Source organism: Amborella trichopoda, chromosome 11 (genome assembly GCF_054954075.1).
Source record: "Amborella trichopoda isolate Santa Cruz 75 chromosome 11, AtrichopodaSantaCruz75HAP2 v2.0, whole genome shotgun sequence".
Classification (NCBI taxonomy): domain Eukaryota; kingdom Viridiplantae; phylum Streptophyta; class Magnoliopsida; order Amborellales; family Amborellaceae; genus Amborella; species Amborella trichopoda.
The window spans coordinates 6,727,325-6,799,413 of record NC_142346.1 but is presented as its reverse complement, the minus strand read 5'-3'; the positions used below and the strand labels follow the sequence as shown (position 1 = coordinate 6,799,413).

At 34.1% G+C, this 72,089-nt stretch overlaps 4 protein-coding genes, 2 long non-coding RNA genes and 1 other non-coding gene across 9 annotated transcripts; 3 read left to right on the top strand and 4 right to left on the bottom strand.

The window, feature by feature from the left end:
• Positions 1–4,052: 4,052 nt before the first annotated feature.
• On the bottom strand, positions 4,053–5,996 carry LOC18444335 (putative pentatricopeptide repeat-containing protein At3g15130). The gene has a single exon (XM_011628872.3). The coding sequence runs from the start codon at positions 5,994–5,996 to the stop codon at positions 4,206–4,208; it is 1,791 nt and encodes a 596-aa protein (XP_011627174.1). The 3' UTR covers positions 4,053–4,205.
• A 2-nt stretch (positions 5,997–5,998) lies between these two features.
• Positions 5,999–7,735, top strand: LOC105421441 (pentatricopeptide repeat-containing protein At2g20540). Its single transcript, XM_011628871.3, has one exon. The coding sequence runs from the start codon at positions 5,999–6,001 to the stop codon at positions 7,628–7,630; it is 1,632 nt and encodes a 543-aa protein (XP_011627173.1). The 3' UTR covers positions 7,631–7,735.
• Positions 7,736–8,736: 1,001 nt separating this feature from the next.
• Positions 8,737–12,150, bottom strand: LOC105421440 (protein kinase family protein). Its single transcript, XM_088852465.1, has 9 exons — positions 12,136–12,150; positions 11,532–11,649; positions 11,154–11,212; positions 10,982–11,046; positions 9,805–9,898; positions 9,618–9,668; positions 9,358–9,438; positions 9,134–9,245; positions 8,737–9,046 (listed from the first exon to the last, which is right to left on the bottom strand). The coding sequence occupies exons 1-9, from the start codon at positions 12,148–12,150 to the stop codon at positions 8,994–8,996; spliced, it is 648 nt and encodes a 215-aa protein (XP_088708591.1). The 3' UTR covers positions 8,737–8,993.
• Positions 12,151–16,401: 4,251 nt separating this feature from the next.
• Positions 16,402–38,291, top strand: LOC110008126 (uncharacterized). Of its 3 annotated transcripts, XR_016044077.1 has the most exons (3): positions 16,402–17,776; positions 30,927–30,980; positions 37,998–38,291. It is a non-coding gene; the product is annotated as an uncharacterized LOC110008126 (long non-coding RNA). The 3 variants fall into 3 exon arrangements; XR_002282667.2 differs by lacking the exon at positions 30,927–30,980 and having other exon boundaries at positions 16,402–16,497; XR_016044076.1 differs by lacking the exon at positions 30,927–30,980.
• Positions 38,292–38,817: 526 nt separating this feature from the next.
• LOC148779711 (uncharacterized) lies at positions 38,818–40,777 on the bottom strand. Its single transcript, XR_016044078.1, has 2 exons — positions 40,606–40,777; positions 38,818–39,201 (listed from the first exon to the last, which is right to left on the bottom strand). It is a non-coding gene; the product is annotated as an uncharacterized LOC148779711 (long non-coding RNA).
• Positions 40,778–60,101: 19,324 nt separating this feature from the next.
• LOC18444334 (uncharacterized) lies at positions 60,102–62,132 on the top strand. The gene is made up of 2 exons (XM_006854507.4): positions 60,102–61,620; positions 61,752–62,132. The coding sequence occupies exon 1, from the start codon at positions 60,124–60,126 to the stop codon at positions 61,600–61,602; it is 1,479 nt and encodes a 492-aa protein (XP_006854569.2). The 5' UTR covers positions 60,102–60,123; the 3' UTR covers positions 61,603–61,620; positions 61,752–62,132.
• A 7,850-nt stretch (positions 62,133–69,982) lies between these two features.
• On the bottom strand, positions 69,983–70,055 carry TRNAF-GAA (transfer RNA phenylalanine (anticodon GAA)). Its single transcript has one exon. It is a non-coding gene; the product is annotated as a tRNA-Phe (tRNA).
• Between the last annotated feature and the right edge of the window lie 2,034 nt (positions 70,056–72,089).

The following is a 72,089-nucleotide window of genomic DNA, read 5'->3' as shown; positions in this document are numbered from 1 at the left end:
GTAGCCTTTAAATACCTTATGAGAAACTGTATAAAACATATTTAATAAATGAAATATAAACTCAGTAGGAGTGTGATCCTTTTGTGGACCATACTAGGCAAATGTTATTTTCTGATACTCAGATTAGGCTTAACGAGCTAGGCCAGCCGACGTTTGGAAAAACCCAAGATACATGTGTATAGGGATCTAACCGATAAGGGTTTAGTTGGTTAACCTTTGATGAGGTCTGTGTATGTCTGAATGAGAGACGATGGCCCGTGTGGCCCTTACATGTGGTGAATAGCCTTTAGAGATAGGGCAAAAACATCATCGTTATATCATCGGCATGTACATAAATAGCCGTTTTGATATTCTTCAATGAAGGTGAAGCGTGGACATGTGCTAGAGATTACTCTTATGCACCATAGAGTCATGGTTGCATCATGGTTTGGAGGACCAACCATGATTTTTTATCTCTAGGGAGAACTTGAAATCCATAAACTGGGATTGCGTCCCTTAGTCGATTGGCAGACTTTGATGATCCAATCATGAGCCCTTGCAGTGGACTGTGGGTCATGAGAACTGCTGGGTCAGTTTGAGAAAGCTAGGCGGATCGTAATTCGCAGTTGAAAGCGGAATGCTCTGAGGTATTGATAATTTTCTTGATTTAATGGATCCTATTCCTATCAAAATTAATTAATTTTATGTTATGTGATTTTTAGAATGTTTATTTGAATTTTTGTGAATATTTTAATATTTAATTTTTTATCATTTGGATTTATAAATTAAGAGAAATTAATTTTTCAATGTTTTAAATAAAATATAAGATTTAAAAATTCTAAATATGAAATAAAATATTTTCTAAAAATATATTGGACTTCCATAAAATATGGGGCCCACAATTTAAAAACATATGGATTCGGTGGGCCCGTAGCCCCCAAGAGGTGGCACGCCCCACCCATTCACATTATTCTTCTTGGAAATAATATTTATCCTATTGGTTGGCTTATCTTTTTAGGTATAGCCAACTTATGTGATAAGGTTAAATATTTGAGATATTTATTATAACTTATGTGATAAGGTTGATTATTTTAGATATTTACTAAATCTTTTGTATCAAGATGTGTTAAGTTAATAAATAATGATTTAATATATTAAAATATAAACTTTTTTTATTTGATGGGAAGAGATTTAGGAAAATGAAGAATAAGACTCTAGTTCATCTCTTTGAATGTTGATGGTGGATCAAGGAAATTGATGGCTCAAATCTCTCACCCCATGTCTCTCTAGATCGACAGTTGAGATTTGACCTATGGGGTAAAATCTATGACATTGAAAAAGGAGGTCTCCCATCATAAAATACATACGTATTCTCTTTTCTCTTTAAGAATTATCTCTCTCCCTACCCCAAATTTAACTCTCTCCCCCAATTTTTATCTCTCTTTCCAAGTTGTTTTTGGTGGCACACCTAAGCCTTTTATCTCTCTCTCCAAGTTGTTTGGGTGGCACAAGGGTGGCACACCTAAGCCTAGGTGGTGTTTTTCTTTGTGAGTACCAAGTTGTTTTTGGTGGCACACCTAAGCCTCGGTGGTGTTTTTCTTTGTAGGTGGTAAAGGGATGGAACCCTTGGCTAGTAGATCTCTCCCTTTATCTTGATATACATCTCTAATCTATCTAAAATCAAGCTAAGAGGCTTGATCAAGATTAATTCATTAAGTGGATTTTTGCTATAGTAGGGAAATCAAATACTGATCATATATCTCGAGCTCCATCGGAAGGATGAGGGGTCTACTAAGCCTGGTTAAGGTAATCTCCGGCAATTTTACCTTTTTAAATATTTATTTATGGTTTGATCTTCTCTTCTCATAAAACAATAAAGTTTAGTTTTGTTTGTTGAACTATAAAGTAATAAAGTCTAGTTTTGTTTGTTGAATAAAGAATTATATTTCAAGAGGTAGCAATTGAAAATTGATTTTATTCTATTTTATTTATTTCAATAGTGGTTTGATTGTATTTGGACATTGTAAGTGATTTTGCTAGTTTGATTGTATTTGGACATTGTAAGTAATCTTGCCGGTGTAGGAATAAAGAATTTTTATAAAAATATATACACCGTGCTTTATCACAAAGTCCTTTCAGTAAGTAATTGTGACTCCTTTTTTTTTCCTCTATTTTTTGGTTTGAACTTCCTAAAATGGGCACCAATCCTAAACTCAAATTCGAGAGAGAGATATGCATATATATCTAAGATTATTTCCATATCCATAAGGACTCCCCATCCAAGCATGATAACATTTCTCAATGGAGCACGCCCCCACTGTTTTTCCCCTACTTTATTGGTTCAAACTTCCTAAAATTGGTACTTATTCCCAACTCAAATTGAAAAGAGAGAAAGATAGAGAAAGATATGCATACATATCTAAAATTGTTTCCATATCCAAAAGGATTCCCCATCTAAGCATGATAACATTTTGTTTCCCCATCCGAGCATGAAAACATCTTTCAATGCATGCATCCCCCACTCTCTTTCTATCTCTTTCTCTCATTAGATAGGATTTTCATGTTATAGACGTTAGAAAACCCTAAAGGGACCTCATTTAGTATTCTGTGCTTAATTGTGGGAAGAGAAAGAAATGTTGGTACATATTTTTCTACATTTAAATTTTGCTATTGCAATAATTTTCACATTCAATGAAGCTTAACAAAGTTGATATTAAAGGTAAGTTATAGTAATTCCTTTTATTTTATTTTTTCTATTATTTTTGTTTGTATTTTTTATGTATTTATATTGAAGGTAAGTCATAGTAATTCTTTTTATTTATCTATTGCATTACCTTTGTTTGTATTTTTTTTCAGGTGTTCGTTGTATTTTTTAGGTGTTTATATTAAAGGTAAGTGTTTCTTACCTTTAATATTTTTTAATGTGTTTATGAAGATTGAGAAACACATTAATCTTTAAAGGTAAGAGAAACCTTGTTTTTCCCAAGGTACATAATTATTTTTATTTTTTAAATTTCATAAGTACTTGCTTTGAATTAATTTGTATATGGTCTTATTTTACGGACGTTCTACTTGAAGTAAATAATAATAGACAAAAATTACAAGGAAAATAATTACAAATGTTTACTCTACTTCACAACATCAGTGAGTTTTTGGATAAACTAATATTTCACAAGGTGTTTCTATACCAATGACAAATAGTATCCCTTCATCGTCAAACAAATTCTCCAATGATAATAATTTTTCCCACTCAGAGAGAAAAGTTCCTCACGTAATATTGACAATGACAATGGTACGAACTCAAAATTATTATCGTTTTATACAAATTTTCATGATATATTTTTTGGAGAAAAAAATTGTAACAAATTATAAATTTTTGTTACTTTTTTCTTTTTAATTATAACTACTTCTCCATATTATTATAGTTAAAGATTTTTTATTATCTAAGGGGTGACTCATGATTAATTTAATATTTTATTAATAGATCTCTTTCATCATTGAATATTTAGTTAATCTGTTACAAGTAATTGCATACATGCAACATAATTCAACTAGTATATTATAATGGCATGGTGACGTGATATCATTTCCCATATATATTTATATATATGATTTCATGCAAATGAATACAACAATCTTCAAAAACTATGTCCGGGCCATTTGTTTTATCCAAAATTTAGAATATACACTCTTTTCATTCTAATGAAGAATCACAAAAAAGAAAAATTTGATAACGCAATCTAGAAAGTATTTTTTAACCCAATTAACATAGGTCGTCCATTTTGATAAGATGCTTAGATTTAGCATTTAGAAAGTTTTTTCTTTTTCAATTTTGTTAGATGGCTTTATTGTTATTAGATGAAAAATGTTAAAAAAGAAAAAAAATGATTTTCAATTTGTAAAAGCTAAGATCTTGAAATGCACCAAATGAATGGTCTAAATTCGTTATTGGAGGGGACTCATTTTGACCATATCTAGGGTTCAAATTAAATTTTATTTTATTTTTTTGGAATTGATTATTGAGATGAAGAGAGTTTGTGTGTAAAATTTTGAGACAAATACCACAAACATGATTTTCTAAAAGTGTGGTAGCATTATTCTATTCTAAAAGTGTGGTTGCATTATACTATGAGACGACCGATGCATTAGATCAGTGTCCCACAAATAAATATAGTCTGTTAACCAAATTTTCCACAACTCACTTTGAAATTTCAGCCCTTCCTTTACTATAAATCCAAGGAATAGGCTGCACAATAACCCATCTCTTTCATCCCTTTCAACAAATCATCCAAGACCTCTCTCACCTCTCCAATACGCGCATGCTTATCATCACCACCATAGAAATAGTGCACTTCTCTCTCTACCTCAACCCAACTGCACCCAACCTCTTTTCTCAACCTTTTTCTTTTCATCTCCTCTCTCACTCTCTCACATTCCTGCCACCCTCCAACTGATGCATACATATTAGCCAACATAACATAATTTGCCGAATTCTCGTCATCCAAACTCAACAAAACCTCTGCAACTTCTCGACCCATTTTCAAATCACCATGAATTCTACAAGCTCCAAGCAATGTTTGCCATATCCCTTTACTGGGTTCCAAACCCATGTCCTTAATTAGCTTAAGAGCATCATTAAGCCTGCCGGCTCGTCCTAAAAGATCGACCATGCAAGCATAGTGTTCAAGCCTTGGGTGAATTCTATAGATCTTGGTCATTTGTTCAAAATATTTGAATCCTTCTTCTATGAGTCCTCCATGGCTACAAGCAGTGAGAGTAGCCAAGAATGTCACTTCGTCTGGTTTGATTCCCTCACTCTGCGACTTTTCAAAGAGTTTCGTGGCCTCTTTGCCATAACCATTATTGCCATAGCCGGTGATCATCACTGTCCATGAAATGACATTTTTTGAAGGCATTTCATCGAAAGCTTGACGAGCTTCTTCTGTGAAACCACATTTGAGGTACATATCCACAATCGAGTTTTGTACCGAGATATCAGAACCCAGGGGGACTTTGGTGGTGTAACAATGGAGTTGTTTTCCTTGTTCACATAGAGCCATGTCTGCAAAAATCCCAACCATGGTTGAGAGAACAAAACCATCAATTGGAACCCCTGTTCTTTGTAACTGTAGAAATAAATCCATGGCTTCTTCAGGTTGGCCTGCTTGAGCATATCCAACAATTAAAACTGTCCAAGAAACCACATTTTTCTCATAGATCCTATCAAAAACTTCCTTTGCCTGATCCATTTCCGAACACTTCGCATAAAGGTCAGCCAAAGCGCTTGACAAAATAGTTCTCTTTGAAAACCCATTTGCTATCAGATGGCCATGGATCTGTTTCCCTTCTTTTAGGGCGCAGAGGCTTGTGCAAGACTTCAAAACACTAGCAAAAGTGAACTCATCAGGTTTCTCTCCTTGACTGTGCATTTTCCTAAACAGAAACAAAGAGTTTTTCCAATGCCCCAAATGACTGAAACCCCCAATCATTGAATTCCATGATATTAAATTCTTCTCAGACATTTTATTGAATGCATGTGTTGCATCCTCAATTTTACTGCACTTTGAATACATATCAATAATTGAATTCCCAACCACTGTATAATCTTCATACCCCAATTTGACACTAAAAGCATGAATCTGTAGACCATTTACGAGCACACCCAAAGAGCTGCATCCTTTGAGATTAGTTGATAAGGTAACCTCATTGGGATGGACCCCCAAAAGAACCATCTGAGAAAAGAGAGAGAGGGCCTTTATAGCAAGCCCATGGTTTACATAACCACCCATAAGTGATGTCCACGAGACCACATTTCTCTCACCCATCCTATCGAACAGCTTCTGCGATATGTCAATTCTTTTGCATTTCGCATACATATCTACCAAAAAATTGGTTAAAATTAAATTTGATTCAAGACCCATCTTTAGAATAAATCCATGGGCCTGGGAGCCATGATCGAGCCACCCCATCTTTGCACAAAAGCTCAGATGCTTTGCCAGACTCTGATGCTCCGCCATTGATGGGTTCGAGTATAACGGTCATTAGAGCAATAGAGGACAAGTTTGTGCCTCTATTGCAAGGCTGTAGAAGCGTCATAGAGTTGAAACCGATCCATGCTCAGGTTCTCAGATTTGGATTGAACCAGAGCAACTTCTTGGCCACAAAAATGGTGGATATATGTGATATCAATGGGGACATAGACTATGCTGCTTCTATCTTTAGGCAAGTGCTCAAACCAAACGTTTTTCTATACAATGCAATGGTAAGAACTTATAGCCATAATGGCCTCTTTAACCAAGCAATTTCACTGTACAAGCAAATGCCAAGAGAGAAAGAAGAACCAATATCACCAGACAAGTTTACCTTCCCATTTATTCTTAAAGCTTGTGCAGGCCTCCTTATTCTGGACCTTGGGAAACAGATTCATAGCCATATATGCAAACTTGGGCCTGATCAGAACACATACATTGAAAATGCTCTCATGGACATGTACACAAAATGCGGAAGCATAGCATCAGCCCAGCAAGTGTTCGATGAGATGAGGGAGAAAGATGTAGTCTCATGGAACGCACTCATAACTGGGTATGCAAGACTTGGGAACATGAATTCAGCGACCCGATTATTTAATCAAATGCTTGAAAAAACGATAGTCTCATGGACTGCAATGATCACGGGGTATACAAATGCAGGGCGATCAGCCGATGCCTTGAAAATTTTTCGAGAAATGCAGCTTACGGAGACAAAACCTGATTATATAAGCATTCTATCCATACTCCCCGCTTGTGCACAGTTAGGAGCTTTAGAGGCCGGGCAATGGATCCATTCCTTTGCAGATAAGAATGGGCTCCTGGAAAAGACATGCATATGCAACGCCCTGATAGAGATGTATGCAAAGTGCGGAAGCATAGAGAAAGCAAACCAAGTATTTAACGAGATGTTAATAAGAGATGTGATTTCTTGGACCATAATGATCAGTGGACTGGCTAGTCATGGCAGGGCCCAAGAGGCCATTAACCTATATGTAAACATGAAAAACGAGGGCATCAAGCCTAACAGTATCACTTATCTCGGGGTCTTATCAGCTTGTGTCCATGGAGGACTGGTAGTGGAGGGCTTAAAGCTCTTTGAGTCCATGACAAAGGAACATTGTATAGACCCAGAGGTGGAGCACTATGGGTGCATAGTAGATCTTTATGGGCGCTCGGGTTTTCTAGATGAGGCACTCCAATTTGTCCAGAGAATGCCCATTAAACCAGATGCCACAATTTGGGGGTCTTTGCTTAGTGCTTGTAGAACACATGGCAATGCTAGAATAGCCATGGTTGCTATGGAACGTCTTCTTGAGCTGGAGCCCAAGGAAACTGGGAACTATGTGCTGATATCAAATATATATGCAAACGAGGGCCGATGGGATGATGTTTCCAGAGTGAGAAAATTGATGAGGCGTAAGAAGTTGCAGAAAACACCAGGATGCAGCTCGATTGAGGTGAACAATGTGGTCACAGAATTTGTTGTTGGAGATGATTCACATCCAGAATTAGATAAGATGTATGAAATGTTGGGCGTGTTGGCTCATCAACTCAAGAAAGAAGAGGAGCCATCTTTAACAGAGTTGGCTTTGTATGAGTTTTTGGAGGCCGCAAATGCATGACATAATCAAACTCCATTTGAAATTTTCTTTTCTGATACAGCAAAACCTTCAGGGCCTGTTTGGCGGAATATATTACAGTACGTAAATGGCTTGTTACCTATAAAATATCCTCTCTTTTTTTTGTCACAAAATTCTACTAAAATGCAGAATAATCATTTCTTTATTTTTGTTATAAAATTCCACTAAAATACGGAATTAAAATCATCATCATACATTCCAAAAAGATTTCTAATAATAACATCATCACCATTCCAAAAATATTTTCTAATAATAACTTTGCCATTTTGGAGTCATCATGATACCATTTATTACTTATTTTAAGTGCCTTTGGCACTTACATCGAATCACATGTCTTCTAACATGAAATTGGTTTAAACATGATAAGTCATTGAAACAATATGATTGGAATAACATGATTTTATTATAATAAGTCTTATTTTTATTTATTTTTTATAAAAGTCTTTCAAATGTCTCTCAATATAATTTCAAATAAACAATAAATTTATGATACTAAATTCAAAATCTCTACTCTATGGTACGAGTTAAAAATGAGAAGAAGTTTGATTAGTAAACTAAAAATTTTGGTAATTGCAGTATAAAATTTTTGAGGTATTGGAGACCGAAAGAGGTATGTTATTTCAATTAGTAATCTCTTATGAGGATTATGTTGTGTGAAATTTTTTATTATGATTGTGTTGTGTAATTTATATTGATTACTGATTTTTATTTTTATTATTTTTGTTTTTATATGTCAACTGAGGTCTTCAAATAGAGGGGACGAGTTTAAAAAGAGAGGGACTACATAACTAGTTATTATTATCAAGAGAGAGGGACGAGTTTAAAAAGAGAGGGATCACCTAACTAGTTATTATGGAGAGAGAGGGACAAGATTAAGAAGAGAGGGACCACCTAACTAGTTATTATGGAGAGAGGGCATACAAGTGAAGATTTTTTTAATCATAAATAGGGTAGACAAACACGCACCCGACACTTCCGTAATATATTTTTCACTTATCACCGCCCGTAATGGATTTCACGTATCACTTTTCATTTCTTTGGATTTCCTGATTTTTGGGAAAATTGTATCCAAACAGTAGAAATCCATATTTCTTTATAATACCCAGGCACTGTAAATTCCATATTTCCTTGGAATCTATGTTTCCTTGTAATCTATTGTCCCGTAACAAATTTCCAAGTACCCAAACGGCGCCTCAATGTTTTTATAAGTGAAAAAAATATACAAATTTTTTTTTTTTTTGTTTTTTTTTTATTTTTTTGTTTTTTTTTTTCTTTAGAGTTGAAGTCTTGTTTGTGTGTTCATCCAAAGTGCCTTGACATTTTGGTTGCTTTTCTTCGACCCACTTCATCTTCTCAAGAATTTGTGGTGATAGAACTCCTCAAAGGACAGGCGATTTTCTGTATAAGTGATTAATTGAATCAGATGTATTCGTGATTTTGAATTGTTCGACAGAATGACTAGGTTATGAGTTTGACATGCCTAACCTGGATTTGAACATAGTAATCTTGTACAGATATCTACAGAGTCTGGATGTAGACCAGGAAGGATAATGTGTGAAAATGGTAGGCTTTTACTCTCCCTTATTTTCTGAAGCAGCTGCGAAAAAATTAAACCCACATTTTATACAACAATTTAGAAGTGAATATATCTAAAAAATTCTATTTTTTCCTTTAATTTTCATGGATGCAGGAACGAGATTGAAAGCAACCTGAACATTGTTTCTCCCACTCAAAGGGGGATATCCATTTAGAAGCTCAAAGAGAATGACTCCAATGCTCCACATGTCGACCTGGATACCGGTTTTTAATAGTCAGATATCGGTTTTAAATTTGTTAAATGAAGAATAAATAAAATAAATCAATTTAGACAGGAATAATAACATGCCAAATTAAAAGACATGAAGGAAAAATAACGAACCAGTCAAATAGAGAGTTGGAGAAAAAGGAAAATGGATGGAAAGCATCTCACCTTTTCATCATATTTTTGAAACAGCATAACTTCAGGAGCCATTTTAATTTGCTAAATGAAGAATAAATAAAATAAATCAATTTAGACAGGAATTATAACGTGCCAAATTAAAAGACATGAAGGAAAAATAACGAACCAGTCAAATAGAGACTTGGAGAAAAAGGAAAATGGATGGAAAGCATCTCACCTTTTCATCATATTTTTGAAACAGCATAACTTCAGGAGCCATGTAAGGAGGTGACCCACAAACAGTCTCCACATGATTGCCAGGGACAAGCACCATGATAGAAATCAATGCAGCAGGAGCAATATAAGTTTGTGAGCCAGTTATGGGTCTCCACATTTCTTTTTCTTCCAATAGACTAAGAACGTAAAAATTTTCCAGAAACTGGTAGGTTTTACATTCATGCTTTTGCTTCTATAAATCAGCAAATCAATATGATACCCTGACAGAACAGGTATACAAATTTTGATGTTAAAAGCACGACGACAAAAAAAATAAATAACTACAAAGGGAAATGCAAACCAATAAATGAATATCAGAAATATAGACCATATAACACAAGTTGAAATCTGCACATTGGATCTTTCAAAATTGGACAAAAACATCAAACACCAGAGATTGCAAGTTGCCCTGTACAAGGGGTAGCAGCAATCACACCAAACAACATCTAACTCATTCTGCCCATGGTTTTGGAAATATTGGCGCAACTAGTTGAATGGATGCATTTAACTTAGATGCTTCAAAAGCAAGGGGTGTTCACTTGTAATTTCCAAGACTACGGTATCTCAAAAATCTGTAAAGATGACTCAGAAAGAAGAGAAATAATGAAAGGGTAATACAGATGCATGCCAAGATGGTAGGAAAAAACAATTTAGTTCTGAAAAATATAAAGGAAAGGTGTTACAGGGGTCGGGGAGTGCATAACTACATCTGCATCCCCCCGAGACATCAGACATCAATCTTTAAGAAGGATGTAGAGTAGTGGTCCTTCCAAAAAAGCTAAAAATCAACGGTCCAAATTTTCTCAAAAAATTATCTTTCTTGGTTTTAAAATTTATTTTTTTTACACATTACTGATTTATCTAACATTTTCTTACACATTACTAATCTCCATGTTAAGAGATTATATATACCTAAAAAATATGTCCATGAAGAAGGACCGCATATCTAGATATGAGTCCTAGGAGACTAATAAGAACTGTCCAAATATAAAAACGTAAATAGGAAAAAAAAAAAAAAAATCATGCTGGAAACAAACAGGGTAATAATTTAAGCAAGGATATATTTTTCAATCGACAAACTAAAGGTACAATTACAGATTTTGAATCTTCAACTTTACGAGATTCTCAATAATGTTTACCTTGAGAGACCAAAATCAGCAATCTTTAGCACTGCATCACTATCAAGTGCGGAGAGGAGAATATTCTGGTTGAGAAAAAAGAAAAAACAATATTTTCATAAATTGAGAAGAATGTTGATTTTAAGCGGATAAAGATGAAAAGATTTCTTCCTAAAAATAAGGAATAATTAACCTCCTGTTTTAAGTCCCTATGGATGACATGAAGAGCATGTAGTACATTCAAACCCGACCCTGCAACATGACAAACATTTTCCTGTTATGAAATACTGTCAAATGGCGAAGCAATGGACAACCATTAATTATCAATCCAAACACAAATGCAAAAGTATAGTATGATCTAATGGATTATGGAAAAATCACAGTTCATTAGGTCCTCAACATCAATTTTAGATGATTGACAGTGATCAATAGGGAGTGGACACACCAAAATATGACCTGACCCCAATACGGGGCCAGCTCTCCCTCCATCACCATCCATTTCAATGGACAGGGATAACCCATTGGAATATGGTTTACCCATATTAGCAACATGCTTTCCTAGTAAAATTACCGAGTTGCTGCATAAATTTTCTAGCAATCTCTTCTTCAACTCTTCCATTTCTCCGAATGTATGAAGCCAAGTCTCCCCGTGCACAAAATTCCAGAACTAGGAAGACATGCCCAGCATCCTGACAAAAAAGAAAAAAGAAAAAAAAGAACCAAAGAAATTATATGTAAAGTGCAAGCAACACAAACTTTCACAAAGGAGATAAAGTTGCACAAAACTAAGTTAAATATAACTTGCAGATATGAGAGGTGTACACATCAAGGCTAAAAGTAATTATACCTTGACATATAGTTTATGGGAGTTTATACATGGGACTATTTATTTTTTATACAACGAGGCCACAATCATTTTTAGCCATTGGATGTGAAATCCAATAGATGAAAGTGTATCACAACATTCGAGAAATTTTGTTTTGCACTTTAGACCTAAGTAATGACACATCCTCAATCACCCGATTTCAAATCTAATGGTCAATGATGATTGTGATCTCCATGTACCAAAAAGTAATTGGTCCCATTGTATCATCATCATCAAAGCCTTCTTCCTAACTAATTGGGGTCGTCTATCCGAATCTTGGTCTGCAATTCTGCTTTGTTAAGAGCCATACTCTCAATGAGGCCATAAGTCCCCTCATCCTTTTCACTACGCCTACCCCTTGCCCTTTTGAGCCTTCCACTTGAACTAACTCGCACCTCTTAATAGGTGTGGTACTGAGTCTGCGCCACACATGGCCAGCTACCTAAGTCTATTTTATCTCATCTTATTGCCTATTAGTGCTACACCTAAATTCTTCCAAATGTATTCATTTCGGATTTTATCCTCATTTCGGATTTTGTCCCTTCTTGTATTTCAACTCATCCATCTCAACATATAGTTAGCAAGTCGGGAAATAATAATATATCAGCAAATCAAAACATTAGTAATAAATCTGTTTTATTTTAAAGAATCGGAAGAAAAAATAGGGTAAAAAATACGATCGCCCAAAAATAAGGTACGATATAGAATCATGAATATTTCTGACTTGGCTAAAAAAAACAGAGTGAAAATATCACATATGTAAAAATGACATAATATATGATTTATGATTTGCAGCAATTGTATAGATACATTAAAGCCATTGAAAAATTAATTTTATGGCCTTACCTAGTGTCATTAGAGTAATAGTTACTAGATAATTTTTACTTTAAACTCTCAATGAATCCAACAACAATGCCTACTTGTTGTCACAATACAAAACATATAATAAATAAATTGGGGCATAACATGAAACAACAACAACAATACCAAGCAGAAGAACTATATTAGTAAATAACAAAAATTGTAAACCAAGGTATATTATTATTGTTCATAGAGAACAAGAAAAAAGACCCTGAATATAAGAGTGTAACTAACTAAAAGAAACACAAAGATCCAAATATGTAAAATAACGACTCATTCAAAATGTTATGTTGTATACACCAAGGAAATAAAAAAATATAAATATAAATATAAAATAGTCAAACTTCTCTATGCATAAAGAAAGCAACAAAATTCTTAAGCCAATTTGAATCTCACATTGAATTCTTAGCTACCCAAATCTTTAGTATCATTGAATCTCTCTCTTACTCTTTCTAAGGACCTTACGGGTTTTATGGGAAAAAAAACTCACTCTTGCTCTTCATAAGGACGTTCCGGGTTTTAAGAAAAAAAAATATTTTATTGAGTTACTCTGCTTCTAACTCTAATTATTATTGTGAGATACACGAATATTGCTTGTATCAAATGCAATAGATTATGGGGAATATATTGCTCGTATTTTTGTACATTTTTTCTAAGGGAAGTTATTGGTGAAATTTTTTATGAAATTTTTGTTAAATCAATATTCTTAATTTACTCCCACTTAATCACTTATCTTAAAACCAAAATTCAATAATATTAAGCTAATCAAGAAACAAAATTATAGGGAAGAAGTTTTTTTTAAAATATTTTTTGAAACAAGCTAAAATATGGATTTATATCGATTCCATTAAAAAAACATGATTTTTTGAAGATCTTTTGAAACACATGGAGTTCTTAATGGATTTAAAAAAATCGGAGAATTTTTTAAAATATCATGTTTTAAACAAAGACTTGCTAACTATGTCTCAACATCCTCATCTCAGCTACACTCATTCTATGGGTATGTTATTTCTTAACCACCCGACATTCCGCCCCATAAAGTAAAGTTGGTCTCACAACTGTGTTATGGAACTTACCCTTCAACTTCATTGGTTTGCAGGATCACATAAAACTCCAATTGCACATCCCCAGTTCACCCACCCAACGCTAATTCTAAGTGCGACATCTAAACTCAATCTCTCCATTTCCTGGTTCATCGACCAAAAATATCGAAGTGCGGCTCTTTTTGGTACTTCTTGGTCGTTAATTTTAACTACTTCAACGTCTCTACTTTTAGTATTACCAAATATGCATTCCATATACTATGTAATCAAAACTATGTCATCTGCGAACAACATGCACCACAGTATCTCATCTTGTATGTGCCTAGTTAAGTCGTCCAAAACTAAGATAAAGAAGTATGGGTTCAATCCTGACCCCTGATGTAGACCTATTGTCATTGAAAACTCACTCGTCTCTCCACTAGTTGTTCATACACTAATTAGCGCTCCCTCGTACATATCTCTCACCAAGTCGATTTCGTTTCTTGAGACTTCTTTGTATATATTTCTATATTTTATTCTTTTTCTCTAGAACGTGATTCAGGGGATATAGAATGCTTCACCGAAATCTTGCAATGTATAAGCCCATACAATGTTTCAAAAAGTGTTAGGCGGGTTCTAAACGGCCTGGGGGGCCCAAGCCGCCCAGCGCTCAGGCGAGAGCCCAAAACCTGGGCGACCCAGTAGAATGAAAACTTGCATCTTATGCCTCCCAATGATTCAAAAAGCGGACCGTTCAGTGCCTAGGAAGTTGTCTAGGTGGTCCAGAAGGCCTGGGCACATCGCCCAGCCCTAGACGGTCAATCTATGCGGCAGTCCCTGGGCGGCCGCCCAGGAGGTACGGAACCCGCCTAGGCGAGCGCCCAGCTCAGGGCGACCGCTCAGGGCTTGGGACCCACCTAGCCGGTACGGAACCCACCTAGGAGGGCGCCCCACCCAGAGGCGAAATTTTTTTTTTTTTTTTATTGATTTTTTTTTAAAATAATATAAAGGATTAGAAAGATGGTTTTAAGTTCATTTGAAACCTAAAACGTATTAAAGCTCATTTTAGACAGAGAAAGCCTCCAAAAAACTAGTTTTTGGTGATTTCTTTAGGATTGAAGGGTTTCTCAAAGTTGACAAAAATTGATCAAAACATCACCCATTAATATTAGATTTAATTTTTGATGTTTTATAAATCTATTAGGGGGATTTTTTAGAATATTTTGAGTCCTTAGAAGCATCTTTGAGGTGGAAGTTTGAAGATTGAGCAATCAGACTCAAATTAAGTGCCCTAAATACCTATTTTTTTACTATATATCCTTTTTTTATTCAAATGGACATCCTTTTTGGATTCGGCTGGGCCGCCTAAGTTAAGGGCGCCTGCCTAGGCATTGGGTGCCCTGGACCTCCTAGGCCGCCTAGGACCCGCCTAGGGCTTTTTGAAACATTGATACCTCTTTTTATATCATTTTCACAAAACTTGCATCTTATGCAATTTTAATCCGAAGGATTCAGGTTGTAGCAATATTTCCAACCCGGAACACCACTTCGATTATATCCTGAAGAAAACATCTCAAAATAAGCAACAAAAAAAATCATTAATCTCCAAACTTCCACCTCTAAGGTGTTTCTAAGGACTCAAAATGTTCTAAAAAACCCTCTAATAGATTTATAAAGCATCCAAAATAAAATCTAATATCCATGGGTGATGCTTACATCAATTTCTCATAACTTTGAAAAACCCTTTGATCCTATGGAAATCACCATAAACTAGCTTTTTGGGGTTTTTCTCTCTCTAAAATAGGCTCTAATAGGTTTAAGTTTTAAATGAACCTAAAACCCACATTTTTGCCCTTGTAATATTAAAAAAATAACAAAAATTGCCCTCAACGAGTAACTTTTCCACCTCTTGGAGGGGTGCAAGCTTTGGGCAAGGTGCCCGCCTAAGCAAGTTCCCAGGCGCCCAGGGATTTCCGCCTTTTTTTGCCACTTAGGCTTAGCCGATAGAATATTAAGAAATATGGCATTCCATTATTTGGGTATATTTTGAAGAAAAACTTTCTATGTTCCCCTACAACATAGAAGTTCTATCCTCCCCTACCATAAAGTCGTCCATTTTTTATCAAGAGAGCCACTCACCGTTTGATCTTAGATTCGACGTATTAAAGTATTTTATTTTAAGTTTTTTTTAATATAATTTTTTTGAATATGAAATTTGGTACGTGCCATCTTGTCATTGGGACGCACCTATAAAAAATATTGACAATAACTTTTCAATAAAAAATAATGACCAAAATACCTTTTGAAACTTTCAAAAGTGTTTTGATTATTTTATTTTATTGAAAATATATATTTTTATATTTTTTGTTAGTGCGAAATTAATAAAGGGATGAACATCTAAAATTTGGTAACAAAATAATTTAGAGAAAAAAAATTAAAAATAAAACCTGACATTTTGGTTGAGGCAATCTTAACCCGGAGAGTTGGATAAGAGAAGGATAGAATTTCTCTAAGAAAAACGTAAAAAGCTCTCCCATATTTTAATAGCAAAAAGCCAAAAACTCATGAAAGACGTACATGGAACCGATTACGTGAGGTGAGCGGTAAAAATCTATTACACCTGGCGACGGTTAATCTTTCGAAAGTCATTCGCACACGTCTCACTCTAATAAAAATTCATACTTTAATAAAAATTCATGTGCGCATTCTCTCTTAAAAAGCTGGAAGCCCTACCTCTCTCTTTCGCGGGCATCTCCACGTTCAAGGTCTCTCTCTGTAGAAATATACAGGTACTTTCTTTCTCTCCCCCCTTAGTCCTTGTGCATATCTCTCTCTCACTCTCTCTCTCCGTCCTGAGCCTTGTGCACTGTAGTTATGCATTAATTTTGGGCTCTCAAGACCCAACAGTGCCCTAATTGTCGGGCCAGCCCACTAATCTCCTTCTCTCTAAAAAACCCAATAAGGATTCGATAGATTGTCCGGCCAGCCCCCCACTCACCTTCTCGAACCCAACAATTTTATTTTTACTTTCTAATCTATGTTTTTCTGCATTTTTTAGGGCTCTCTGGATTTGGGTAACCTGAGGTTTTCTGCTTTTCTTTTTGTTCTTATGATGGCTTAGCATTGTATTTTATGTTGGTTTGCAGAAGTTGTCGTTTTAGTAATTTGAAAGTTTAATTCCTTAATTCTCTTTAATTTTCTACCAGTTTTAAGAAGTTGTCGTTTTAGTAATTTAAAAGTTTAATTCCTTAATTCTCTTTAATTTTCTACGAGATCAGTCAAATCTTGAATCAAGATCAGTCAAATATTTTGACATCATCTGAATTGACCACTAGTTTTTCTAGTTGATTGATGATTGTTTGCATAAAAAAGTGGCCGCAAATAAGATCTATTGACCTTAGAATTCTGATACAACGGACAGCAGTATTGTTTGTGAACTAAACTCGGTTTATATGTTACATCTTTTATTTTGTGGGGTAAAACTTTGACACCCTTTCTATTCTTTTTCTCTCTAGTGGGGTAGTTGATTAAGGTGGGTAGGTGGTTGGTCTGTGTTTGGGATAAGGTATTTACTCTCTGTTCTAGATTATGTGTGCCTTTATTTTGAGGCTCACATTTTGTCCTTCATTGAGTCACTGCTATCAAAATTTATTGGAAGCTTGATATTCCGCTAATTTTAGGGCATTTACTTGTCACACTGCTTTCTACTGTGTCACTGAGTATTATGTATTTGGACTGTCTATTTGAAAATTCATTGTTAATTGCATCACATTGTTATGATTCTGATTTCCTAGTGTTCTCTTCCATTTTTTCTGTTATCCTGGTCATGCAAGGTTGTTGGATGGTAAAAAATCAGTAAGAAGTTTGGCTGCTTAGCATTGCTTTGAGCACTTATTTACTTAATCCAGCCGGTATCTTCTGATGCTAGCTTTATGCAGTGGCATTGTCGTGAACAATACTTTTGAAAGTATTTGTAATTCTTAATCCAAATATGTTATTGCTCTCACTCAAGCTGGCAGATTAAACAAGAAAACAGAGTCTGGTCCCTCATAGATCAATGTGTTTCACGTAAGGGGAAACTCCTCTCTCTGATTTTACTTCATATCATGATTTTATTGGCTTGATTTGATACCTTACTTTTACTCTCTAACTTTACATTCATTATGATCTTGCGTTACCATATGTGGTGAATTACCTTATAGACTGACATTCAGCTTAAAGAGCGTTCAGCAAAGGCGTGATATGTGATATTCTTCCTCTTTCATGATGGAGTCCTATTGATGTTTCTGCTCTCTGTCAGTGCTGATTATTGTTCTTTTCCTAATCCTCTCTAAGTCTACCATAGGTTATTGTCATGTTATGGGGCATGAGTCAATGTTTGAATAATACTGGAGCAAGAAAGCACAAAATATTGCTGCTTTCTCCATCGAGTAGAGTATCTCATAGTTAAAAAGTATTATAATTGTTGTTTCATTTATTAGGTTGTGCTCCCTGTTGGCATCTTCTTGCTTATGCACTCTCCCATACAATTCCTCCACCTCGCATTGAATCCCTTTGAATTGTTAAATAATCAAAGTCTCCCTATTTGCATGATTATCAACTATCTAATGATGCTTTTGTGGCAAATTTGCTTTAATGCCTAGAGGCTTGAACAAATATTAAGTTACTAACATTGTGGCATTTATTTATTTAAAAAATACTAACACTGTGCCCTGCAGTGATCTTTAACTATCCCATGGTGAGTAACAATCAAAACCTCAAGCATGAAGTAAAGATGAAAATAGTCGGATCTCTTGTTGCAGTTGGTATAGCTATATTAGGTACTATTCTAGCGACCTATGTGCATAAATCATCTGCACCAAAGCGTAATTCAATTGGTACAAAGTACCATAAAACGATAATTAACTCCACTAAGGTGGATTGTCGAAACCAGATTAGAATGAGTAAAAGAGCTTACTTTATCTTGAGGAATATTCTTTTAGAGAGAGGAAATATCACTAATACAAAGGGGTTTCATTTGAAGAATAACTTGTGATGTTCATGCACATTCTAAGCCACAACCAGAAGAACTGAAAGATTGGTCATGAGTTTGGTCACTTAGGAGAAACTATCAGTTGACAGTTTAACCGAGTGTTAAATGCAGTCATAAGACTTAATAGAGAATTCTTCAAACCACCAGAGTCTAACATGCCACCAAAATCGCTTGTAAGAAGGGGACGTTGTTTCCTTATTTTAAGGTAATGTATATTGGTCATATTTATTGTTTTTTACTTGATTAATGTGGTAGTCGACAATATTTTAATTGCTTCTCAATATTTTAATAGGATTGTGTTGGAGTCAATGATGGCACTCATATCACGGCAACTGTTCGGACTGGTCTCCAAAAAAAAAAATCGTACTAGAAAGGATTTTACATCACAAAATGTGATGGGCGTTTGCTCATTTAACCTTCAATTCCAATGCATTATTGCTGGATGGGAAGGCTTTGCTGCTGATTCTCATGTTTTACAATCATCACTCTCCTGTTATGATCCTCTTGTAGTTCCCAATAGTATTTCGACTCTATCTTTGATACTATATTTGTTCACGTAACAATATATTATCAATTGATTTTAATCTCAATCAAATATTCATTTTGTAGGAAAATACTACCCTGTAAATCTCGGGTACTCTAATATCCAAGGATTTCTCGCCCCTTATCGTAGGACTCGTTAACATTTGAATGACTATGGTCACGATAGAGAAAGACCACAGAGCTATAAGGAGTTGTTTAATAAACGACATTCCTCGTTCAAAAATGCCATTGAACGTATTTTTGGAGTTTTGAAGGCACGTTTCCCTATCTAGAAAGTGGCAACTACCTATCCAATCAAAACACAAGTCAAGATAGTTATTGCATGTTGTATTTTACACAATTTCATTATAAGTGAAGACGATGACCTTCCTAATTATGAAGATGCAATATCTGATCAAAACCAGCCACCATCAGTAGAAGTTCTAGAGTCGGAAGTATTTGGGAGGGGTCAAAGGGAGAGAGATGAGTGGTTTGAGTTCAGAGATGACCTTGCGATGCGGATGTGGGCAGATTATAGGAGTCGTCTTAATTGAAACTCATAATTTTTATTTTTGTAATTGAGATGAATTCATGAGAAAAACTTTTGAGATGTAAACCTGATTTTACTTTATGTTTTTCTGTTAGATATTATGACGTTTTTAAATCTATGCAAATTTCTATTTTTCTCATGTATAATTTTGCTTTGTAATTGTATTTTACATTGTTATATTAGATGAATGCATTCCATGTGATTTTTTTTAACAGTTGAAGTGATAGTGATATTTGATAATTCATGTTAGACATGGCAAATGAAATTCCAATGACTCGGTCAAATCCCAAGACAGGGAGGAAACTTAAATGGACTTAAAAAATGAAGACAATTTTGTTGGAGCTACTTGTTGAGCAATGCTTGCTCATTTAGAAGCCCGAAATAGCTTTTAAAAATGAGCAATGTAGTGCAATTGAACAGAAGTTCAATGCCAATCTTGGGATAAGTTTGAGAAGGGATGCTTTTAATAATAAACTTAGAACATGTCAAAGAACTACAAGACTCTCAAAAAAGTGAAGGATCAAATTGGCTTTGGATGGAATGAAGAATCACATGTGGCTATTATCGATGATTCTTTATGGGATGACTATATAATAGTATGTGTATGTTTCTCATCTATCTAAGTTTTTATTATTGTGAAAAAATATAAATTAGATATTTAAGTTAATGCATATTATATTAATATTGATGTCTAATCCGCTTGCAAAGAACTTCAAAGGGAAGTCATTTGAATACTGAAAGGAGCTGAGCATAATTGTCGGCAATGATTTTGCCGAGGGTGCTAGTGCCAAGACGACAATACAACTAGAGAGGGACATTAATAATGATGTTGAAGATGTTTGAGAGACGATTGTAGGCTTAGATGATGATGATATTGAGGAAATAGGTGATGATGATGACTTCTCAGAGACACCGGTCCAATAAAGGACGAATGGAATGACCACCAATCCATTTGAGAAATCAACATCGGTTATGCCACCGAGGAAAAACAAGAAAACCATGGTTGATACTGTGGAGTCAATAGGTGTAGCCATGAAAGAAATTGGTGTTGCAATTATAGAGTTGAGGAAACCAGCAACAAACCCACATATATGAGAGGTCGGAGCTCTTAAACAGGTCCTCGGCCTTGCTCAATTCATCTATTGAAAAACTTGAGGGAAGAGATGGACCCACTCCTAGGATTAGGGGCAGTGTCGTTGAGACTATCGATCGCAAAGATCAGACCTTTACCAAAACTGTAAGAACTCTGTAAATTTCTGTGTCCCTGTCCATGGCCATGAAACCCTACTTACAGAGGGATAGAGGAGGTTGTTCTCCAACGTTCGACTTCTTCATGAAATCTCTGAGAAAACGTGGCCCTGTAATCCTGAGAAGTGGGTGGTTACTTTCTAGCCGTTAGATAACGACACTTTCTCTCTCTAAGAAGCCTCCTTTTTTTAGTGATAAGCATTAAATTATAAAAGAGAGAAATATTGCACGTTTAAAGGCCCCATGGCCACACACACGTATCAATATCTCCCACTTGACCATGAAAGCCAGATATATTGAAATATCATAAAGTCTTTACCACTTAATGAATTTAACATTTATGTGCATATTTTTGTCATGAGGCTTTCACGCACGTGCGGTTATACATCTCATAACAAAAAATATCCAAAGTCATGTCATGGTTGTTCACGTTAATGCGGTTTTTCCTCTCATGACCAAGACATCAAAAAATATCCCATTTGGGAGTTCCTGACTTAAATATTTCTAAGTCCCATCAAAGTTACATGCTTTGATAATATTTCTGCACTCAATCCCTTTGTTAAAGGGTCTGCAATCATATCTGAAGGTGGCAAATAACTTACAGTTATTTCATTCTTTCCAATAATATCATAAATATAATGATAATCAATTTCAATGTGCTTACCCTTGGAACTATAAGCTCCATTTCTAATTGATGAAATAGTAGCTTGATTATCACAAAAAATTTTAACAGGTTCGTCGGCTATATCCGTCTTCAAATCATTTATGAAGCGTTTAATCCAGAGGGCATAAGCTGTAGCAATGCTACAAGCAATATACTCGGCTTCCATAATATACCAATGAGCCATCCCAGGATTACTATGAAATCTACTTACAAGACCATATGCATGACTCAAATCAGGTTTTGTACACAACATGACATAATTTATGCATCCTACAGCTTGAGCATATGGAATTCTTTCCATTTCAACTTTGTCACTATCATTTAATGGACACATTTTCTTTGTTAATTTCAAGCCTTTACAAACAGGTGTATCTATGGGCTTGCAATTTTTCATCTTAAATCTCTTTAAAACACTTTCTAAATAATTTTCTTGAGATAAACATAGAAATCTTGAACTTCTATCTCTTGTTATCTTAATACCCAATACATATGAGGCTTCTCCCATATCATCTCAAAATGGGAACTTAGCCATGATTTGGTATGGTTAATTATGCCAATATCATTACCAGCTATCAAAATATCATTACCGGCTATCAAAATATCATCCACATATAGTGACAATATAACAAAGTTGCTCCCACTATTCCAGACATATACACAATGGTCTAACATATTGGCTATATAACCAATTTCAGTGATTGCATTATGAAAAGTAAAATATCATTGCCTAGAAGACTGATTTAGACCATATAAAGATTTCTTAAATTTATATATTTTGTCTTCTTGGCCTTTAATTGCATATCCTTCTGGTTGTTTCATGTATATATCTTCTTTTTCCATTTAAGAAAATTGTTTTGACATCCATCTAAAATAATTTTAGATCATAATATGCAACTAATGCAAGGATAATCCTAATAGATGAAAATTTTGCTTCTGGAGAATAAGTTTTTACATAATCTATGCCCTCCCTTTGGGTAAATCCTTTAGCTACCAATCTAGCTTTATATTTATCAATAGATCCATTTGCATTAAGCTTTTTCTTTATGACCCATTTGCAACCGATGGCTTTTCTATCTTTAGGGAGGTCAACCAACTCTCAGACTTGATTTCTTTTAATAGAATGAAGTTCATCATCCATGGCTTGAGTCCATTCAACTGAGTCATGTGAACTAATAGCTTCACTATAGCTATGAGGTTCATCTATTGTATCCTCACTCATTGAAGAGTAATTATCTTCATTCATAAATACATAAAATTCTTCTAAAGTTGTAGGTGAGGCTCTAGTTCTTTTAGGCCTATTTAGTGTACTTGATTCAATTGAATCATTGTCACCTAATGTAGAGGGAGTCTGAGAAACAGGGTCTTCCAGACCCTTATCTTTATCAATTTCATGTAAGTCAATAGACTTATTTAAAATATTTTCATCATCTATATTTTCTAAGAAATGAGCATGCTAGTATCATGGTTATAGAATTTATACCCTTTAGAATTTTCTGAATAGTTTATAAAAGAGCATTTTACAGTTTTACTATGTAATTTATCTCTATTTTGTGGTATTATAAGCACATGTGCTCAAGAAGCCCCAAACATTCAAGATAGTAAGGTCAGGTTTCCTACCTGTCCATAATTCATATGGGGTCATGTCTATAGATTTAGTTGGAACACAATTAATGATATATATTGCAGTATTGAAAGCCTCGCCTAAAAAATGAAGTGATAAATTTGAATGGCTCATCATGGATCTAACCATGTCCATTAGAATTCTATTTCTCCTTTCAGCTACACCATTTTGTTGTGGTGTATATAGCATAGTTGTTTGATGAATTATACCATGCTCCTTACAAAATTCAGAAAATAAGGCGGAGCAATCTTCCACTCCCCTATTTGTTTGAAGAATTTAATGTCTACCTAACTGATTTTCTACCTCAGCTTTATATTCTTTAAATGTTTTTAATGCATCTGATTTCTTACTAATTAGGTATACATATCCATAACGTGAATAATCGTCTATAAAGGTTATGAAATATTCGATACCTCTATGTGTTTTCGCATTTAATGGGCCACATATATCAGAGTGAACAATACTAAGTAGTTCACTAAACGTTTTCCCTTTAGGGAAAGGCTTCTTAGTTAATTTACCGGAAATACATGGCTCGTATGTTTTGAACACAATTTCTCCTAAATTGGGGAGGAAGCTTCTTTTAACCATTTGATTCATTTTGTCTTTATTTATATGTCCTAATCTTAAGTGCCATAAATGTGGATCATCCATACACAGAAAAGCATCAAAAGAAGCATCAATATAACCAGAAAATGATGAACTTTCATTAATATTCAGTCGGTACAAATTGTCAACTTTAGTACCGTACACCAAAGCTTTAGAATGCGTCCCAATGGTAACCCGACCAGACCTGAACCTTATTTTATAACTCTTGTCGTCTAGCCTTGGGATAGAAATCAAATTGCACCTCATATTGGGCGCATACAATGTATCAATCAATAAGAGATTTGTTCTTCCTGGTAAACACCGCTCGAAAGTACCATCACCTAGTACATCGCAGTAGGCGTCATTTCCCATATAAATGCGCTGGTTACCGGCTGCAATCTCTTTCAATTCTGTGAATCCATCCTTGGTTCTCGAGACATGTCGAGTGGAGGCTGAGTCGATCCACCAATTTCTTTAGTCATGATCGGCAACTATGGATTCTAGGACTACGCAGATCAAGTCCTTTCTCTTATTTTGATTATTTCTAACACGGTTGTTAGTTTGGTTCCTATTTTTATTTTTCAGCTTAGGACAATTAAACTTGATGTACCCAATTTCCTTACAATAAAAATAGGTCTTCTCAATCTTATTCTTTTGATTTTTAAAATTTCTCCTCATTCCCTTATACCTATTATTTTTCTGATAATTGAAAGGTTTCTTGAGGATCTGAGAAGATGAACTTTGGGCAAAGTGGAGCTCATTTGACTTCTTCCTCATTCTTCTCTCAGCTTCAATACTAAGATGCATGGGAAGATTTAATGTGGTTATCCCTTGTGCAGAATGGTTCAATGCAATTACAACAGACTCCCAAGATGGAGGGAGACTGTTAAGGACAATGGACACTTGCATGCGATCGGGGATTGGATTCCCAGCTGCAGCAAGGTCCTTTGCGAACACTGCCATTTTATTGACATACTCGGTCACTGAGTCCATTTCATTCATTCTGCAAGAATTGTATTTTTCTAACAACAACGGTACATGGGTCTCAGAAGTGGTCCCATACTTTTCAGATGGGACGCCCATCATACTTTGAGCTGTGGTGTAATCCTTAAATACTCTAATTAAATCATCTTCCCTAAAGTTCAACATATTAGTCCTAGCTACTTTGTCATCTTTGAACCATTTTTCAAGTCGCCTTCTTGCTTGACCATTGGCATTAAGCTCTGAAACTAGTGGGTATGTTTCTAGGACATAATCTATCCTATCTTGAAAAAGAATATATCCAATTTTTCTTTTTCACATAGAAAAATTGGTTTCATTGAGTTTTTCAAGTTTGGATAATTCTGACATGACTAGCCTAGATGCTATTTTAAATTTTTAGATAATACCTAAAAGTTCAAAAACAAATTTAATTGTGTTTAAGAAAAGGTTGTCTGTTAGCTAAATCAATAAAGTTGCCGACTATCAGTGTGCTGCAACTTCAAAGAAAAATTTTCTCGAATAGTTTATGTTCGCATGCTGTGATGCAACAAAAAATTAATAAAGTAAGGCAACAACTACTTTTATGTCAAATCTTGCATAAGAATAATTTTCATAAATATGTGAATATGTCTTAGTACAAGATAGAGAGTCTACAATGATAGTTGATATTTTTCATCAAAAAATATGGCATTGCATAATCACAAAAAAAAAAATTCACAAAATCAAGATCATGAAATTTTCTAACTTAAAGAGACCAAAGCATAAGATAATCATGCAATGCAATGACAATTATTATGCAAATAAAATATGTCGAAAATCCCTAAATTATAGGTCACACCAATGGTTTAAAAACCGGATCGGTGACCCGGATCGGGCTTTTCAAAAACCGATCCGGATCGACGAATCGGCGATCCGGATCGGCGAATCGGCGGTCCGGATCGGAATCGGGTGAATCGGTCAGAATAAAGCTTCAAAAAAATCCGAAAAAATTATTAAAATTCATTATAAATATTGTTTTTTAGGAATTCAATAAAAAATGAGGGTACTCCATTAAGAATTTTCATGTTTTTGGATGAATATGCGAATATTGATATGTCCTATGTTTGGCAATTTTTTTACCTTTGCTAGCATTAAGAATTGCCACCATCTGTTTTTTTACATTACTAGGGACACTAGTGCATGCAGAAACTTCTCCCTTAACCCCTGCCAAGTGTTGCTTGAACCTATGTACCCCACTACTTATCACTCTTTGACAGTAATTACAAATAATTTTGTCTTTCTTGTTGAGATCAAGTCTGACCCCATGTTGCCATGCAGGGTCTTCTATAGATCTTGACATGATTCAACTGTTTTAAGATGTAAAAAGTTTAAATTAACCTGACAGTTCAAAAAGAAAAATAATCACAATATGTAGTGATAATATGTTGCGGTAGTTCATGTAGTCATATTCGTTGTTATTTGTTATTGCAAAATACCTTTTTTGACAATAATATTTCGTACATATCAATTACAAACATTTAGAATAATACAAAATGCAAGCTCCAAACATGGCTACAACTCAATTATCAAGAACATACATTTTTTGCATTAAAAAATTAATAATAAAAACAATTCTTCAAAGAGCCGGCTAACATCAGTCATTCCAACTTAAAAATCCATGAACAACAAATAAAAAAAATACAGTTTTGTATTGAAAATATAATAACATGCATTTTTTTGCATAAATAATCCATCAACGTACAATTTTTTCAACAAAAACTTTAACAATAAAAATTTAAAATATGGTTTAATACCTCATGATAATTAAAACCCTGTCACGATTTTCACATCTTTTCGGAAAATCATCAATTTTCAAAAAATTCGATCATGAAAAAAAAAAAAAAAAAAATTACAGCAAACTCAAACAATAAAAATTAAAAATTAGGTTTAAATGTTTAATACATCATGATAATCAAAACTTTATCACGATTTTCACATCTTTTCGAAAAATCATCATTTTTCAAAAAATTCGATCATGGATAAAAAGAAATAAAAAAAAAAGTACAGCAAATTTTCAAAAAATTCGATCATGGATTAAAAAAAAAATTAACAAATTTTCAAAAAGTTCGATCATGGATTAAAAAAAAAAATTCATAAATTTTCTAAAAATTCGATCATGGATTACAAAAAATTCGATCATGGATTACATAAAATTCGATCATGGATTACATAAAATTCGATCATGGATTACAAAAAAAAAAAAAAACATAAAAAAACAAAAAATTCGTGGATTACAAGAACAAAAAAAAACAATTCCATCATGGATTACGAAAAATTCAATCATGGGTTACAAAAAAAAAAAAACACAAAAAATTCGATCAAGGATTACAAGTAAAAAAAACAAACATTTTGATCATGGATTACAAAAAAGTTGATCATGGATTACAGAAAATTCGATCATGGATTACAAAAAATTCGATCATGGATTACATAAAATTCGATCATGGATTACAAAAAAGTCGATCATGGATTACAGAAAATTCTATCATGGATTACAAGAAATTCGTTCATGGATTACATAAAATTCGATCATGCATTACAAAAAAAAAAAACAAAAAAAAACAAAAAATTCGATCGTGGATTACTAAAAAAGAACAAAACAATTACATCATGGATAACAAAAAATTCAATCATAGATTACAAAAAACTCTATCATGGGTTACATAAAAAACAAAAAACAAAAAATTCGATCATGGATTACAAAAAAAAACAAACATTTCGATCATGGATTACAAAACATTCGATCATGGATTACAAAAAATTCTATCATGGGTTACAAAAATAAAAAATAAAAAATAAAATTCGATCATGGATTACAAGAAAAAAAAACAAACATTTTGATCATGGATTACAAAAAATTCGATCATAGATTACAAAAAATTCTATCATGAGCTACAAAAAAAAAAAAAAAAAAAAAAAAAAAAAAAAAAAAAAAAAATTTGTTCTTCACAGAGTCGTTTTACATAAGCGATTTTAACTCAAAAATTCACCTCCAAGTGAATAAATTACATCCAATTGACTATATTTTCTGATAAACAACAATATAAGGAATCAAAAACCTAAATTTTTAACACATTATTTCTAATATATCATGAAAACAAAATCAAAAGGCGGGAAAAAAAAAAAAAAACAGCGGAATTTTTTTCCCCTGACATCTCACTGTTCATATCAAATTTCTTGCTGTAATTGACCAGATTACGTAAAATTAAAAATTTTAAATCATACTAGACACAATAAAGATTAAAAACCCTAATTATTGAACTCATTTTGTTCAAAATATGCCATGAAATAAATCAAATGGCGGAAAAACAAAAAAACCCAAAGTTCTTACCTGTTTTTGTGAACCGAAGCCTTCAATCTCCAAAAAAGTCTGTTTTTCTCAACGATTTTCACAAATTAGTAACAAAATCTTTTGATTCACAGCTTTAAGATCAATATGCCAACAAATTTTGAAAGATTCATGCCCTATTTGGCATGAAATTTCAAAAATGGCGGAAACCCTAAACCCCGAATTTTTCTTGATCCAAAAACAACCAATTTTTCCACCATTAAATCGTTAAAAAAGCTGAATAAAGCTGTTTACAGCCTGAAAAACAGATCACGTGCCGAAAAAAACAAAAAAAATGATCAAAAAATGACAAATTTGAAAAAAATCCGTGAAGAACACTGTGCAACCCGTGTTCTTCACGGACTCGCCGATTCCGCACAGTGAATCGGCGAGTCACTGTGCGGAATCGTCCGGTTCTCTCTAGAACCGGACGATTCCCGGTTTTTGAACCGATCCGGTCCCTTTTTCGTGAATTCCGAGTCGAACCGGGCGAGTCCGGTTCGACTCGGCGATTTTTAAAACGCTGGGTCACACGAAAAAAAAAAAAAAAAAAAAAAAAAAAAAAAAATACATGCAATTGTTATGTAAGCCTTTACTCCAATAGAATTGGCGCGTGCATAATAAGATTCAATAATAAAAAAAAAAATATGCACTAATCTTCAGCAACAAAAAGATGGAAGAAAGAAGATGCCAGCCGCCTGATTTTCAGCAGTCCATGGTCAGTAAAAAAGTATATAACAATACGCAAATTCAGATGCTCAGCTACCGTGCATAGAGTAGAAGAATTTTTTTTTTTTTTTTTTGAAAGTCTTTACAAATTACTATTATTATTATTATTATTATTAATTTTATTAGAAAATAGAGAAGAATTATTTGCCTTATTTTCTGTTACTTGACCGTGGGTTCAAGTATGTACTGTATAAGCAACTTGATCTTGTAGAGAGAGAGAAAATAGCTACACAACTTGTTCTTACTCTAGAGAGAGCCTAATATTGAGGCGTATGCTAAGTCAAGATAACTCTTCTGCAACGACCTTAAACTTATTTTCTCTCTCTTCCTATTCTTTTGATTATTCTTCTAGCGTCTCTATCTCTTTAACTTTTCTCTACAAAAGATTAAACAGAGGACTTATCCGAGTATGGTATGATCACGTAAGCCAAACGTAATCTAGAGAGAGAAAATATGGCAAAAGAATTTACGAAGAGAAAATATTCCAGAACCAACAATACCAGTAAAAACAAACACTAAATCGCAAATGAGGAGCAGTAAATTAAGAGAGAGAAATTCATAAAAAATAAATAAATAAATGCAGACTATTAAATTTAAGGTTAGAAAAAATTTACAGCAAGATATACGTGAATGACAAAGCACAATATCAAAGTTACTGTAAATTAAACTTAGAAAAAAAATAATCTATAAAATACCAAAAAAAAATTGGGACCTGTAGGTTATGAGCCCACCACGCTTCCACAACCTTCTCTGATACCAATGTTGAAGAACTTGAGGGAAGAGATGGGCCCACTCCATCGATTAGGGGCAGTGTTGTGAGACTATCGATCGCAAAGATCAGGCTTTTACCAGAATTGTGAGAACTCTGTAAATTTTTGTATTCCTCTCCATGGCCATGAAACCTTCTTAAAGAGGGATGGAGGAGTTCGTTCTCCAATGTTCGGCTTCTTCCTAAAATCTTTGAGAAAACGTTGCCTTGTAATCTTGGGAAGTGGGTGGTTACTTTCTAGCTGTTAGATAACGGTACTTTCTCTCTCTAAGAAGCCTCTTTTTTTAGTGATAAGCATTAAATTATAAGAGAGAGAAATATTACACGTTTAAAGGCCCCATGGCCACACACACATACCAACACCACCTCCATGTGAGCATATAATGAAATGATGGCAGATGTAAATATTAGTGAGGGATTCTTAGAAATAACTGAAGAAGACCGGGTGTTTTGGATTAACTAAGTATTTTCAAGAAGGTGGTGACATATAAAGTGGAGTGAAATCCACCCTTTTTTTATTTGGGTTCCTTTCTCTCTTTGTTTGACCGAGATGGTTTTTGGACTTGGGAATTTTTGTTGTCGAATTGCTGTACTTACTCTCTACCACACACACATACATTATCTCTATCTCTCTTTTGGTGGATGATGATGAACTTCTCTATCAGTTTCTATATCTATGATAACAATAGATCTTGTTGGAACAATGACAATTTTATTTCACATTCTCATTCTCTCTTTAAAATGGTGATGATTAAAATCAATACTTTGCACTGTCTCTATCTTTGGAATAGTGATTATTAATACCTCTCTCTCTCTCTCTCTCTCTCTCTCTAGAATGGTGATGATGTTATTATTAGAAAATCTTTTTGGAATGGTGTGATGATGACTTTAATTCCACATTTCAGTGGAATTTTTTGACAAAAAAGAAAAAAATGATAGTTTATAGGAAGAAATGATAGTTTATAGGTAAGTGCTGGTAAAATGTTGGTAATGCATTTCCCATATTTCTTCCATACGTAGCCAAACAGTAGCAATGTATTTCTCAGGTTGCATCTAAATACTACCCAAATAGTAACAATCCATTTGCAAGTAATGCATTATGTAATAATGTATTACGCCAGTAATATATTCACAGACAATATATTTCTAGGTATCCAAACGACTGCGAAGGGTACACTGAAGTCCGAAGAACGCAAATCAAGAGGTTCTTAAAATGACTTATTTTTTATATCCATCATTTTCAATTGCTAATGAATTTGTAATTGCTCTCTCTCTCTCTCTCTTTATTTGCAACAGAATCAAGTGGCACACGTACTCTCCATGTATGAAGAGTATTGTAGAAGTTGCATTGTTAAAACTTATTAAGAAGATCTTAGGGATTTTAGTGGAACTTAATCAATATTTTTGTAATTTGGTCTCCATTTTTTGTTTTATTACTTTTTTTGTTATACAATGTGCTCTCGTTAGTACCAGTTTTTGTAAAGAGTGATGCCTCAAGCACCATTTTTTTTTTACATGTGCCCCTTTTACAAAGGGTACCATTTTCTTATAGATTGTTGCCTCACGCACCATTTTTTGTATATGTAGCCCTTTTCCAAGGGGCCTCCAATAATTGTAAGTTTGGACTAAATAGTGATACAATCCTCTTTAACACCCCAACCGTTAAAAATTTAAATTTGTTTTTAGTGTATTTTGTCTTGTTGGGTACGGATGAAGCCATATTTCCAAAAATATATGGCATGTAGGAGCTTTCCTATCTTATAGGATGAGAGTTCCTTGTTTCAAGGAAACTCATGTAGGTTTCTTGTGTTGCTAATTCTATGGATTGTGTTATATTTTGAGATACAGATTCTTGTTCCTTAAAAGATGGGAAATAAATAGATATAGGAAATCTATGAGAAATAGGAAACTATATCATATTAAGAATGGGAGATGCCTCACGTAGGTCTCTTGGAGTAGGTTTGTAGAGAGAGAAAATTATGCAGGAAATCCAAAGATAGAAAAAGGTTAGTTTTCTTTAGTCCTTGGGTGGGTATTCTAATGAGAGTAATACCTTATTTTAGGGCTTGAGAGAAATGGAGCTTGTAATCCATTGTATTCTCCATGCTTGCATGATGTTTTTCTAATTAGTGGAAGAGAACTTTGATGTCCCGTGGATGTAGGCAACTTGTCGAACCACGTAAATCTTTGAGTTTCTATTCTTTTATTTTTCTGTATTATTTTTCTTTTCCTTATTTTTTGTCAAACCTTGGTTTTATCCTCTACAATTGGTAGCAAAGCCTTAGGGTTGTTTAAGATCCTTGTTGGGCATAAGGTTTGTGACAGATTGCAGATTTTTGAAGATGGTTGAAGGAAGTTCAATCAGATATGGAATTCTAAAATTTGACAGTTCGGATTTCTCAACTTGGAAATGAAAAATGCATGCGGTGTTGGTGAAAGATGGTTGTGTAATGGCGCTTTAAAAGGCTCTAAATAAAATGGAAAAGATGGGTGATGAGTAATTTGATGAGAATGATGATTAGGCAAGTGTAGATATTTTCTTGGTGCTTGATGAGTCTGTTTATTCAATCTCCTCATAAACTTCTGTGAAAAATTTATGAGACATGTAGAAAAATACTTATGAAGGTAAGTTCCTTCCTAAGAAACTTTTTTCTTGTCGGAAACTCTACAATCTCAAGATGAGTGATGATGCATCTTTGTAAGGGCACTTAAATGAGTTTAATGCCTTGATTAACAAGTTGATGTCACTAGATGTAAAAATTGATAGAAAGATAAAGCAGCGATTATACTTTGTTTTATACCATAATCTTGGGATGGATTAATTATGAATCTTAGAAGTGCAAAATCTCTCGAATTTGATTATGTTGTTTTAACACTTCTGACAGAGGAGTATAGGCGGAAGTCTGGTCAGGATTCTTCTGGGAATGTGTTTGTGACACGGGGAAGTCAGTCAAGATCAAATCAATAAGGCATAGGAAAGTGAAGTGTTGGAGCTGTGGAAAGTTAGGCTATATGAGGAAAGATTGTAATGCACAAAAAGGGAACTAGGAAGCTCCTAACTTTGGTTGTAATGAGAAGCCCAGTTCAAGTAGTTCTCAAGAAAATCTAGTAGAAAATGTTGAATTTTCTGAAGATGGGGAAGTTTTATCTGTGGATAGGGAGGAACTTTTGCAGTATTGGCTACTTGATTCAGGTGCATCCTTTCACATGCCTCTACATAGGGATTGGTTGTATAGGTACCAACCATGTGATGAAGGTATTGTCTACATGGGAAATAATGACTCATACAAAATAGTGGGAGTTGGAGATGTGAGAATCAAGCTGTTCAACGGAGGCATATGCACTATCTCGGCTGTCAGACATGTTCCAAGTCTCAAAAGGAGTCTTTTGTCTTTGAGAAAATTTGATGAGCAAGGCTTCAAATTTAAAAGTGAAAATAAATGTCTGAAAATTTCAAAAGGAGTACTAGTGGTTGCGAAAGGAGAGTTAGCAAGCAATTTGTACAGACTTGTTGGTGAAACCATTTTGGAAAATGCCGATATTGCAGAGGTGGACTCTGTCATGATGTGGTCCGCACGTTTGGGTCATATGAGTGAGCTTGGACTCAAGGTACTTCTCGATAAAAGCCTTCTTTCTGGTTTAAAATCTTTTAATTTAGATTTTTTTGAGTCATGCTTATTTGGAAAGCATAACAAATTGCGTTTTGCTTTATCCACTGCTAAAAGTAAGGATTTTTTTTAATTGATTCATTTGGGCACATGGAAATTACCTGTTGTTTCTATGGGGGTGCTGCATATTGTGTCACTTTTATTGGTGATTTTTTAATAAAAGTGCGGGTTTATATCCTGAAAGAGAAATCAGATGCCTTTAGTTGTTTCCAAAACTTCAAGGCTTAGGTAGAAAATCAGAAAGGTAGGAGCATCAAGTGTCTAAGAACTCAGAATAGGGAAGAATTTTGTTATGGTGAATTTTAATAGTTTATGTAGTGAGCATGGTATTGCTAGGTAGTTAACAATTCTTAGAACACCTCAGCAAAATGTTGTTGTTGAGAGAATGAATTGCACCATTCTAGAGCGTATCAGGTGTGTGTTGAGTGTTCCCAAGTTAGAGCAATGTTTTTGGGCAAAAGCGGTTTGTACAACTTATTTCCTAATCAATAGGTCTCTTAGTTCTGCTATTGATTACAAGACACCAGAAGAGGTTTGGATAGGTAAATCTGTTGATTATTATTTCCTTCGTGTTTTTTACTGTGATGCATATTCTTTGACTCCAAATGATAAAAGAACTAAGATTGATGAAAAATCCAAAAATTGTGTTTTTCTTGGCTATGTTGATGGTACATACGGGTACAAATTGTGGGATCCTACTGACCACAAGGTTATAATTATTCGAAATGTTCTTTTCATTAAAACTTCCATGCAGAAAAAGAAAATGAGCCAAATGAAAAAACTGTTGAGGTGGAATGCACCCATGACAACCAGCAAGATGGTGGTCAGGACCAAGAACTTGAAATTGTCCAAGAGCTTGAAGAATATATAGGTGATCTTGAATGAAGAAAATCCGATAGACCTAAAAAGGCTCCTATGAGGCTTAACGACTATATCTTGTCTTGTGCTTGCCTAACATAGGAGGGTGAGCCAGTTTCTTTTCGTAAGGCATGTGAGGTCGATGAAGCTGGTCAATGGAGAGCAACTATGGAAGAAGAGATGGAGGCCCTGCAAAAAAAAAATATATGAGACCTCGTCAAATTACCAGATAAGCGAAAGACAATTGGTTGTAGGTGGGTTTTCAAGGAAAAAAAATGTCATGATGATACTGTTGAAAGGTATAGAGCTCGATTGGTTGTGAAAGGTTATGCCCAAAAAATAAGTACTGCTTTAGATGAGATTTTTTCTCTTGTGCGCATGTCCACTATTAAAGTTGTTTTGGCTATGACTGTTGTTCTTGATTTAGAGTTGGAACAATTAGATGTGAAAACTACATTTTTGTATGGTGACCTAAAAGAAGAAATTTATATGACCCAATCTGAGGGTTGGTAAAGAGAATTTGGTTTGTAGGCTCAAAAAATCGTTGTACGGGTTGAAATACGTGACGAGGTGTTGGCACAAAATTTTCTTAGATGTGAAACTGATCATTGTGCTTATTTTCGTGGCTATAGTGATGAAAGCTTTATTATCTTGTTATTATATGTCGATGACATGATTGTTGTTGGACCTAACAATGAGAATATTGCAACACTTAAAGCTCAGTTGGTTAGACAATTTGAGAAGAAAGAATTGAGAGTCGTTAATCGAAAGATGAGTGCACTTAGAGACAAGAAGAACATGAAAATCTGGTTAACTCATAAGAGTTATGTGGAAAGGGTTATGCGACGCTTCAATATGAAGAATGCAAACCAGTTAGTACCCCATTTCCTGTGCATATGAAGTTATCTTCGAAACAAAGTCCTTGCACTGAAACAGATAAGACACAGATGTCTCGAGTACCATATCCATTTGTAGTTGGGAGCCTGATGTTTGCTATGGTTAGCACCAAGCTTGATATAACACAAGCAGTGGGAGTTGTGAGCAAATATATGGCAAATCCTGGTCATGATCACTAGACCGCTATAAAATCGTTCATTTCGGCATTTGAAAGGAACTTGCGATGCTGGTATTTGTTACGGTGGAATAGATTTGAAAGCCACTGGTTATGTCGATACTGACTTTGATAAAAGAATGTCTACTACCATATATGTTTTTTCTTTGGGAGGTGGTGCAGTTAGTTGGTTATTGAGGTTGCAGTCTATGGTGCCTTTGTCTTCTAAAGAGGCTGAGAATATATCACTTTCTCATGTATCTAAAGAAGCAATTTCGCGAAATAGGTTACTTGGTGAATTCCGAGTTGTGCAAGTTGATATTCCACTTCATTGTGATAACCAGAGTGCCTTGTTTCTAGCATGGAATCCAACCTTCCATGACAAGACCAAACATAATGATGTTCAATATCACTTTTTTCATGATGTGGCAGATGATGAAAAAATTTTATTGCTGAAAATTCATACTTATGACAATCCAACGGATATATTGACTAAGCCTATTGAGAAAGGGAAGTTCACTTGGTGCAGGACTTCCTTGCAGCTTGTGGTCACTTGATGAATAGTAACTGGTGTGCAACAAATTTTTGGAGCAGATTAGTCAGAATGGAAACATATCTTCAAGTGAGAGAATGTTGGATAAGGAAGCCATATGTCCAAAATGTATGGTGTGAAGGAGCTTTCCTATCTTATAGGATGAGAGTTCCTTGTTTTAAGGAAACTCATGTAGGTTTCTTGTGTTGCTAATTCTATGGATTATGTGATCTCTTGAGATAAAGATTCTTACTCCTTAAAAGATGGGAAATAAAGTCCTAGTAGATATAGGAAATCTATGAGAAATAGGAAACCATATCATATTAAGAATGGGAGAGGCCTCACGTGGGTCTCTGTGTCTTCTTTATAAAAGGTGGTTTTGTGAAGAGAGAAAATTATGCATGAAATCCAGAGAGAGAAAACAGTTAGTTTTTTGTAGTCATTGGGTGGATATTCTAGTGAGGAAAAGACTATGATTTAGGGCTTGAGAGAGAGAGATATAGAGCTTATAACCCCTTGGATTCTACATACTTGCATGCTATTTTTCTTGTCATTGGAAGAGAATGTTGTTGTCCCGTGGATGTTGGCAACTTGCCGAACCACGTAAATCTGTGTTTATGTTCTTTTATTTTTCCACATTATTTTTCTTTCCCTTATTTTTTCCCAAACCTTGGTTTTAGCCTTTACATATCCTTGGCTGGTTCCATTGAATGGTTTCTCTCTGTTTCAATGTCGTATAGGTTTACTACATTATTAACTATTCTTGCATATGTGTGTGTTTCTTGTGTGTGTGTGTTTTCTTTTATGATGATATTGTATTAGAAAAATCAGCAGCAAATTTATGACAAATTGTGCTTGAAATCATACTAGGGAAAGATTGATCAACCTGAGTTTGATTCATATAAATTATGGGTACTGAGTTAACACCAATATTGATCTATTTAGATCAGTTTTGATATATTTTAAGCGTCAAAATTGGTCCTTCTTGTTGATTATACAGCAGTGTTTAACAGACTGTTTTTGTTTACTTTTTCATATTTTTTTTCATTAGATATATGAATTTTACTAAGTTACAGTTGGAGATCAGTGTCGTACAGTTGGAGATTTTTTAACAGAGAGAGATATACTGCAGAGAAAGGGGTGGCAATGGGTTTGGTTCGGCTGGACCAGGACCCAGACCTGAATGTATTTGGGTCGAGGTTTTAGACCCGGACCTGACCCGTCGGGTCCAAAAGTTGGACCCATACCTGTACCTATCAGTTCTCGAGTCTATCCTGTCGTGTACCGAGTCTAGTTGGGTCCATGCTACCATCACTATGCGCTTCTTTTTTTTTTGCCCTTTTTTTACTATCATGAACCCGTATTATTGGCAACAAGGTCACATTCACCTACTATTAGATTTTAACCCGTTTGATTTGTCGTTTAATAGCTAAAGATGACTACGAATTCTTATTGTATATGATCCGTAATACACCCGAACAAATAGGGCTTGAAGTGTTTTATTTCCAACAGTTTATGGGTACAGGTCAGGTCCAACTGGACCTGGATGCAGACCCGACTAGTATTTAGGTCCAGGTTTTGGACCCAAACTCGCCTTGCAGGTCCAAATGTTGGACCCATACCCGGACCCGTGTCAGGTATACCTGCCAGGTCTCGGGTTGGGTCCCGGTTCATTGCCACCCCTATGAAGAGAGATATGTCCTGCATTCCACCCCTACGAAGAGAGATATGTCCTCCATTCCAAGGCATTGTTAGGTCATAATCTCTTTCCACCCCTTGTTTGGATCTTTTCTATTTGGTGCACCTTGTGCTCATATTTGCATATGTGCTTGTGTATGCTTCACATTCCTATGAGAAATGAAATAAATGTAATGAGCAAGCATTGATGGTCTTCTGGTTGTTGGTTTTATTGTTTATTTCAAAGAAATTTATTTGTTGGTTTTCTTTTAAATCTGAAATCTTCTTCTAATGCCAACCACTTCCAAAGATGCCAGAGAGAGAGAGAGAGAGAGAGAGAGAGAGAGAGAGAGAGAGAGAGAGAGAGAGAGAGAGAGAGAGGGAGATTTTGTTAATTCGTAGTGCTTGACTAGTCTTCTGGTTGTCAATGAATAGTGCTCTGGTTGTTAATGAGTAGTGCTTGATGGACAAGGCCCTTACACGGATTTTTGATGTCAAGACGTTGCTGCAAGAATCAGCATAATGCAACCTAGTGATGCACTATTTTGGCCATTTTTTTATCCTAAATTCTAATTGTGAATTACTTTATTCTGATCATGAGAGTTGTGTTCATGGTTCTTAAGATGTATTGAGTATTTCACACAAATTTAGCATCAAGGTTCGACTCAAAATGAGATCAAATGATGCTTGATTTACTGCTGCTAGAATAACTGCAGTTACAAGAGAAAATGCTACTGAGTTTGAATTCTTTCATGATTTTCAATAGCAACATCTTGGTGTAGTGATCTTAATCAATGCATTATAGTGTCATGCAAATATGGATATCACTTTTACACAATTTTAAGATGAATATATCTCAAAATAATAACTTGACAGTGACTTATATGTTGTTGTTACAAAGAACAGCAAAGTTCACAAAATTGTGATCAATTTGTTGGTCTTGTACTAAAAAATTTTACTCCATAGTACATGAATAATTTGCTTCAAAAAATTCTTCTCGAAAATCATTGGAGTCACTTCCCAAGCCTCAAGAATATTACCTTTGACCACCACAAAAGGCAACATCAAGTAGTCTTTGATGATAAACCAGTCTAGAACAAGTGTAATCAATTGGTAGAGGAAATAATTTCAGCAGCATAGTGTGGCTTCATTGATGTCATGTTCTTAGGTGTAATCAATTCATTACATGGATCATGTGAATCAGGTGATTGCCATTAATGTTGCAAAGAAAATGAAGTAAAAAGAAACTTGTATGGGCTGAGAAAGAAGTATCGAGCTCATGATCTAGTAAAAGACAAGGTAGCATTCTATACAAGGTACTCATAGGAAAAGGCCACATGTAAAAAAAATGGTGCTTGAGACAACACTTTACAAAAATGGTGCTAATGAGAGCACATTGTACAACCAACAAAGTAAAAAAACAGAAAATGCAGAGCAAAGTACAAAAATCTTGATTAAGTTCTACCAAAATCCTTCAGTTCTTGACGAGATGATTTTCATAGAGTACAAAAGCAGTTTCAACTTTTCAGGTTTTACTTATTCAAGGTCGGTCTTCCTCGTCTTTTAGTATGTGATTGATCTTTTTGAATTCTCTGCACAAGCTCCTTGCCCTTGCAAAGTAACAGTCACAATTCCAGAGCTTCTTGCAAAATAACAGCCATTCTCTGAACTTATGGTAACAATCACAATTAAGCACCGACAAAGCCCTTACAAAAAAACTTGTGTTGTGATATGACAAATCCCATAAGATATTTGCTTGATGGACTAGTTGGGAAGAAAAACAATCATCCCATGTTCGACAAAACATTGATAACGTCAAAATGCTTAGATAGTTTTGTTATCATTAGATGAACAATATTGAAAAGAAAAGAAATCCTTTTAAAACTTTGATCTAAGCATCTTAATAAATGGATGGTTTATGTTAATTAAGTTAAAAAATTACTTTCTATAATTACAGCCGTTGCATGAAATCATTCTCTTATATATATATAAAACAATTACCTAATAGTTCTGCTTATTAAACCATAGCATGTGTAAAACTTGTTGGAAGATGATATGTGTTGATGAACTCAGTGAGGCCAAAAACATTTTGGAGGAAGCTAGCACAACATCTACTCTAAGTAATACATATAAAATATAGTCGTAATTCTAATCTTCAACTCACATATACCTAATAACCATGTAGGTTTCGATATACCTAATACCCATACTGGATTCCAAGGTTTCTCTCATTAAATTCATCAAATAATTGGTTTACAATGCGCTACCCTATATGAAATTAGTTCTAATTCTAATCACCAGCTTAAACATAACAATTAATCACACTTGCCCTAGTTGAAAAGTTCGTCTCACTAAATTTATCAAACAGTTGGTGTACAACAACCCTCCGCAAGAAACCTATTAGGATTTGGTTTCTTTGAAAACCCTCAAAACTACAGGGCTAATCCTAAACTCCACCAATTCCTAAAAACCGAATTTAGAATATAATTAAACGTTCATCACTAATTAATCCTCTAAATAATAAATAAATGAAAAAACTTTTTACCTGAAGTAACATTTCTTACCTAAACTATATGCCCATCTAAATGATTACAAGAGAAAAAGGAAATCCAATAACCATGCTGGTTCTAATTCGAAGTTTCTTCCATTAAATTCTTCAAAGAGAATTGGTCTGCAATGTACTGGCCATATAGAAATTAGCTATAATTCTAGTCACCCACTCGAATGTACCCAAAACCATGTTGCTTCTAATTGAAACATTAGGTTTTTCACTAAATTTCTCAAAAAGTTGATGTGCAACGCGTCCTTCACGACAAACTTCATATTCTCTCTTTGAAAACCCCCTGACCTACAGGGGGGGACCCTAAACTCAATTCACTTATAAAACTCGAATTCATAACATAATAAATTGAAATGCTCTTCATTAATTAATGCTCAAATCATAAACAAATGAAAATGATTTTTACCTAAAATTACAGCTTTTTACCCTAATCTCTATTCCCATCCAAATTATTACAACAAAGGAAAAAATTTAGGAAGTTACCTAAACCTCTTGCTTTTTCAGAATAATGGCTTGTAAAGTGTCTCCATGAGAAGTAAACATACAGGGGATAAAGTCGATAGAGCAGGCTACAAATTATGAGACTAGAATAATTATGAGACTAGAATGAGTGAACAATCAATTTTACCTTGTGGTCATGGAGAAGGATCCAAATGATACCTTAAAAGCCTTTCCAAAATATTTAGATAAGAAGGAAAAATTTCGTATATAATTCTAATACATCTAATTATTTCATGGTAAACCCTATGGGTTTTTCTTTAAAATGGTGTAAGAAATTATGTAAGAATTTCTTCGTACCCTCTCATCTCTTATCTCTCTTTACTTAACTCTAAAAATTAGCTCTAAATCTTTTTATATCATTTTATCTTAAAAACTTTTTTAATCATTTTTTTCCCTTTCCACTCATTAAAAAAATTAATAAGTTTGAAATAATATAATAAGATTTGTTGGGACTAATTTTTATGATCAAAAGTCAATAAAAGAGAGATATGAAAGGGTATGGTGAAATCTTTAAGGGCTTTCGCTTGAAAAAAAAACGGAAAGAAAGTCTCCCATGAAATAATACAAGGAATTAAGGTTCTATACGAAATTTTCCCATATAATAATAGGTATTTCAAAACCGTTTCGATACTTTCTTTGATGAGTTGTACCTTGCAATTTATTTAGTTGTGGTCCCTTATGGGGAAATATGGGATGTAGCTTCAAAGAGATTTAAATTAGGGTGATATGAAATTGCTTGAAAGATTGAGTGAATATGCCAATTTTGTTGGGTTGTTCATTATGACGTTTCAATACTTTCTTTGATGAGTTGTACCTTGCAATTTATTTAGTTATGGTCCCTTATGGGGAAATATGGGATGTAGCTTCAAAGAGATTTAAATTAAGGTGATATGAAATTGCTTGAAAGATTGAGTGAATATGCCAATTTTGTTGGGTTGTTCATAATGAACTGGATGAACTAACTAGTTCATTAAATTAGATGGGAGAGGTTTCTATGCTTCCCTTACAGCATAGAAGTTTCATCCTTTCCCTACCATCCAACAGTTCAATTTTGATCAAGAAAGTCACTTACCGTTTGATCTTAGATCCGACGTCTCAAAGTATTTTTTATAAAAATTGTATGAGTATGAAATTTGGTACGTGTCATCTTCTCATTGGGGTGCACCTATAAAAAATATTAAAAATAATTTTTTGATAAAATATAGTAACCAAAATACCTGTTGAAACTTTCAGGGGTATTTTGGTCATTTTATTTTATTAATTTTTTTTTTATATATATTTTTCGCTAGTGCGAGTTTAATATAGGAATGGACATCCAAAATTTGGTGTCAAAATAGTTTATAGAAAAAATTAAAAACTAAAATAGTGTAGAGACGTGACATTGTGATTAGTCTTAGCCCTCCAATCAGAATGAACTGTTGGATAAGAGGGAGGATAGAACTTATATGCGGTAGGGGAAGCATAGAAAGCTTGCTAGTTGGAATCTAGTTCTATCCAATTCTTTGGATCTTTTTTTTACTAAATAACCTAGTTTGGTTTCTAGTTCTAGATCAACTAATTTGCTCTTGGTCTTATACTATTTTGTTTAGCAAAACACTACAAAGCGTTTATAGGTGAAGTTCTACAATACTTCACCATACCTCATCACTGTCCAAAGTTCATCACACAGTCATTGTTATCTGGTCGTATTTTAATTTTAATAATTATATTACAAATCAGATTTATCTAAAATTTGGGGCATGTGTATATATGATCAAGTCGCACCAAAATAAAATATTAAAAATAATATTTATAAAATAAAATAACAAAAATACCTTCAAAATTTATAGGGGTATTTTAGGTCATTTTTATCATCCAAATTATTTGTTTTATATTTTATATAGGTGCACCTCACTAAGCCGCACACACTAACAAAATTTCAGATCAATATGATTTGTAAAAAAAATATTTAAATTCAAATACTATTAGATATCTGAAGCTGTGTGATGAACTTTGGACAGTAATAAAGCCGTAGGTGAAGTACTATAGAACTTTACCTATATGCGTTTTGCAGTGTTTTCCTTTTGTTTAAGGATTGTCTATAAATAGATCATTTATTTTTTTGTACATAGAGGTCACAATCATTCTTATCTCTTAAATTTTAAAATAGGTAGTTGTAAGTATCATTGAATAGACAGTTCTACAAACAAAATTTTCGGATTTCGTGACACCCCAAACTATCTAATTTGACATCTAATGAGTGAGAATAATCGTGATCTCCGTGTAAAAAAGATAAATGGTCACTTTGTAGGCAGTCCCTTTTGTTTATTCATGGAATAGAGAGCAATGTTTTTGGGAACAAACCGATTGTTGAACCAGTGGAGGGAATCCACGGATAAAATAAGCTAAACGTCTCTTTTTCAGAAATGTGTACCTAAGAGTTAGGGAACGAAATAAAAATTAGAGAAGAAAATAAGTACTATATTTAAGCAAAAAGAGAGAAGAAACTGAGGTTTGGATTTTGCATCTTTGATGATCACATGCTTTATAGTTGTATGACTTCCAATCTAACATGATAACATAGTTTTTAAGCACAAAAGTAGTGAATTAAGGCCTCTAGTGCAACACAATATGTGCTTAAGAGAAAGAGAGTAAGAAAAAATGATAAGAGTGGGCAAAAAATAAGGTCAGATATGCGAAATAATTAAGAAAAAGGTTGTAAAAGGAAATGCAATGGAAAAGAAAAGAGATTTCCGTTGGTCATGGTTAGGATTAGAAATTAAGAAATTTGGCCAAATTATATATACCCAGGAAGTAGATTAGATAAACTATTAGGGTTTTAGTGAGTCTTTGACATTTTATCTAAAACTCAGCGATTATATTGCAAAGATGATAGTTGAGCAGTATCAATGTGTGAAAAATAGAGAACAGGCCGAAAATTGCCTAAAAGATCCGTCCAAAACTAGGTTGAAAGGTCCAAATAAATTTTAGGCCTAAAGACAGCATAGAACTAATAAAGCCAACCGATCTGATCTAGAAGGCCTATCAAGAATCAATTCTAAATACTCCTATATATTTGATCTGATGACCTAACAGGATCGACCAAAGGGCGAAGTGATGGCCTATTTGGTATGACCCACTAGCTCGACCAGGGGTGGATAACACTGTCAAGGGGCCTCTTCCCCGGGGTGGATAACACTGTCAAGAGGCCTCTTCCCCGGGGTGATCTTTTTTTTTTGTTATTATTATTTTTTTATTTTTTGTAATTCAGTACGGAAGACAAACCCTTAATTATTTTTTTCAAATAGTTTAGGAGTTACTTTTTTGAAAGCGTTAGCGGGGTGGTATACGTGGAAATGAAAATAACAATGTGGTGACTAAGGTGTGGGGGTGCTATCACTATTACCCTAGCCTCTTTCTCGTCCCTGAAGCGATTTTCAATTTATCACAAGAGAGAAAGGACAAAAAATGCTTGTTTTTTTTGGTGCAGTTTACTACGGCAAAGTCTTGGATCACGGTGATCATTTCACATTAACATCCAATGTCATCTCATTGCGAGCAAATAAGTATATCAAGTGGGCATGTTAAAGAGGCAAATAAGTGTATCAAGCGGACATATTCAAGAGAAAGATGGTCCACAGCATTAAAATGCTCCTGCATTCTGAACCTGTCACTCTGTTCAAATCATACAAAATCGAAGTTTGAAAAGTAAATAAGGTTGATGAGGATTTCCATATGAGAGCATTCTGAAATTCATGATGGATTCAAAGGGGGAAAAGCAAAAAAAAGCAGGAAAATAATTAAAGAAAACCTCTCAGTAGAGGTTGACTGATTTGATTGATCAAGTAAAAAAAGAAAATGTATCGATGCTATGTAGGACAGTACCCAAATGTCATATATTCTAGCACATTCTTTGAGGTGACAGCAAATAATCAAAGTATTTGTAAATGTTTGGACCAAAGCCAATACTGCTTCATTATGTATGTTTGCATGATTCCCAAACAATGAAACCATTACGACATGAAAAACAGACCAACCCTTTTAACTACAAATAAGATATGGTGGAATTCAAGATGCTCTCTCTCTCTCTCTCTCTCTCTCTCTCTTCACACACACAAAGCTGCATGTGCAGGCAGGTGCAAATGCATTATTTGCCCCCACATGAATGCCTCCACTTACATAAACATGCACTTCCCTCTCTAATACATGTGTATATGCCTTTTATGGAAGGTAAATTGTTTCATGCGGTTTGGACCGCATTTCTATTATATGCGGTTCAGAGGTATAAAGCATGCATCTTAAAAATGGATGTAAATAGGTGATCCATTAAAAAACAAGTATAACTAAAGGTTTAAATATATATTTTAATATAAATATTATTTTTAGTTTTCAATTTATTTATTTTTTTCATATTCATTATCTCCATGTTAAAGAGTATATATTCGTTAAAAATTAAGAACAATTATATTTAAAAATATATTTATTTCTAAATCTGCATTTCTACGATATGTGAGCTTGGCGAGCTGGCCACATGGAAACCGTGTCCTTCATGGACATGCATGGATATACATGTGCATGCACATAAACATCATACAAGCACTTGCATGTGCCCTCATAAACACGTGTTAGAGAGACAAGCATATGAGAGTTGTTTTGCGAGAGATTTGAATGCATATCCCTTTATGCACGTGTCTGAGAGGACACTTCCAAGTAAAAGTTTGAGGCTCTAGAATTCACTTGAAGGTTAATTTTCCCGGTGTTACATTTCATTATCGTCCAAGTTTTTTTTTAATTAATAGAGGTCGACTGGTTCTCGTCCGTAATTCTACTTTATTAACAGTCATATCGAAAAATTAATTGTTAAACGAACTGATTCTTTTGGTCCTATACAAAGTGGACATAATTATCATCTTAAAAACCAACATTTTTTGGGGTTGAAGCTAAAAAACAATTGCTTAATTTTAACATATTAAATTCTTAACCCAGCATTGGATCCACTATTCAAGGCGGAAAAGTGGTCAAGAAATGACAAAAGTTAAGTTAAAATTGGGGTCCACTTCCCTATGAAATCTTGTTATGTCCCATGAATTCTAAATCTTGTTATGTCCCATGAATTCTAGAGGGAAAAGAAAATTTTAGGAGCTCAAGAAAATTGAAGTTCGAGTGTCGGCAGGCCAAGCCGCCAGGCCAAGTAAAATGTGTTGCCAAAACCAAGCGTGACCCAAGGTTTTGTTACCTATTTTTATTTCTACTTTTGAATACTTTATGTCAATCCTTTTGGGGTTGGTGAAGTTACAGCTATTGCAATATCTGCTTTTTTGTGTCATTTCATCGAGTCATGCAACGTGGCCTCTTTCTTGCCATTGTCAAACTTTACCTCTCTTTTTAAAAAATTTCAGGATGAATAATTTAGAACAAGAATTAGTTTTATATTTGTGAAAATTCCAAGGGTTACATGATTTATAGTAAAGAGTTCAGGGATGGCGATGGGCTGGGTCGCCCAGCCTGGCGGATCTTAAAAACTCGATCCCAAGCCGGGTCATCAAAAGCGCAAATGGGGCCGGTTTGGTTTTTTTTTTTTTTCAGATTTGTTTTTTATTATTATTATTATATTTAGCCCAGGTCTTGAAAGGACTAGGGCTGGGCCTAAGCTAAAGCTTCTCTGGCATAGCTAAGGCAAGTGGGCTTGGACTGGATCAATAGAAACTAGACAAGGCTCGGGCATGGGGTGACCTTGGCCTAGGCCAAAGCTCCTTTGGCATGGCCAAGACAAGCAGGCTTGGACTCGGGCTAGGGATGACCTGGCCCAAGAGCATCTGTTGCCGGACCTAAAGGCGAATGCAAAGTGAGAGAAACGGTGTAGACGATGAAAGACACGGTTTTACTTTGGTTGCAATTCTCATGAAGTCATGCAGATGGTACGCGAGAGGGACCACCGCAAACTGCTTTATTTATGAAAAAGCACGTATAACATGCTTTTTTTGGAAAAATAGTTTACTTCACCCATACATTCCGGAGTCTTTTACCAAAAAAAGTTTACTTCTACGCATACATTCCGGAGTCTTTTTGGGTTTGATGAGAAAAATAAAGCAATTCGGTACTTCAGTTGATTTGAGAAAAGCTTCAAACTTTTTTTCTTTCTAATTTAGTATGAATAAATTATATATTTATATATAAAATTTACACAAATAATGTAAAAACTAAAAAAAAACTAAAAAAATACTTTTATCTAGCTATTTCTTTACTGGCTAAAACAGACTTAATCGAAGCATATATGAAGCATACCATCTGGTCGAAGCAGCCCCAAACAGCCTGAATCTGACCGAAGCTGCCCGAATATGATCGAAGCAACCAGGATTTGACCGAAACAGCAACACTCGACTTCGCTTCTCTTTGGTTTATGCCCAAAATCCGAAGGCTTCGGCCTCTTCGACCGAAACGAAGCGAATTTGATAACATTGGTTAGAACACTTGGGAAGATTATTTTAATATAAATTTTAGGAACTACTTAAGAATTATTAGAAGATTGTTCTACAAAGAGTCAAAATTTGAGTTTTCTCTCACCATCTAAAAATTGGATGGTCCCTTTTCAATCTCGAGACATTATGGGAATAATTTGGAATATTTTTTTATTAAAGTGTATCTAAGTTAAAGAGGTTACATCCCTAAAATTTAGGAACCTAAAATTAATTCTAAGTGAGGTTTTATCCAAAGGAGTAAATGGACATTCTACTATCACATGAATACAATATCTTTTGGCTTTATGAAAAAAGGGTCGGCTACCTATTTTCTGGAAATAATCTAACAGAATAGTACATTCAAAATATAATCTCATGTGGTATTACCTAACTTGATCAAATCTTGCAAACATACAATGAAGATAACTTTTAAGATAGAAAGAAGAAAGAAAATAAACACTACTATTCGAGTTCGAATCAATCAATAACATCGACTAAGATGACTTTTAAGATAGAAAGAACAAAGAAAATGGATACTCCTATTTGAGTTCGAATCGACCAATAACATCGACTAATATAAATTTTAGGAAAATTTTTATATAAAACTCTAATTTCTCGTATTATTTTATTGTAGACCCTCTTTCCGTTTTTTTTTCGAGTGACATAAAAAAACCCCTTTCACCGTACCCCATCATCTTTTATCTCATTTTTTTATTGACTTTTGACCATAAAAACTAACTCCAACAAATCTTTTTATACCATTTCAATTTAAACATTTTTTAACTCTCTTTTCTCTTTTTCACCCATTAAAAATATTTTTGGGTTGAAATAGTATAAAAAGATTTGTTGGTGCTAATTTTTATAATAAAAATTCATTAAAAGAGAGAGATAAGAGATGATGGGATATAATAAAATCCTTAAGACTTTACTTACGCCGTTTGAAAAAAAACGGAAAGAGGGTCTACCATGAAATAATATGAGGAAGTAGGTTCTATAAGAAAATTTTCTTAAATTTTATGTGTTAAAAGTGATTAAATTAAAAACATATATGTTAAAAGTCGTTAGACAGGTCAATAAGAGAACATTAGGTGAAAATTCATTTCCCTATTCATCATTCAACTACTTTTGTACCCTTATCTCTCAATATTAATGATTTTGGTAAGGAGGGCGGGGGACCTCCAAATCCTTGAGGCCCATATTTATCTAACATGGTCCCGTGATTTATGTTTTTTAAGGACCATTTGGTTTGATTGGGCTAAAGATAGGGGCAGGGTGCCATGTATTATTAGGGAGACGTGAGCCTTTTGATGTCACGATATGCTTTTATGCCTGCTGTCAATGTCGAGACAAGAAAATTTGTCGCTTCGAGTCTGAAATTCACAATTTGAACAGAGTTCAGTCCAAACCAACCTATAAGAGCATTGCACATGAGAGAGAGTCTCCAATCCCATATCAACAATGGGGACCACCGTTAGCAAACTCGGATGGTCAAATCGAAACCGTGTATTAGCCGATCTGGTTTTGGCAGTTCGGTCGGAATTTTAAATTTTTTTAATATATATATATATATATATATATATATATATATATATAATTATAAAAAATAAAAGATTTGTTTGTAATGCACTTTAAAATGTTTTTTCATCATTTCGGATTGGAAAGTATTTTGGCTATGAATACTTATTTTTATGTTTTTCATTTTATTAAAATTTTTTTAAAAATACCTTACAGTACAAATCGATTTTAAAAATCCAGATTTTTATTATTTTTTAAATTCATTTCAATGTGTTTTGTTTAATCATATTTTAAATATATTCATTTTTTTAGATTTATTTAATATTTTTTAAACACTTTTTGGACAGCTTGATAACTGCCCGGTTAAGAGGATTGAACCGGACAGTTCGAGTTACTCACACCGAGCCCTCGGGCATTGATGGGGATTGATAGGTGATGGGCGTATCATCTTTTGTCATTGGTACGTAAAGTGATGGTTGATCGGAATCGGCCTTTGGGGGAGAGAAAAGGAATTGTGGTTGTGGCTCCACCACATATAAGACCACTTGTGGATTTCTACAATTAATGGCCTGCATCGACAAGTTCAGTTATAATGCTATAAGCAGTCCTGTAAAAATTGGATCGGCCTAGGAAACTGGCCAATGGCTGGTTTTAAGGAACCAACAAACCAGTTGGTTCAATTGGCTTAATCGGTAGGTCTCAATCGGTCTAAAAAATAATACAAATGTAAAAAAAATAACAATATGAAAAATATATTTAAAACATTATAAAACAAATCACATCCAAATCAAGTTGAAAATTAGTGAAAAAAATCGATTTATGCTCTATATTTTTTGAATTTTTTTTTTAAGATGAAAAAATATAAAAAAAAGTATTCATATCCAAAACACCTTCTTATGTTGGCCGAAATGATAAAAAAACATTCAAAAATATATTACAAACAAATCTCTTATTTTTGGGATTTTATATAATTGTTTAAATATTTTTTAAATATCTGGCCGGACCACCAAAATTGAATCAGGTAGTGGACAGTTTTGGTTTGACTGGCCGATTCTAAGTTGGACCTGCCGAGTTTGTGAACACTGGTTACAATGTCTAATCTTGATAAGATGGCTTGAAGTTTTTAATTTTTTTATAAATTATTTGAGATAAAATTGGATATCCTCTCTTTTCCAAAAGCGCGCACTTAATAAACAATAAAATAAAATAAAATATTTTCAATGAGAAAAAATGACCAAAACGCTCTTACTTTTTAAGGGGTATTTTAATTATTTTGTTTTATAAAAAATGCTTACTTCTTCTTTTTTATTGAGTGTGCACCCACAAGGGCTTATACACCGAAATTTTGAAGTCATGATGATCAAGAGGTAAAAAACATAAAAAATAAAATCATGTAAAGCATGAAATTGACGGAATCTATCCCAATCATTCATATAGATCAAACAGCTGGGCATATTAGCAATCACATATATTTTATACGTGGGCGGCAACACATAGAAGGTCTTTCAGGCAACACATACAATGTCTTTCATGCTTTATTGAAAAGTAGCTTCAAATTAATGATTTTTACCTTGATCATAGTTTTTAAATCTTAAAATATGATAATTCATAACGTGAGCGATCCAATTTCAAGTATCCTCGAATTTTTGCGACTTCAAATTTAGTTGAGAAATTATACAATAGCACGTATACTATGCTCTATTGGGACCATAGTTTACTTCGATTCCTTTAGTAAAATGACCTACTTAGGAGAACTTTTTCGATCTCAAAATTGTAGGAACCATCTAAGAATCATTACATGATTATTCTCAAAAAAAAAAAATTGGAAATTTGAGTTTTTTAATGCTTAGATCTTACCCTCTAAAAAGTAAACAGTTTCTATTCAATCTTGAGACATTATTTTTTTCAAATGCGTAGAGGGTGCAATGAAGAAATTTTTTTTTTAATATTAATTTATATATTAAAGATGTTATATCTCCGAAATTTAGAGTAATAAAATTAATCGGTTTTACCCGAAGGAGTAAATGGACAAATACTTCAGACAGTGAAATATCTTTTGGCATTATACGAATTTCTAAACCTTTGGACTTGATCAGCAGCGGGCTTTTGAGGTGTAGTTCTACCTTCATTTTGTAAAGCTGCAGCCGTACACTAACCGTACCATTTTTTGAATTATAACTTTATAGCCATTGTGTTTATCTTTTTTGTAAAGATGTTACAAATACTTCTGACAATTAAATGTCAAATTGAATAGCGTGGATGTGTCTTAAAATTCGAAAATTTATTTTTAAAACTTTAATCCTAGTCAATAACATGCTCACAACCATCCATGTAGGAAATCCAAAAGAGAACACAAGGGGCTAAAAATAAACGACATTATTTCTATATGGCCAGCCCATACAGTGTCGAAAAATAGGCTTGGCAATAAATATATTTTTTAAATATAATTTGATACTAAGTTTTATTTAATATATAATTTTTAACATGAAGATCATAAATATGAAAAAAAATTGAAAATAAAAAATAATAATTATATTAGAGAAACATTTAACCCGTGAGTTTCACTTATTTTTAGATGGACCAATTATTTGCAACCATTTTAAGATGCTTTATACCTATGGAGCGCATACCATTTTCCATAGGGGTGTGGTTTGTAGAGAGCTTAGGATCTAAACAAGCAAATCAGATCCTACCATCAAATAGTATCAAGAAATATTGTTTCAATATTAGAAATCTTTGTAATAGCTTTAAAATATATTTTTATTTCTATTTATCAAATTTAAAACTTCAAAAATAGTATAGATAGACAGATCTATGAATACTTGAAAATCTTCAAAATTGACGGTCCAAAACTACATTACAAAAAATACAATATTTCTGTAACTTGAAATCTATTTTTTTCTCTTGTCCACGAATCTTGATTTTGAGATGATCAATTTGAGGATATTTGGGCATCAAAACAACCTCTTCTAGTGAAATTTTTGAGGTAGACCTTAATTTGATTGTTTAGAGCCGCGGCTCTACATAAACTTTTCTCTAATAATAATTCAAGTGAGAGATGATGTAGTAACAGGGCCAAACGAGCTTCTACGTGCTTCTTTGTAGGCGTGAAAACGTCTGCTTCTCTCTCTGTCTCTCCATGCAGCGCCATGTTCTCCTCCACCTGTCTTTAGGGACCCATACAGTGCACCCTCGCACTTTACAGTCAAGACAAACTGTCTCTCTCTCTGTCTCTGTCGGTGGCATGTGTTTGAATTTCTTCCCTCCATTGTAAAAAAGCCCTGTACTCTCAAACTGCAGTAAAATGAAGTTAATTTCTCTCTCTAAAGAAGACTGAAGAGAGAGAAAATCAACCCAAAAGCAAAAATCTTCTCCATAAACCTAAACCGTTCCTTCTAAAATCCAAAAGATCATTCAAGAAAATATGTTAATATGTGATGGTAATTTTGCATGGGAAAGATATTAAAGTGTTATGTCAAAATAATATACTGTAAAAATATAGGAAAATATATTTAATAGGAGCACTCACCACGTCACAATGGTCTTTGATTGTTAGATTTGCGGTCCTTTTTTTATCTTTGATTGTTAGATTTTGAATAGAGTAGTTTGAGGTATATCATTGATCACGTTCAAAGTTTGAATTTTTTTTTTTGTTTTTTCAAATTTTATAGCATATTTTATATACATATTCAACTTAAAGTTAAAATGATTGTGGTTTTCCTATACCAAAAATAAATTACAATACATTATCCAGATACAAAGGCCTTATAAAAGCTTATTTTGATTAAATTTAGAAAGAAGTAAGGCATTTGTTATGCAAGGAAGAATTAGGAATAGTGTCATCCTTATATACTGGGATAGCCTCTTTTTTTTTTTTTGTTTATTATATAAAGCAGTGTCGTTAAATTCTCTTCGATCTAAATTCGCTTTGTTTAGAAAAAGTACCCAAAGCCTTCGAAATTTTCCTAAACACCGACGCAAAGAAAGTATCAAAGACACTTGGGCAATGATATTTTCATCATCCAAAACTAACCCTTCCAGCATAGAGTGAGAGTGAGAGTGTGGAGCCCCAAATCCAATTTGTGGCCCCATCCCTCTTCATCCTGTCCAACAAGTACCAACTTGCCCTATCTTTTTTATCATTACTGTCCTTTACTTTTATTAAAATAAAATAAATTGATTTTGAAGTCATCTCTTCATTATGTGAAAGGTTGGTTATATTCTCACGTAATAAAATAAATTGAATAGATTTTTTCTTTATTTTTTGATATTTTTTATTTTAATTTTTAGATTATTTTTATGTATTTAATATAAATATATATTTTATTTATATTAATTTTTTTGTAAGAAAAGAAACCTCAAGTCTTCCTCTAAATTGGCTAAAACACCGAATTGTTTTGTTTTTCTTACCAAACTGAAAAATGTTATAAAACGAACCTGACAACATCGATATAAAAGGAAAAGAAAGTCTATGTGGACTCATCGGGTCAGCGAAAGGATACTTTCTCTTGGAAATGCATTCCATCTCTTTGTTAGGAAGATCAATCTCCCATTTTTTTGTACCAAACTGAAAAATGTTATAAAACGAACCTGACAACATCGATATAAAAGGAAAAGAAAGTCTATGTGGACTCATCGGGTCAGCGAAAGGATACTTTCTCTTGGAAATGCATTCCATCTCTTTGTTAGGAAGATCAATCTCCCATTTTTTTGTACCATAACAGGCATATGCATCTCTCAAGAGAGGCATCTCTGCCTCATTTATAGCAGTCAAACACGAGATCGTCAATCCATTGGAAATTCGAAGGGTGAAATGGGCCAAGAAATATTTAATGAGGAAATAATATAAAAATGTAAATAGAGATGGAAGACATTCTTGTTAACAATCCCACTAAAAAGTTAATGTTATTTCAGGACCGTATTTTGTCCCTTTGCGGTAAATATTTAATGTGCAAAAGGGCTGGATCGAGTAAAACAATCCTTGAGATATCTGATAACAAAAGGTCAAATAAAAGCTTGTACCCTCAAACGTATACACATTTTGTGTGATCCGCACATGCATCTATCGTCTGTCGTTTATTCTATGAAATCAATAAACGAGTGTTTCTACATAAATGTTACTCTTAACTCCACTCTATTGTTTTCAATGTGGAATTAAGACCCCTTCCATTGTCTCTCTCTATTTATTTAAAAATTAAAAATATATCATTTAAAACTATGTTATTTTTAAATGTAATATAGTATTTATCAAACCTAAAATTGCTAACACCATCTTCCCATAAATGTATCTCCAAGTGCCTGTTGTTTTCTCGTATCCGGTTTCACCAGTCTATATCAAGAGTGGATGGTGGTACAATAGGTCAAACAATTGAGCAGTATCTTGGACAGTCTGGATTAAAATGAAAATTAGTTGCAACAAAAAATCATTCAAATTTTTTATTGATTGTGACCAATTAAACAAGTCGGTTTTAACCCGTTCGGCTACGAAATTGAAATTGAGCAAATTCTTAAACATATTTTATATTTTTAATTATGATATCTATCCTTCTATTTTTGTTTTTTCTATATATATATATATATATATATTTTAAATCTGATCCAATCGGTTCAATTAATGGTTCAATCGACGCTAAATCATATATCTTACTCGTTCGATGGCTAGTTGGATCCAAATAAAACTTTTTATAGCACCGTGGATGGGGGCGAAATAGAACCAGCTCCAAAGAACAGAGTGTGGACCAGGGGTGAAGAAGTAGCGGGTGTAATATGCGCATGTCCAAATAGCTGATGTTGAAATAACTTGTTTTGAGCGAAAAAGAGAGAGAGAGAGAGAAAGAGAGTGTAATTGTGTAACTCTAGAGAGAGAGAGAGAGCCTCTCTGGTTAGCACTAAGCAAGTGCTGTAGAATTTGCATTCTATCAAATGATCCAAAGAGACAATGTTCAAGTGTAAAGTATTTTGGTTGAAGAGAGAGAGAGAGGGGGCCTCAAAATAAGCCATACATATTTTATGTTTGGGACCCATTCTTTCTTCTTATTCGCCATGTCTCATCTTCATGGCTTTCTGCAAAAGATTCTACGCGCTTTCCCACCCGAAGAAAGCAGCCCTGCAAAAGGATGGTCCTCGCCTTTTGCCCTTACCCAAACCTTTGTTTTATATTCTTTACCAGCCAATATTACTTAGGGACTGGTTTTTCCCTTTTTTAATTATCTCTCTTCCATATTTTCTCTAAAATGATACAGAGATCAACCTCTCCCCTACCTGTCTTCTTTTTTTTTTCTTTTTTTTCGCTCCTTGATATCTCTCCAACACCTAACAAGTGGAAAATCCTATTTTTCTACATCTTCAAATAGGATTTATTTTTATATTATATAATTAATATTATTATTTGAGAAAAACCTTTGATGAAGATGATATAATATTTATTATTATTATGTTTGAGAGAAGACTCAATCAAATAGATGACCAATTCATAGAAACCATGTCCCTATTTATTTAGACATAAGTTTGAAATAGGGGCAAGCTTTTTATGCTTCCCCTACAACATAAAACTTATATTTTTTTCCTTATCCAACCGTCCATTCTGAATGGAGGGTTAAGATTGCCCCAATCACAATGCCACATCTCTACACTAATTTATTTTTAATTTTTTTTATATAAACTATTTTGATACCAAATTTTGTACATCTAATAAAATAAATGACCAAAATACCCTTAAAATTTTAAAAAGGTATTTTGGTCATTATATTTTTTATCAAAAAATTATTTTTAATGTTTTTTTATAGGTGTGGCTCAATGAGAAAATGGAACGTACCAAATTTCATATTCATACAATTTGTATAAAAAACTTAAAAATAAAATATTTTGAGATGTCGGACTTAACATCAAACGGTGAGTGGCTCTCTTAATCAAAATTCAACGACTGGATAGTAGGATAAGCATAAGTCTTCTATGCTGTAGGGAAAGTATAGAAAGTGAGTGTCATGGTAACTTCATGGGGGCGTATGGGAGCCTGAGATGGAAGTCGGTCAACCCATGATGTTTACGTTGAGAGGGAGACCTATTTCCTAACTTGCTTTTCATGGTCACGAGAGAAAAAGAGAGAGAAAATCCCACTTACAATATTTTGAGAGAAAGATATTCCCACTTACAAAATTTTAACAAGAAACAGAATCTCGATTCCAATATTTTCTTTAGTAAAGAGCTACACCGGGGCCATCCTGGCCTAGTTAGCCCTAGGGTTGCAAGGGACCCGACCCAACCTGAGACTTGAGGGGTAGATCCGATCCAGGTCTGGGTATGGGTCTAAAAATTGGATCCGGTGGGTACGGGTGTGGGTGTGGGTTTGAGTCTGGGTCCACTAATATTTTTCGGGTCTCAATATATGAAATATATTTAAATTATAGTTAAATACATAGATATTTTTATTTTTGGGTCAAGTCTAGGTCCTGGTCCCACACTGTACTTTTCGGGTCCAGGCCTGGGTTTGTTGAATTAGGGTCTAGGTCTGCGTCCCATATCATTTTTTCGGGGTCCAGTTGGTCCTTAACTTGACCTAACTCGTTGCCATCCTTTCTAGCCCGACCCCAAAAAGGTGGGGCTTGGGCCACGAGCTGTGGGCCGGTGTTGTCCTTGTTTGGCCCAAACTGGTCTTCCTTTTTTTTGTTTTTTCTTTTATGTTTTGTATTGGCCCGGTGTGGTGTGGCTCGACCCAGCCCTAATAGGTTAGGGGTAGGCCTCGGCCAGCACTATGGGGAGCAGGGCAGGTAGTGCCCGGTCTATTGCCACCCTTCGGTATGAGAGAGAAGTGGTTTAACTGGACATGAGGCCAAAAGTGATTTAACCAACTTAACCGGTAAACCAGTCGATTCAACCGTTCTAACCAGCCAAGTCCCAGGCGGCCAAAAAATTGTTGAAAAAAGTAAAAAAAATGCAAAAAAATATCTATTAAAATATGAAAAGCATATAAAGAATGATTAAAACAAAACACATTTAAATGAGTTGAAAAGCAATAAAAAAATGGATTTTAAAAGTGAGTATTAATGACCAAAATAATTTTTAATATTTACCATAATATAAAAAAATTAAAAAATGTATTAAAAATCAAATTCTTAATTTTTGATAATTTATAGACATTTTTTTTTAATTTTTATTTTTAAAATACTGGCCGGTCACCAAAACCACCCAAAACTGGACCGACAAAGGGTTGGTTCCGATCTAAACGGGCGGTTACCGGTTAGATTGGACGGTTTTTCAAAGAATGGGTCTTACAGTACAATGGAGATAGTTTTGGTCTTTTTGATCAAACTGTATAAATAGTTTTCGTGGATTTCTCCTATGTTTGTGGAATCTTCAAACTTCAAAGTTTCCATTATATTTGCTCTTTTTTTTTTTTCCATTTTCAGGTCTAGAATTTTATATCAATAAGCGAACTATAATTCATTGAACCTGGTCACATTTCCTCAAATGTGTCGGTGATGCATCTAACTTGTTATAAGGTCAGGTTCGTTAACTAAATCACAACTCACTCCCTACATAATTAAAAGGCTTTATCTAAAATTTCTGAAATAAATAAATTTTGATCGAGATACTATTGGTGGGGGATTTTAACAGGATTCTATTGCGTCTGATATACTAATTTGTCAAGAATTTATCAGATACTTACGTGGAATTTGATATACTAACAGCATATTATTTATTTTAAAATAACTTTAATGACGACTGGTATAATTAACATAAGTAAGAGCATAATTAGCCATAATTAATGTATTATTTATTACAGAGTAACTATAACTAAGATTGGTAAATAAAATATACATAATTAAGAGCATAAATTTATTAAAATATTATACATAGTAATGTTGGTAATAAACTTTAACGTATATCAAACTTCTAAAAATATTTAATAGGTTTAACTTGCATATTCATCGTAGGTTCGTTGCAAATTGCTTCCCGTTTGATTTAATGAGATTTTAGAGTTACTTTTAGATTAAATATCTTTCTTTCTTTCTTATTTTTTGAGCTCAATAAATGTACGTTAGGACTTTCTTGGAGATATATTTGTGATTACTGATGATTACTATTTTAATCAATTCAATTATGATAATAAATTATATGTTGTTTGGTAGTGTCTTTCATAAAATTATTAGAGATAAACTTATAAGTAGTTTTACATATAACTTTTCCTTTTTGAAAAACTGTTTTTTTTTATTCAAAATATTTTAATAAAGATGACATATTTTTTGTCAAAGTAACTAAAAGTGGCTTAAAATAACTGAAAATTTTAAAACAATCAGGTAATATTATATATAATGCCAGATATGTACCAAAAAGCTAACAAAATAATATTATGTATAATATATGGATTTTAGGTAAGATAAATTATATGTGATCACCTTTAGATAATATACATATTTTTAACATAAATTTAATTTTTATCACAATAATAGAGGAAATGTTGTGTTAAATTTATTTTACCTAGATATTCAGAGTTATTGTCATCAAAAGACCATATAATGATACACATGTGAGTTGTTAACCACATTCACAAACCAAAAGCTATTAGATAAGCTCAATTAAAATGTTAATACTAAATGCTTATAAGTGGGGACATCTAATTCATAAAAAGTGGAACAACAACAATAAAAACTCAAGAATCCTGTTGAACAAGAACAACAAAAACTGAGTCACCCGTCTCTCCTGTGTGAACCAGATATGCAGCCAAAATACACGGAGAGGGTCCAATTTTTAAACTAGAATCAAGTTAGCCATAATGCTAGAGAGAGAGAGAGAGAGAGAGAGAGAGAGACAGAGAGAGCAGTGTTCAACTACTCGAGCGAGCCCACCGGACTTGCTTGAGTTTGGTAGTCAAGCTCGGGATCTTAAACATAATTTTAAAAAAAAATAATTTAAAAAACCCAAAAATAAAGAATTTACTTTGTAATATATTTTTGTATGTTTTCTATCATTTTTACAAAGAATGAGAAGTATTTTCGTTATAAATATTTATTTTTACATTCTTTTCCCTTCGTTTTAGATTTTTTCTAAAATACCTTGGATAACAAATTGATTTTTTTCAAAATCTATTTTTCATTATTTTTTTATAATCTCATTTGGATATGTTTCGTTTAATTTAAATAAAAACATATTTTTCAAATTTTATAATTTTTTTCGTTTTTTATTTTTTTAACATTTTATTTGCCTAACGAGACCTGGCCAACTCGAACTTACACCGCCGGCTCGGGGCCGAGTTCCAAGGCCTAGTCATGCTTTCCCACACTGATGGAGAGAGTTACTAAGCACTCCACTAACTTATATGTGAATTGTTGACTAATTTAACAAGCTACAAGCTCAATTAAAATGCTAGCAAAGAAAGGGATAAAGGGGAATAAGAGTGTATGTCATAAAAATAGTGGGGAAATGAATGTCAATATAGACAGGACATATTAATTTCTCTAAAGAGAAGTTGTACCAAAGCTTACCCTACATACTTTTACCAAAAGGACATATGCAGAATTTACCATAAAAACATTAACTCCAACGGTATGTAAAATTAGTAGCATTAGTACACTATACTCCAAGAAACGGTAGAAGAAATGGTGGTGTGGGTCAATCATAATGAATGCAGTCGTTTTTGTCCCCTCCCTCAAAAATCGGGCCGCCACCTTCTTGGTACGATCTATTAAATAGTATGAAAATGACCTAACGAGGGAGAGGGAGGGGTGAGGTTTTGTATAAAGTTGTCTCCTTATATTGTAGAAGTAGGGTGCACTTCTAAAATATACCTAGAGATGCTTTTAGGCATCTAAAACATGCCTAAAACCCTGTGATCGGGTAAAAATATTTTTTTATCATGGGTTATAAATTTTAAAATAATATAGATCGAGTAGATCAAGAAATATTTGAAAATCTTGAAAAATGGACGGTCCAAATAATTTGTTATAAAATGTATTTTTTTTAATTTAAAATTCTTTTTTTTTTCTTATATCCATTCATCCGGAGGTCGAGATGATCAGTTGGAGGGTTCACCTATGCCGAAATACTCTCCACAGTAGGTTTTTTTAGGTACAACTTACTTCAACAGTATGAGGTTGCAATCTTATATAAACCTTTTTTTTTTTTTTTTTTCGGGAGGAAGAGCGAGAAAAACACATGTACATGCACATGCACATGCCATTACGGCTACCCTACTCCCTGAATTATTGAACCCCATATGGGCCACACTCATCCCACCTCCATACTAATCTTTTTAATTTGATGGATTCTTGGGTTCCCCACACTTTATTTATTCCCCTATTAGGTAGCACTACATGGTATGCATAGCTTAATCCTAAAACGCTAATAAAAAGTCACATCAATGCCTTTCCATGTTGAAATGTGTAAGTTTGGAGGCCACACTGGATCGTTAAATGCATAGGGTAGGTTGTGAAACTGAAAATTTTACATTCCTATTGATTATTGCTTGCGCAAGGGCTTTGTTTTTACTGAGGAGAGCATGTATATAAAGGGGTGAGGATAGAGTGGATTGGATCATCAGTTGAAGGTGAAGATGTGGGAAATAGGGGGAAAGATGGCCTCAGTGGCCTCTTTCTATGTTTTGGCTTTGGCTGTTGTCTTACTATCCACATTGCTGCCTTTGCAGGCAAATGCTGAACTCAATCTTTTCCAGCATTGGTACCATTACACTACTCCCCCTCCAGTGTACTCACCACCACCTCCTTACCACTATGTCTCTCCCCCTCCCCCTAAGTACTCTCCACCACCTCCTTACCACTATGTCTCTCCCCCTCCCCCTAAGTACTCTCCACCACCACCTTACCACTATGTATCGCCGCCACCACCACCAAAGCATGTTGTATATCCTCCTTACCACTATAAATCACCACCACCACCACCACCCCCAAAACACGTGGTTTATCCGCCTTATCACTACAAATCTCCACCACCACCACCACCACCCCCGAAACCAGTGTACAAGTACAAGTCTCCACCACCCCCACCCCCGAAACCAGTGTACAAGTACAAGTCTCCACCACCACCACCACCAAAACCAGTGTACAAGTACAAATCTCCTCCACCACCACCCCCAAAGCATGTAGTGTATCCTCCTTATCACTACATGTCTCCACCACCACCGCCGCCAAAGCCAGTCTACAAGTACAAGTCTCCACCACCGCCACCACCAAAACCGGTGTACAAGTACAAGTCTCCACCACCGCCACCACCAAAACCGGTGTACAAGTACAAGTCTCCACCACCACCACCACCTAAGCCAGTTTACAAGTACAAGTCTCCACCACCACCCCCTCCAAAGCCAGTGTACAAGTACAAGTCTCCACCACCACCCCCTCCAAAGCCGCTGTACAAGTACAAGTCTCCACCACCACCCCCAAATCATGTGGTGTATCCTCCTTATCACTACAAATCTCCACCACCACCAAAGCCAGTCTACAAGTACAAGTCCCCACCACCACCCCCTCCAAAGCCAGTGTATAAGTACAAATCACCCCCACCACCCCCTCCAAAGCCAGTGTACAAGTACAAGTCACCCCCGCCACCCCCTCCGACCCCAGTCTATAAGTACAAATCTCCACCACCACCTCCACCAAAGCCAGTGTACAAATACAAGTCACCACCCCCACCGCCCCCAAAGCCAGTGTACAAATACAAGTCACCACCCCCACCGCCCCCAAAGCCAGTGTACAAATACATGTCACCACCACCACCATCCCCAAAACCAAAACCAGTGTATAAGTACAAATCACCTCCTCCACCACCCCCTAAGCCAGTGTACAAGTACAAGTCTCCACCACCACCACCACCTAAGCCAGTGTACAAGTACAAGTCACCACCACCACCACCACCAAAACCAGTCTATAAATACAAGTCACCGCCGCCGCCGCCACCTCCAACACCTGTCTACAAGTACACATCTCCCCCACCACCTCCTCCAGTTTACAAGTACAAATCTCCACCACCTCCTGTTCACCATTACCCCTACACTTCTCCCCCTCCTCCAGTGTACTGAGTGTGGTGTCCAAAAAAGGTAACAGTTCAATTCCATTGACTCATCACTTTCTCTCCATGAGAAATTTTTGCTTTTCAATTCTTTATGTCATCCACCCTTAATGTCTACCAACTTACTAATATTGTAATGCAATATGTATTTTGGAGCAGGACCCCACACTGCTATGCAAGTAATAGGCTGTTTGGCAAGACCCATGGTGAAGGATTTTTCCAGCTCAAGCTTGTAGCTAGATGTCGTGAATAAAGAGAAGGTTTTGCCCCACTTGAGAAAAAAAGAAAGGCAAAGTTCTCTCTTTGCATTCTTGTTGCTTTGCAAGTAAAAGGAACAAGGTGTGTGTGGCGATGTAAAACCGATGCCTTTGCTGTATATGAGTTTTCTTTTCAATATTTTAAGTGCTTCATGAGATTAGGGTTTTATGGTGTTTACCATGTAAGAGTACGATAAAGAGAAATGTTTGTATCCTTGCTTTGCAACATCTAAATCTTTGTATTAATAAACAAAGAATAAATTTTTATGTGATGTTTTATGAATTAAGGATATCATTTCCTATAGCGACAGTCCAAGGGACGAGAAAGTGAGATCTTCTAGGAGGATTTTGTCTTAATGGTTGGATGAAAGTATGGATTAGGTTTCTATAAAGCCTAGGCTTTATGAAAACAAAATAAAGCCTCACCTCAAATCTTCACCCGGAAAGCATTTTCAGCAAAAATAATCTTCATGGCGGCTATAAAATCAATTTACAACACCAATAGATCTTGATGGATCTATGATCACTTATTTTTAGGGATAAATTAAAAAAAATGGTAAAGATCTTGTGGTTATATGAACTCTTATTTTTAGAGAGAAATTGACAATATAGGTAATTTATTACAATATATATTATTCTTAGAGCTTGAAATCCTATTTTTTTGTTCAACACCATAATGTTCCGGTCAAGATGATTGATATAAAAAAATTTTAATACTTGAATTGCAATTTTCGATGAGTTATGGGTTAAGGCTTTACTTATTTTGATAGAGTTGCAGTCGTATCAAACCATTTTCCTTGAAGTATTTGGGCCATGGGCGTGTACATCTACCTTTGTTTCCTTCTAAGATCACAACAACGTGCCCTAATGAGGCATGTCCATGATTATGGACAAAAATGAACCAACATATCTATAATTTTCCTGTTTTTTTTTTTTTACAAAAGTAAAAGATGCAAAAGGAAAAAAATACTTTTAAAATATTTTAGTTTGAGCATAAGGTTGGGGTCATGGTGGTAGCACCACTTGTGTCCAGCTACGATCTAAGTTTTCATTCTCATTCAACACATTAAAAAACTACTAACGATTTAAAAAAAAAAAAAAAAAAGGTAAAAACTCGTCATCCCTGCTGAAGTACCCAAAAATAAAAAATTGTTCGTGTGGGTACAACGCAAAACCCAAAGTTGTCATTTCTCCTTACTACAAGAAGAGAGAGAAATAGGACAAGTCTCTTCATATTAAGAAAAGTTAGGAAGCCCTTTCTTTTTATTTTGTCCACTTGATTAATTATCTTAAGGTAGCCTTTCATCGTCCTAGACTATGGAAAAGGAGATGGCTCCTATACCTATTCTTTGACTAAATGTTTTGGTGGGAATTTTGTGTAGCTGGTGTTTTGATATTCCCAGCTGTTTTTAGGTGGAAAAGCACAAACATGGGGGCCAAAAGAGTTCTCTTTAAAAGATGCTTTTTCCTTCTACAAGATGCAAAGAAATAATCACTTTAAGTTCTTTTTAAATGTTATCAGGGCATTAATAAAAGGAAATGTATATAGCGGGACCATTTACTTTTTTTATAGAAGGATGTCAAAATTATCACATCAGTTATATATTAGATTTTACAACAGATGTAGTTAAAAGTGATTGTAATTTTCTTGTACTATATTTGACATGACTACCACCATATTAATACTCAAACCAAATATCTACTACTTGTGCTTACATTTGGACAGTGGAGATGACTATTGTTCCCACTTTAAAATAAGGGTGGACCTAAAAACAGAAAACAACTTATCTTCCTATCAATGGTGAATAATAGGACAAAGCAGTGTTTAAAAAAAAAATGGATTGATAATTGGAACGCTCACACCCATACCTGTGTCGGATCGAAAGAATCAGTGGATCGGATCTGAAAAATTGGCAGAATCGATAATTTTTGTCCCAATTTTTTTTAAAAAAATAATTCAAGGAAAAATTGTTCATCCTTTTTTTTTTTTTGTTTGACTCGGTGAATAATCGGTTAGAATCGGTGAAGAATCGGTCGGACTCAGTGAAGAATTGGCAGCTCCACAAAAAAATCGTTGAGTCTACTATTCTGAATCGACTAAATCCCGATATTTTGCTGGATCCAGGACGGTTATGGTGACTCCTGATTCGGATCACCCAATTCCGGATCGAGTCACTGATTTTGAAATCTCTCGATCAAAATACCAAACATCCTACATGTATGGGATATTTTCCCTATGAAAAGTACATTTGGGGCAGGAAAGTTGTGCGAGCCTGACCGAGTGATCTATCGGCGAGGCCCGAGCCCAATGAGAGCAACTATCAATCTTATATATTAAACCCTTCCAAAAACACGGTTATTATTCCAAACCAGCGTTTTAAAAAACGCCGAGTCGAACCGGACTCGCCCGGTTCGACTCAGATTTCGCGAAAAGGGACCGGATCGGTTGAAAAATCGGAAATCGTCCGGTTCTAGAGAGAACCGGACGATTCTGCACAGTGACTCGCCGATTCACTGTACGGAATCGGCGAGTCCGAACAGTGAATTGGCGAGTCCGTACGTTTTTTTTTTTTTTTTTGGTAATCCATGATAGATTTTTTTGTAAAACTTGATCGATTTTTTTGTAATTCATGATCGAATTGTTTTTGTTTTTTTGTAATCCATGATCGAATTTTTTGGTTTTTTGTAACCCATAATAGAATTTTTTGTAATCCATGATCGAAATGTTTGTTTTCTTTTCTTGTAATCCATGATCGCTTTTTTTGTTTTTTTTTTTTTTTTTGTAACCCATGATAGAATTTTTTGTAATCCATGATCGAAATGTTTGTTTTTTTTTTGTAATCCATGATCGAAATGTTTGTTTTTTTTTTTGTAATCCATGATTGAATTTTTTGTTTTTTGCTTTTTTTGTAACCCATGATAGAGTTTTTTGTAATCCATGATTGAATTTTTTTTAATCCATGATCGAACTGTTTTTTCCTTTTTTTGTAATCCACGATTGAATTTTTTGTTTTTTTTTGTTTGTTTTTTTTTGTAATCCATGATCGAATTTTATGTAATCCATGGTCGAATTTTATGTAATCCATGATCGAATTTTATGTAATCCATGATCGAATTTTATGTAATCCATGATTGAATTTTTTGAAAATTTGTGATTTTTTTTTTTTAATCCATGATCGAATTTTTTTTTGTAATCCATGATAGAATTTTTTGCAATTTTGTGATTTTTTTTTTAATCCATGATCGATTTTTTTGAAAATTTGTTTTTTTTTTTTTAATCCATATTATTCAAAGAGAAAATGAGAGAGATGATGATTCTGAGGCCACCCTATCCCAGCCATATTATTCACATATCGAGTCCCAACAGCAACAATGTAGGGATGAGCACGAAATACTGTAAATTAAATGCTGAATGGCAGTTCATGCAGGGAAAGAACATATCAATATTCGCATATTCATTAAAAAACATGAAAATTCTTAATGGAGTACCCTCAGTTTTTATTGAATTCCTAAAAAACAATATTTATAATGAATTTTAATAATTTTTTTGAATTTTTTTTAAGCTTTATTCTGACCGATTCACCCGATTCCTGATCCGGATCACCGATTCGCCGATCCAGATCGGTTTTTTGGAAGCCCGATCCGGGTCACCGATCCGTTTTTTAAACCATTGTTCCAAACGAAAGCGTAAGATTTTTTATTTTCTTATTTTTTTATGTAAAACACGGTGTCCATAGTTACCAAGACCGCGAATGGACTAGTCAATCGGACTATCAATTGCTACATTTGTTAGTACAGACCAAAGCTTAAATCAGGTTTTGTCGAAAATCAGTAAAAATCAATGTTTAACCAATTTGTCGAAAATCAGTAAAAATCAATGTTTAACCAATTTTTGACTAGTCAGACCAGTCGATCCGAGGGAGCAGAATATCTTTTGGCTTAACAAGGTTTAGAAAATCACCACACTTGGCCCTTGGCTAAGCCGACCAAAAGCCCTAGAAAAAATATAAACATATGAAAAATAAAGAAAATGTAGGAAAATCAAAATAAACCCAAAAACAACCTCCAATGATCAAAATAAGCTTAAAAATTACAGAAATATGTATTTAAGAAAATTTGATTTACAATTGGGGATATTTCAAATAAATCCAAAAAAAAAAAGTCAAAACAGGGATCATGGCAAAAAAAAAAAAAAAAACTAATCTTTGCCAAAAAATCCAAATTAAATACAATAATATTTCTACATTTTTAACATATTTTTAGTTTTTTTTTTAATGTAAAGCCGAAATGTACACATTTTTCAGATATTTAATATTTATCTGTCTTTTTTCTTAACATTCCATCACTTCATAAGAGGCTCATAGCTGATAAATAGCTAAAATGCCAATAGGGGGAAAAGTAAGTTGTACTGAAGCTTGTATCAAATTTAAGGGGAAGATTTATGTGAATTCAGAAAGTTTGTTGCTATTTTTGCCCATGAAACTATCAACATAATTTCCTTCAAAGAGAAAAAAGGTTAAACTTATGTTGGCTAAATTTGCTCAAATCAGGAATTTGGTGCAAATCTTCGCGAGTAAACCAGGAAAGGATGATGTCAATTGTACATAAAAATGTGCAATGCCAAAAGATTTTATGTTCCCGCAAGAGTCTGCTATCAATTGATTCCTTCAGGTAAAACTAGGATTAACTTTAGGACCTGAAATTTATGGAATCTAACAATATCTCAATAGACTAATTGCAATATAAAAAATAAAAAAAATGCAATTTCACTATTTACGCACTTGAAAAAAAATGACTCTAAGATTAAATAGAATTGCCCAATTCAAATTTTTTTTTTTTTTTTAAAATAATCATCTGCTGATTCTTATATAGTTCCCATTATTTCAGTTAAAAAATTCCTCCTAGGTATTCTGACCAAGGGAATAGATGTACATTGGGCTCCACTTCAGCATAGTGCGGTGGCTCATCTACAATTGAAAGTTTAAATAATTTCTACTACACATTTGGATTTCGAACACTTCGGAAAAACTTCAAATATTTGGCTGAAACTTAAAAAGGTTTCTTTTTAAAATGCTAGAAGTAGTAGAAATGGGATATTGTCCTACACGAAGCACGTGGGACCTGATCTCCACCATGGTGGGCTCACTGTGGACTGTGCGATAGCTTGTACGTCTCTCAAAATTTATCCAATCGTACGCCCCTAACACCATTAGCTAAAGTTCGGGATGGCAAATGGGTTGGATTGATCCCTATATCCAACGGGTTGACTTGCCTCGGTCCGGGTCTGGGCCCTGATATTGGATCCGATGGATCGTGTCTGGGTCCATTTAACCATTACTCGAATTGGGTCACGTCTGGGTCCAGACCCCGGTCGAAGTCCAAGTCTGGATTAATTATGTCGGGTCGGGGTCAACCAATGTTAAGTATATAATATATTTTTATATTTTTTTTATTTATAGGCCCAGAGACATCCTGACCCAATGAGTTGGGCGGGATCCAATTGACTTAGACTTGGCTTGGGTTCGAGTCCCATATATACCGACAAGACTTGTTCCCCCCAAACAAAGGGAATATACATTATGACTAACACGTTTGGTAGGGAATATACATTATGACTAACACGTTTGGTTCCCTTGATAAAAAATTCTATCATACGGTCAAGTGTGGGAATATGTTTATATCAATTGGTCTCAGTGTATATTTTCATACCAATTGACAACTAATTGATCTAGAAATATTTTTATACTTGACTGTATGAGAGAATTTTTTCATGAGAAAACATTTTCACATGAACCAAACGTGCAAGAGAAGTATACACCAATAGCTTACTTCATTAGAGGAGATGGTCCGTAACTCGAAAGACACTACTAGGATGATCATTTCACGTTGACAAATTTTCAAAAGAAAGTATATGATATATAAAAAAAATTATATGAAGCAACAAGTAAAATTGCATTAGTATCTCTTAATCTACGTGGTCAATTTTAGTTGGACGGTGTAGATATAACGTTGTATTAAATACATGATAACTTTTGATATTGTGTTAAATCTACACTATCCAAATAAAATAAACTATTTAAAACACCACAACCTAAATCATCACATTATATAAATGCATCCTCAGTGTATAGGTGAAAATGATCTCATAAGCCCACCACCGCTATGAAACACAACAAGCGCAAAACACATAAAAGATCCAGAAATGAGCAACCACCATTGAGTATTATAATTCTTTTTTTTTTCAGAAACAAGTACAAGTGCAATAGACCCCAATATTTGCACATGGGAAAAGTTTATTTAGAGCCGAGGCTCTAAACAATCAAATTAGAGCCTACCTAAAAACATTCACGAGAATAGATTGTTTTGATGCTTAAATATCCTCAAATTGATCATCTCGACATCAAGATGCATGAACATGAGAAAAAAATAGATTTCAAGTTTTGGAAAGAGTGTATTTGTAATACATTTTTTGTTCGCCAATTTTTAAGATTTCCAAGTTTTCGTAAATCTTTCGATTTACACTATTTTCTTAGCTTTAAAACTTATAAATAAAGATGAAAATATATTTTAAGACTATCACAAAGATTTCTAGTGTTGAAACCACATTTCTTGATACTATTTGAAGGTAGGCTCTAATTTGATTGTTTAGAGCCTAGGCTCTATACAAACTGTATCCTATGCACATATATGCACCTCATTTAAGTCCGACAAATCATAATAAAATTAAGGGAAAATTTCGTATAGAACCTTAATTTCTCATATTATTTGATGGTAGATCCTCCTTTTGTTTGTCTTTCAAGCGGCATAAGTAAACCTCTAAAGATTTCACTGCACCTCTTCATCTCTTATCTCCCTCGTTTATTGACTTTTGACTATAAAAACTTAGCCTTAACAATTTTTGTATACCATTTCAATCCAAAAAGTTTTTTAACCCTATTTTTCCCTTTCCATCCATTTAAAAAGTTTTTGGGTTGAAATGGTATAAAAAGATTTTTTGAGGTCAATTTTTATGATCAAAAGTCAATAAAAGAGAGAAATAAAAGATGAAGGGGTATAGTGAAATCTTTAGGGGTCTCCTTATGCCGCTTGAAAAAAAAATGGAATAAGGGTTTACTATGAAATAATATGAGGAATTAGGGTTTTATATTAAAACGGCATTTCTCGACAATATTTGAAGGTGCACTTTACTTTTAATGTTTAGAACCTCAGCCCTATACAAACCACACCCTTAAATTAGAAGTGTAAGTTATAAATTTTTCTTTTCAAATCTCTTAAAATTCATGTATCTCCTTTTTAGTCTCTAAAGTCTCATCCCTAACACAAATCCAATAAAATTCTTAACAAAAAAATATATATCCATATATTTTAAAACTATCTTTATGTTTTATTCAATATTTTAAAATCCGGTAATCCAAATCAGAAATCGTTGATCTGGATTAGGAATCGGTCGGGACAAATCAGTTATGAGAAAGTTAGGTCCCGGCCTGGTTTCCCCCCAAAACCCCCTTTTTTTATATTTTTTCATTTTTAATACTATCTAATATCATTTTTAAGTACCCTCTAAATCCCCACACTATAAGCCCCTATTTTAATTTTTTTTGTAAATTTATTATTTTTCTAAATCACTTATACAAAACTGATCTCGACCAATCAAGATAGGCGATTCAACATCCAACACGGATCTATGGGGTGGATGATCCACCCCACTAAGTTTTAAAACAGTGGTTTTATCCAAGCTAGATTTAAAGGAATAATACATTATAGAAAAAATTAGCATTGAAAAAAAAATGGAAATTTATAGAAAATTTAGAAAAGGCTTTTATGCTAACTACACTCGGAAAAAAAGAAAAAGAAAAATTAGAAGTTCTATAACAGTATTAAGCTTATCCAAAACATAAAACCTCAAAATGATAAATTCAATAGAAAATCAAACAATGAAAATATAACAACGAGTGAATAAAAACAAAGCAAATCAAAATTTGCTGACGTTTTAATCTCTTGGGATGGTGCATGTTATTTTTCATACGCGAAATTTTTTAGTAGTAACCAGGATGTAAAGAGTAATGATCCTAGACCCTCCACACCCATGCGTGGAATCTATAAAAGAGAACACAATATATTGAGGAAAGATTTTGCGGTGAGCGTGGATCGAACACGCGACCTTCAGATCTTCAGTCTGACGCTCTCCCAACTGAGCTATCCCCGCATTGATGTTTCATTTAGAATTGTTTTCTACAGAAATTAATCTTTTGCCTCCCCTTTTTAACTTAAATAAGCCCTCTTTATTAAAAAAAACCTTAAATGAGCCCTTTTACCCCGTATTATTAGGAGTAGCGATGTCGGGGTCGACCGACCCGGTTTGTGTATGGGTATAGAATCTAACAAAAAGTTTTTAAAAAAATAGTCAAAAAAATATATTTCAAAAAAATATATATACACACCACACATCACACACACACATGATACATATATAGGCAAATTTATCAAAATATTACATATTTCAAAAATATTTTTTTATAAATATATATATTTTATGTGTGTATATATATTTTAGATATATGTGTGTGTGTGCATGTGCGTGTGTGTATAAATATATGTATGTATAGGTGTGTGTATGTAGATATGTTTGGGTCGGGTCGACTTGGACTCGGACCTAACCCAAATCATAATTGGGTCCAGATCTAGACCCAAATAGGGTCGACCAACTGGATCGTTGGATCAACCGGACATGATTTGGCATAAACTCCATAAATAACTATTATATAATGGGTGTGGTTTGCATAAGGTTGCAATATTAAACAATCAAAAGCATAACTCCAAATTTTGCCATAAGATATGATTTTGGTGTGGAAAATTCAGCAGATGGCTTGAGGGCCTATTTTCATTTTTAATTATAAGACTTCAAACTACAATAGTAGTTCAAATCAAGCAGAGTATCAACGTATGAAAATCTTGAAAATTTCTGGATAATGTGTTGCAAAATATACTATTTGTGGGACTTAAATCTTTCTTTTTCTATATCCATATATCTTGAGTGTTGAGATAAATAATTAGATAGTTTTCAACTTCAAAACAAACATTTACGAAATGCACCTTAATTCTACACCATAAGATGGCAACCTTACATAAACTTATTTTTTCTACATAATTTCCCTCAATAATTCTCTGACAATGGGCCACATAATTTCTCTCAATAATTATCTCATAAATGGGCCAAGCCCTTGCTTCATAAAAGGATAACTTCATATTTAAATTTGCTAATATAAACACCCTACCACTAAACCCCCTTTGTTTTTTTTTTTTTTAGTCAATTAGCATTTGTTTCATTATCAATAATGCTTCCTTGTAGAGGTTAAGGCTCACAAATCTGTCCTGCATACAAGCCAAGCATATCGACAACGAAAGGAACAAACGTGAGTTAACATTTCTAAAATGACTAATACACCCTGACATGTGTACGGTCCACCATAAGAAGTAGCATTTGGGCTGTCATGTTGTTTAGATTTTAACCTACATGAAAATCCTAAGTTTGCAGCACATCTTCTAAAGATTAGAGATAATTTTTTTTGCATGTTGGTTGGACAGAACTTCTTTTCGTTAGCATTCTGATGGGATCAAGTGCATTAATGATAATTGATGGAAAGAGAAAAACTATGAATTATTAAAGAGATTGATGATCAGATAGAGAAGAACCCGTTGATAATTGGGGTAAAAAGTAAGATACACATAAAAAATCTAGTAGGAAAAAGTGTTTTGAAGTTGGAAAACCTTCCAATTATTTATCTCGATCTTCAGATGTATCCAATGATCTAAAAGCTGGATCAATGACTCATATCGAGCATCACAAAAAACGGCAGAAAAGAAGTGAATTGGCGAAAGAATACGTGAAAAAACAGTGAACCGGCCCGATCCAGATCGGTGAATCTGTATTTTTACTGTAGGAAAATAAAATTTTTATTGTAGCAAAACAACATTTTTACTGCAACAAATTATTGGTTCTTTTCTAGACCAGGACGATTTCTTATATATTGATAAAATCGATACGGGTCAGACCAGGCGATTCCGTGCCTACCCGATGTGTTTTAAATCACTGAATATATGAATATAAAGAAAAATGATAATTTTCAATCCTAAAAATAATATATAGACCGTCTATTTTTTAAAAAAAATTTACATATTTATAGATCTACTCAATACAGACCTCACCATAGGGCAAAATGTTGATTATTTAGAGGCAGAC

Coding starts and splice junctions, on each gene's coding strand:
- LOC18444335 (XM_011628872.3), bottom strand. CDS start 5,996: ATGGCGGAGCATCAGAGTCTGGCAAAGCATCTGAGCTTTTGTGCAAAG.
- LOC18444334 (XM_006854507.4), top strand. CDS start 60,124: ATGTGGGAAATAGGGGGAAAGATGGCCTCAGTGGCCTCTTTCTATGTT.
- LOC105421441 (XM_011628871.3), top strand. CDS start 5,999: ATGGGTTCGAGTATAACGGTCATTAGAGCAATAGAGGACAAGTTTGTG.
- LOC105421440 (XM_088852465.1), bottom strand. Junction 11,047..11,153: donor ATAGGGACTTAAAACAGGAG/GTTAATTATTCC, acceptor TTTCTCAACCAG/AATATTCTCCTCTCCGCACT. Junction 9,669..9,804: donor TTCAAAAATATGATGAAAAG/GTGAGATGCTTT, acceptor TTCTTCATTTAG/CAAATTAAAATGGCTCCTGA.